The 72,089-nt window shown below is 39.3% G+C and overlaps 2 protein-coding genes across 2 annotated transcripts; both read right to left on the reverse strand.

Annotated features, from left to right (window-relative positions):
• Positions 1–504: 504 nt before the first annotated feature.
• LOC139716195 (TPR repeat-containing protein DDB_G0287407-like) lies at positions 505–21,611 on the reverse strand. Its single transcript, XM_071627760.1, has 23 exons — positions 21,598–21,611; positions 20,681–20,750; positions 20,062–20,144; positions 16,304–16,502; positions 15,483–15,695; positions 14,628–14,977; positions 13,710–13,880; positions 13,025–13,102; positions 11,029–11,175; positions 9,776–10,101; positions 9,033–9,205; positions 8,565–8,644; positions 8,051–8,242; positions 7,578–7,711; positions 6,869–6,953; positions 6,104–6,301; positions 5,453–5,590; positions 4,401–4,543; positions 3,585–3,708; positions 2,874–3,019; positions 1,980–2,100; positions 1,336–1,586; positions 505–887 (listed from the first exon to the last, which is right to left on the reverse strand). Exons 3-23 carry the CDS (start codon positions 20,083–20,085, stop codon positions 722–724), a joined length of 3,459 nt encoding a protein of 1,152 aa, XP_071483861.1. The 5' UTR covers positions 20,086–20,144; positions 20,681–20,750; positions 21,598–21,611; the 3' UTR covers positions 505–721.
• Positions 21,577–39,484, reverse strand: LOC139716236 (uncharacterized). Its single transcript, XM_071627800.1, has 8 exons — positions 39,361–39,484; positions 27,388–28,734; positions 25,713–25,880; positions 24,851–24,984; positions 23,855–23,956; positions 23,085–23,196; positions 22,370–22,479; positions 21,577–21,687 (listed from the first exon to the last, which is right to left on the reverse strand). The coding sequence occupies exons 1-8, from the start codon at positions 39,482–39,484 to the stop codon at positions 21,577–21,579; spliced, it is 2,208 nt and encodes a 735-aa protein (XP_071483901.1).
• Positions 39,485–72,089: the final 32,605 nt, after the last annotated feature.

Here is a 72,089-nt window from a genome sequence, read left to right on the forward strand (position 1 = left end):
TACATAAGAATAAACTACACTACATTACATGCATTTTTTATTTTTATTAAAACATCATGAGGTTATCTGCATTATATCATGTCGTTGAAAATAAGATTGTACTGACATATATTAAACAAGATGGGGTCGGTAATTGCACTTGACTCAATCTATACGGCAATGAATATGAACATACCATGTTGCATAAGAGGTAATTCTCGATCATTCAATAAGAAACCCCCCCCCCAAAAAAAAAAAAAAAAAAAAGCTTGAGATCTACACATTTTAGATACACATTAATGGCGATACAAGAAGTATTATGGCCCTTACGACAACTCTACCTCTAATGTTTCTCTTTGCAATACTTGCCGACTGGAATATATTCGGGAATCCCAAGAAAGGAGTGCATACAGCTTTATTACTGATCTTTATCTAAAGCGCACACACACACACACACACACACACACACACACACACACACACAAATCTTGACTGGAGGTATACTGCCGTTGAGCGTAGGTTTGACGCATAATTATATTATTATTTTGCTCTGATGGGAAATTCTATTCCAGTAATGCCTGCGCTAATCGTAGATTTCGAATGTGCCCTGGTGGGCGGCGAAAAACATCGATTCTACTGGCCAGGTCAACCTCTTCTCTATAAGCTACCGAGTCTATAACCCTTTCGCGCCCACCATATCATTACGTCACTGACAAACAAACTACCGATGGTAATCAAAGAGTTAACGGAGTGTGTAGGGTCGTAGCGCCCTCAACCCATCCTTGGCCTGCTGTGACTTGGGATGCAGTGTGCCGTAGTAGACGTTGAACACGCTCTGGGCTCGCTTGAACTGGAAGAGCGATTTCTTGTACAACTTTAGGTTGAAGAACAGCATCGCCAAGTTGAGTCTAAGTCAAGAAAGAGAAGAGTTATTATTAAAAGTATCAGTCCGGTACTGTATTAAGCTTTTTGTTTCATATCAAACTGCGCATGTTTTCTTATAACTCAGCTAGCTGCTATCTATAGGGCAAGAAGAACAAGACTTTCAATGATGGTCTGCCCTCTCTTCTTTTATGGATTTTGTTTAGGTCATTCTCCAAAGACAATATTTATTTCTCAGTTATAAAAATGGTGAACAAGAAAATAACAAATCATGTATTCTTCAAACTAAACTATCTTGACTAATAAAAGATTTATTCTAACCTAAGTGTATATTATGATAGATATATTACATTATTGGTTTCACATTGTGTATTTTACAGTTACCATGATTGATGCATCAACTTTCTGAAAAGATATTAGATAAAAACTGCCAAATAAAAGAAGACTGTAGCACACGATATCGACATCGTTTACCTGACGGAAGCAACGTCGACATGATCTAGACCGTACGCGTCCACGAGAATAGCCAACGCCTGCTCGAAGAAAACCAACGTGCTCTCGTGGGACGAATCCAAGTCGGTTAGCGCCAGAGCGATGTTGTTCAAAGTGACGGCTGCACGTGGTTTGGACAGGCCGCCACCGCTCCGCTGGGCCTCTTGTAGGTCCAAAGCATGGTGTTGTAGTGCCCTGAGCGGGTAGCCTTGCCTTTGGTAAACCTCCCCGATCTAAAAGGGGGCAACAAAGCTTCACATTTTCATAAATTGGAATAAAACAAGAAATCAATTCATTCCATCCAAAGATTCAGAGTTCATTCATATCTTTAATAACTGAATCGTAAACAAGGTTTAAAACGTCTAGTCAAATAAAAATAAAGCATACAATTAAACAAAACCTTTAATGTAATTCTCATTTTAAAAGCTAGCAATATAATGCTTCCAAAAAAATGCAAGCAACAATACTATTGTCTCAGAGCTAAATTAGCTTACAGTTTTGTTCTGTGTAAGTTAAAAAGGAAAAATGTATATCCTTTAACAGATAAAGGAAAAAAATCACGAAAATAATATAGCAATTTATGAATCCATTTCGAGTCCACGTATTTCTTTCGATCACATCCTCACCAAACCGTGAAGGGTAGCGTGCACATGATGTGATTCCGGCAAAATTTGCTTGGCAATCTCTAGCGCCCTCAAGAGGAAGCGATGGGCCTCAAGTCCTCGTGACGTCACGCCATACACCTGCCTGTCAGTGGACAATGAGTTTGAAATATCATTAAAGTTGGACAAAGGATGTTGCCAATTTGCGAACTCAATCTTCGTGGATAGACCAGTGGTTCACCTGAAGAATGAGAATTCTTTGGTACCATTTACGATTTATAAGAATAGCCTGCAAGGCTTATAATATAGATGTGCAGCAATTGGCCAAAAAAAAAAAAAAAAGTTTGATTTGCAAGAGCAGCTTTAAAAAGTCTGAAAACTGAGTGGTTACCGCTAGAATGTTATACACCCCGTCGCGACGGTATGATAGTTGCTATCATGATCTTTTACCCTCTCTTGACACATTCGTTACCTGCCCTAAACATGACTCAAACTCGTTCAAAATGCACCTTGAAATAATTTGTTTTCAAATGCAATTGGAGTTGTTACATCACTCACAGCATTAATCTACAAAGGCTGATAAAACATTGTCCTAAGTAAACTTGTTATCAAAATCAATGACCATTTGAGCGACAACTGGTAAGTCGTTGCTCGTGAGATGTTAATCGACATAATGTCCCGTAATGATGGCATGAAGTTATTATAAATGGCACAGTGTACTTCATCAAACGAACACTTATATAACGAAATTCCGTTTACAACGGACGGAATAAAATTCAGGCTCTAACAGTATCCGCTCTTTGTCTTTTACTGTTTATTCGTTCTGTTATAACGACAGTTCGATATAACGAACGGAAACTGCGGGTCCCGAGGACTTCGTTATAACCGGAGTCGACTGTAAAAATAGGCAGAAATTACCCCAGACCGGCCAGAGCTCGAATCATCTGCAGCCGCTGATCTGTTGAGGTTGGTTTTGACAGCCGGCAGAGGGCGTCCTCGAAGTAAGCAGCAGCCGCGCTGAAATCGTGGAGCTTCTGACATACCATGCCAAGATCTAGGATATTCTACAAGGGCGGGAAAACCAACGGTGACAGACGATACCACCTCATTATCGAACATTATAGAACAGGAGCTTGTATGAAGATAATGGCACCGTTGAGCGCCATTTTGTGCTAGTCTCTAGGGACAAATTGGATGTATCGCTCAATACAGTTTACAATTTGTATCTGCAGACCGATTAGTGTAGAGACGTTACTTCGGTGAGTTATGTAGAGAACTATTTTGTGCGTGAAGGGCAGATAGCTTCACGCCTTCTTTAAATGTGCTTTTCGACCTAAAGATTATGTTACATGAATAGCTTCAATAAATCGAGTGCACTCGACTAGCTACACCAAACTTTGCACACACACATACACACACAGTAAAGAAATCGAAATTATCATTTAATCCCTTTAGATATCGAACATGTACACACTTTATTGAAAGTATGTACGGGAATACATAAAAAGGATTTCTGATGAGCAGATAACCTTGGTCGTAAGGTCTGACGTGAAATCACCGTTGATACACGCCTTTTTCTTCATCCTTTATGAATTTTGTTAAAGAGGGTTTTGAGGATACCCAATCTACCTTTATGACGTCATGATGTCTGCTGCACATTTTTCTTTCGTACCGCACGTGATGGCACACGTGACAACTGTCGTCAGTCACGTGTTGTTCTTCCAGTATTTTGAGCCTTAGCTGATTCAACCGCCTGTGAAAGGATAGAGGACAACGCGTTCACTAGCAGGAATGGAAATTAAAGTTATTTCGGCATCAGCCGCAACCGTGGCTTCAAATTAGAGATGCCCAGTCTTTAGTGTATCGAGCTGGCTTTTGTATCAGAAAAAGTAGTGGCTTTGGTGATTTAAACGCAACATTTTTTTGACGACAAAATTGCATTAGTTTACGAAATCGTGGAAGAGGTATAATTGTCTTTTTTTTTCTTTTAAGTCAAGTAAGTCAAAAGGTTTCACACAGCAATAATGCAGATAGATTACATGGTTTATGACAATTTGGTTTCTACTTTCTGGCTTTTTACATTCTACTCAATAAAGTTTATGATGTGGGAATGCTGACCTTCCTTTACCATTGAGCATTATAATATTAGACGCTTCTCAAATTGAGAGATACAAATTCTTGGTTGAAATCAAACAAATCTCTTTGTCTCGTGTAATAGAACTGTAACGCTTCAAAAAGATCAACCATTCTTCTGGTAGAGATAATTAAGGCTTCATATGAAGAAAATAATTGCTTCAAAATGGAAAAAAGAAAAGAAATCCATGACAATTTAAATGCATGGTAATACTTCGGCATCTATGACGGAAAAATTGGACAGGAGACAACTACATGAGTCAAATATGGGAGAAGTTCCTGGAGATAAGACTAACCACTTTTATATCTCACCTGGATATCTTCAGCAGCCCGAGTTCCATGAAGAAGTCTGTGAGACAGTCGAGAAATTCTGCTTTGTCAGTAGTCTCTATAAAGTCGCTGCAATGGTTGACAAATTCCAAGTAAGCTTGACCTGCCTGCTCAAACCCTCCTAGCTGTCAATTTGAATAAAAAACAAAAGGAAACAATAAAAAAGATATGATTCTTTCTCTTACCAACCAAGTCCCCGAGTAATGAGCATATACCTTAATACCAAATCTGAAAAAAAAAAAACACAGATAAAAAAACACACACACACACACACCACACAGATAAGTGTTTAAATTGTTTGTACCAAGGAGGTACTATGCCTAGTACCTCCTTGTTTAATGTACCAAAGAAATGGCATAATATGATGTTGAAGTAATAATTATGTATTTCATCCATCCTCTGTGTAATTATGTTGCTTCGAGAAATCAATAAATTCGATCATTTGGAAAAAAAAAAACATCTGAGCCCTTGAAAACAAATAGTCGCAGTTTATTCACGTTGCAAGAGTTATTCACAAAGTTGTGATTTGAACAAGGTAGTCACTTGATCTGTTTACAACACGGTAGGCTTCCAATAATACTGATTACGTATATACCTGGTACCGTACTACGAGATACCCTATCAGAATGAGAAAATGATTATTGTGCAGTCATCTTTTGTTTATATTTTGACTAGAAAATAACACAACCTGATTCATTATTTCAAACAATTTCAGTTTCAGGAAAGGTAAGTAGATATTTCATGGTTTTGTTTCTGCTACCAAGAAAAACTGAATTGAATAATCTTGGGGTATATTGAGCAATTCTATTGTGTTTTGCACCAAGAAATCCTAAACAAACTGGCCAAAACTTGACGGAAATCATCCAGAGAGAGGATTACGCAAAGGATTGCATGTGTACGTGTATACTGAGTGAATGGTATTGTTACGATATCAATTCGTTTAAACCATTACGCATATCTTTTTTTGCTTACAATAATATATTTGTAATAACATTCACGTGGTTGTCATTTGTAAAAAGAGGCCACGCCCTTACCATTCTCCAGGCCTGCACGAGCCGCGCCTTGCCGTCCAGTGTCTTCATGAGCAGCTGGAACGCCGCGGGATTCATGGCCACGCTTTTGAGACGATCCATTTCATTGGCTGCCATCAACAGATGAGGAAGCTCTTCAACCTGATGTTAACAAGAAAGTTACCATAAATGATAATTACGTATGAATGTACTCAATGATTACCATTAAGTCTTTCTGTCCGTCTGTCACTTTCGTTCTATTCAAACATAAGCTGATGAAATACATTAAGAAATACAACCGTTGCAGTTATTAGTATAGTATGAAGATAAACACCATTTTCATATTCTTATAGTAAGGTCATCATCAAGTAGAAAAAAAAATGGCATTGCACTCATTACATTTTAAAGAATACTTCTAGATATGCTATAAAAGTTATCACATATATTTTAATTGTTTTCCTTGTGCAGCTGATGACATCTCATAATCTCATAGTGAATATAAAAAAACAAACTCCTCATTATGAAACTTGCGGAAAATCATGCATTATTGAATAGAATATTTGTAGGCCTACCACCAGGTCGCCATTTGGCCACAAACAATGAATATAAAACAGCAAATGTAAAGCGCCCGTGACCTGGATAAAATTCCCACATACAAAGATGTAAATCACTCACGTAACGGTAATTAATGTCTTGCGTCTGGAAAAAGTCGGCCAATTTCAAGTAGGCCCTCTTCTTTTCGGCCACGCTCGAAAGATACTTTCGCTCCACGGCCTGACGCAGGTGGTCGTGGAAGAAGTTAAGGATGCCGTTCCGATTGACCAGGTTCTCTTCCAGCGAGAGGTAGAAGGGGGACCACACTCTCGATGGCACCTGTCACATAGTGGAAGGACAAACAGAATAGAGCCACGCAATTCTGAACAACTCCACCGAGTTTGCTTCTTATCTTTCGCAAGAAATATACACATATCCGAAAATTGACTAAAGAAGTGATTATACAATAGTCACACTAAAATAAATAATCATTTATACTTATATGCATTACAGGAATAATTTCACTCGTGGGGAATGGAGATGAAGCTTGTTCATGGTGGACTGCGGGGTGAATTTATTCACTTAACGGCTGAAATGTACCTCACAGCGGCATCTCCTCTAGAAATTGATCAATGACAGAAGAGAAATGTATAAAAACATCAATAAAAGAAATAATTATATACGGCAAAGACAACCGCAAAAGATTTTCCCAACGTTTAGTGTCTGTTCTTTACCACTTTTTTCTCTACTTTTTTTCAAACGTTTCTATCACATGTGTTTGTTTTCCTCTCCTGAGTGTATTGTGTTAATGGAACGAAACAATAAAGTAGTATACCTTCTGTTTTATCGCTGCTAACGAGCTACCTTCAATCAGATGAATCGTTAGTATACAGGGCCCATACATACCTGTAGGAAAGTCAGAAGCTCCTGTTCGCTCATCCCCCGGCTGCAGCACCAAATAGCACACGTAGTGTCTCGCACGAGGTGGGGTCTGTGAAAAAAACAACAACAAACAAACAAACAAACAAACAAACGAACAAATCAAAACGGAGGGGCTTATCGCTTTGCACGTATCGTCGGTGAAGTAAAATGGCTTTAACTTTGACTTACGACTTGGGTTAATAGCGTGCCTAACACATAACATTGGATGGGATGATGCCCTAACATTAGCCTTTGAAAGAAACAATCAATTTGTCAATAAAAGTGAGAGAGTTCATCTGTAGATAATGAGGATAAATCCAATACTCACAACGGAATCAGGTTACGCTTTGTCACCATCTTTTGTCCCCTGATCGCAAGACAAGCAGACAGTAAGGAGAAAAGTGTACCTTGAGAGTGTGGCTTTAGAAAGTCCACGGGAGTTGATTAAAGTTGTCTAGGGCAATTACCCCCTGGACAATGTCCCCGGACTCTTCCCCTGACCCTAACCCTAATCCTGAACCTTGGTTGAAGGTTGGTATAAGAAGCTTCTCTTCAATCTGCTTAGTGATCACCCCAACCGTTATTTTCTGCATCATTACGATGATATACTTTGTCTTTCGAGAAAAGGTGAAATCATGAAGACTGACAAACAATGAGGGAGCTCAGGACAGCTGGGTGCAGTGGCTCAATTTACCTCCCATTTTCGCCAGTCTCGAAGTCAGCTTCCAGGCGCTCCAGTACTTTGACGAAAAGTTCTCCGGGGTCACTGGCTTCGAGATACCGCCTGATGGCGTCTGTCAACTTGAAGAAGTAGCCGTAGATGCGGACCTGAAAAAATTGGGAAAAACAAAATGCGTTCACATCGAAGACCAGGAATGTGGTTTAAATTGCCCAAAGTAATAGGGCATTCTGAACACTTATATAATATCTTAGTGTCTATTCATCTCCTTTACGAACTCCTGCTCAAATTTCGAATCAAGTTCAAATCAGACAAAAACAAGTGCCAGTCCTACTTTCAAAACTGCTCCACTTGACGGTTTTCTTTTCCTTCCATCTCTCCATCCCTTCCTCCCCGTCCTTTTCTTTCTGTATTCTTTGTGATCTGTCAAATTTAATCTAATTTCAGTCAAAACTTCAGCATGAGAGGGCGCCCTCTTTTGTTCTCACCTCATCCAAAAGCGCGCGGAGGTAGAGCGCGTTAGACGTCTGCTGGGCGTTGACGATCAGCGCTGTCTGCTCGGCGTTCAACGCTTTCGCGTAGAGCTGCAGGTAGCACGTGATGATTTCCCCCTTTTCGGAAGAGTTCAAAAGTTGCACCCGATAGACTGGCCAACCAGCCGCTTTGACCGCCTCAAGCGCCTTCACAGGAGGGAAAAAAAGAAACAAACATTGATTAACGTCACACCTCCACTGTCATAGCAAATACTGAAATTGATTATTTCTCCTTTTTTTGAAGGGGCACTAAAAACGTATATTATGACCATTAACTGAAAAACAATTGTATGAAAATGATAATATTATGGTAACTGCCTGTATTACAAACAGATTCTTTTAAATTGAGGTGCTGTTTAGCAGGTGTAATTGTGCGTCATTCTTTAGTTGAGTCATGTCAAGGACATACTTCATTCAATGGGAGCAACCAAGCTGATCCAAGAGTTTGATAATGATGTATTCAACTTACCTTTCCTGGAAGGGTTGAGAGAAGCATGAAGACATTTTCAGGCAGCTCTCTGGGTAACCAGGTTAGGTCCTGCTCATCACCTACATCACACAACCAAAAATAATGATAATCATAATGAAAATAGTAAAAAGACAAATTTTAAGAAGAAACGCAAAAATGAAACGGATAATAGAAATAGCAAACATTATAAAAACAATAGCAATGGTGACGACATTACTTGTATTAATGATTATGATAATGACAATGTTATTGTTGTAGGCCTATGTGATCAGTAAGAGTAAAGGCCACCGCACACTAATACGACTTTCGGGCGCACGACTGACTGACTTTGGATCCGAAATAAATCACAATAGCCTCAGAATAAACTCGCTTGCTTATTTCAGATCCAAAGTCGTTTAATGTGCGATCGATGGCCTTTAAGACGCACTTGAGAAATAAATGACGTCACAGCTAGATTCCTTTCCTCACCTGTGCCCCCAGCTCCTGAATCCAGCTGGTTGAGAGCATCCAGTACCAAGACCACCTTCCGCCCGAAGCTTCCCGCTACTGACAGCCACTTGGGGAGGTCCTGGATCAGCATCTTATCCACCGAGGGGATCGTCATATCAAGTCCGAAATGCTCCTTCAGTTCCTCGTACAATCTGAGGAAATAATTATCACAGAGTGAAATAGTTTCATCGTCATTAGAACCACATGTGTAGGCGGTCATGTGAGATAAACCGAGTTTAATTAAAACAATGTTGATACATAAATTGTTTTACATAAAATTATACCCTTTATGCTGAATCTAACAGCATTTTCATACACTTTATCTTATTGAATGAAAAACCTTTTTGTGCGTTTGATGGATTTCATGATTTCAACCATGCGAAATACCACCAGTATTATTATATGGATTGTATCCTAATCAAAAATTCAACAACAGCTGGAAACATCATCTACTTGTCTTGGAGTATCATTCTTTGTTCATGCCTCTATCACGTATCTTTCCAATCGTGATGATGGCAGATGTCATGACCTCAGAAAAAAAAATGCAATTCAAAAGTTATCATATCTTTGATTACGTGATTATATGATTATATGAGGGATACGCAACTGATGGGTTTGTTTTTGGTAAAAGAGTAATTTTCAGACTTCATCATTTTTCTTCTTATGCATAACTGTACTTGGGAAATATCATTTGCTTTAAAATACTGAGTAAATTCCGTTACCTCCTAAGAAGACGAAAGTGTGAGGCGCTGTCCGCCGAGCTCCCGATAAAATGCATGAAGATGAAATCATCGGGATGTCGCTCCTCAAATCTGCCACACCAGTTTGCGACCAGGGCTGACTTGCCCGAACCAGACTCGCCTAGAATTACGAATGGCATGCTTGGACTTCCGGCGAAATATTCATCAATTTTCTCGAAGTATTCCGAGCGACCGATGTACACTCTTCGGCGAACATCGGCGAAAGACTGGTGGGCCTCCCGTTCACGCTGAAGAGGCGTGAGCTTGGAGCCGAGTGGGAACTCAGTATCGATACAGCGTTCTAGATCCTGTGGATAGTGCAGTGAGGAGCTTCATTGAATACATCTTATTTGCTCAATTGACACGATATGAACTGACAAAATTCGAAAGTTTCTATGGAACATATGTAAGAATTATAACAGCAATACGACACAGTGTAACTGGTTTGGAAATCAAATAATATATCACCATCTTAATCCATAGTATTGATATGGCATAGATCAAGAGAAACGACAGATTTGAAGGACGTTTCGATTGGCTGTATGATCCACTGTCATCAGGGAGGTGAGAAGCGTCTCACCTCCCTGCTGTCACTGGTCAAACCCATGAAAGTGACCTTCTCTCGGAAATAACAAAAATTTGTTCTGCACGGGAAGAATTTCAGGACTCAAATTGATCTTTGATATTTCTAATTCAAAAGCCTAGGACGCTCACTTTTTAACGTAGTGCAAACTGCATCAAGGGTATGGTAACGTTTGATACGGTTTCATTTTGATAAACAGTATAGTTTATACTTGTCATTCTGTGTTCATGTTAGTTACTATAGTGAAGGATTCACAAACATTCACACATATTACATAAAGATCAGTGGCGGATCCAGGGGGGGGGGGGTGCATCGGGTGCGCGCCCCCTCTTTACTTGTTGTTAAAACAAAAGAAATAAAAAGAAAAAAAAGAGATAAAATCCGGAAGTAGCACCAGAAATATTGTTTGCGCCCCCCCCCCCCTTACGAAATTCCTAGATCCGCCCCTGAAGAGTGACACACACATACACACTACACACACATACAGAGGCCTATATACCACGCACGTATTATACGTACGCTCAGGCACGAGACATTAACTAAAACACCCACACACAAACAACACACAAGCAGGCACATACTGCAGTACTTAAAGACACAGCCATTACTACACTAAGATTATGTAATAAAGACAAAATAATGACAGATTAACCTGCTGAATGAGCGCGGACACTTCCTCCGGAGATACGTAATGCCGGACAGGCATCCCTGACTCGATGACGGTCTGTCGCAGGGCTCGCTGCTGATCGATTTTCCACTCGGGTTCATGTCCGTCTTCGGCCAGCAGTGTTTCCTTGGACTGTGAGAACCAGACCAGTGGACAGTGGTCAGTCTTTAGTGGTAGGCCTATTATGGGGAAGCTACTTTGGTTTGTCGAAATCTGTTTACCAAATGACTGTAAAAGCATAGACAGTGGCCATATATCAGAGACATGCATTATAACATTGGCCACATAAACACTTTCACCAAAGGGCATTCATTCATTCATTCATTCATTCATTCATTCATTCATTCATTCATTCATTCATTCACTCAGTCACTCAGTCATTCGTTCATTCATTCATTGATCTATTAATCTAATATGTCGCTCAATCTCTCAATTTTCTGTCAAAATATGAACACCTTAAAAATTGTAAATCAGATTTTTCAAACCTTTAGACTTAGTATCTTTGAGAGAAAATTCGGAGGGTTTTGCTCAGCGTAAATTGATAATATCCCCCAACACAAACACGACCACACACTACCTACGCGACTTTTCGTCGTTACCTTATGACAGTGATATAGACATGACTAAAAAGTCGTGAGATTATTCGTTATTAAAGGTGGACGAGCAGTTGGTGATTGTTGATTTATTTTTGCAGCATTGGCCCGACAACCTGCAATTACAAACAATTTCCCACCCTCATCTTAACGGATTCGAAGGAGCAAAATTGGGTTAAAACAAAAGCAAGATTATAATTATTGATTTGTAAGATTGTACTCGCATATCTATGTCACAGGCTCATGGTTATTTTAATATACTTGAATTACTTAGGCAGTTGATAGTTAATTTGTATAGAATATATCCAGATTCCAAAACAATTTCTAAGTGTTGAACAGTCTGTGAGGCAAATCAGACCTACAGTGGTATACCCGAATCGAAACGAACTTTTTTGTTGTTAGAATTTTGGAGTGAAGCGATTGCTCCTTCGAAACATGAATGTGACTGTTTTGCCGATAAGCAAGACGGAAATTGATCTTGCCCCGGAAGTGGTACTATCCCTGAGACCAGAATAGATGCGATAAAGGTGGCCGCTGGCGGCAGTCTTGTTATCTCTTGACACGTGCCTCCCATCCTCTTGACCTCATCCGCGCAATCAGCAAAGACAATATTGACAAAGCAAGGACGATATTCGGCCCTTCCGAATTCACTTGCTCGTGCACGTGCAGATGGCGCAGAAATCGTCCTAACCCAGAAATATTGTGACAATTAGTACATTGGAAGTCACACGTTTGGCTTGGGCCGCTTTTGTTTTTCTAATGGTGTGGGACTACATACATGTATCTGTCAAGAACTGCTTGGGGACTCACATCTCAGCAATATTGCATAGTTTCAAACTGTATGATTCAGAGTGCACATAGGACATATTTTAGTTTCATATGAAGAGTTTGTTCGCAAAAACCGATAAGTCCATTTTTGAAGATTTTAAAGTACGGTCTTTGTCATAACGTACAAAATGATACCTTTTGAATGATATATTGGTCATACCATATAAAGGTACATTTTTGAAGTTATGGTCAAAAGAAGCAAAAATTTTCTTATTATTTTCTTTATTTTTCTTGACCTTTAATCGCAAATATCTCTACTTGGCAAATATGGACTTATCGGTTTTTGCAAACAAACTCGTCATATGATATCATACTTTCAATGTTGCCACATTCTTTTTATTTTCCAACAAATTTGATATCTATAATAAAAGGTTAATGCACATAATATTTCTAACGTAAATATTGGGTAAATATCAGTGGACTTGTGAGGGTTTTGTTTGAAGATTGGTTTGACAATATTACTCACGCTGGTGTTAAATGCTATGTTCTCAAAACACTTAGCGATAATATGTAAATATTACTTGCTCAGTTAAAGAAGATTACCAGACAGATAAACTCACTTTACTTTGTCGAAGGTAGAAGAAAGTCTTGGTCATGTCTTCATCTTTATTTTGAAACACAGCGTGGCTGACTTCAAGCTAGATGATAAAAAAGTAAAACAGACATTATCTCCTTTTTACAGGAAAGTTATATGTAAAACAGAAGGATGAAAACCAAAAGTAAAGATTTCTATGAGAGACTCGATATTTTTTTTTTATGACTGAAGTTGAAATATCATCTTACTCTCTCTGTTGTTTCTACGCTCTTACAATGAACGGACAAAGTACAAAGAAGAAAAACGGAATAACCGAGAAAAAAGGCTAAGACTAATAAACAAATGACATCAAACAAGAAAAGAAGCTGACCAAACAAATCAAACCACAGCTGAATGAAAAACACAAGCTGATATTCAGGCATTATTATTTATCAGCTAATGTATTCATGCTTATTTACTTATTCATTTATCAGTTATCTATTTATTTGATTGTTTATTCATTCATTCTTTTATCTACTTCCTCACTTTCTCCTTCTTAATTCTATAAGGAAATTCCATTTAAACTTTTATTAATCCATCGTTTTTAACAAACGGAAGTGTCACGTATTCATCACTAAATTACATTTTATTCTGTGAAGCAAAAGGGCCTACTTTCCAGAATTTCTACATGGTAATATGGCAGATACCATGGCCAGATGCACTCAACCAACCTGAGTAACGCTGCACCGATATCGGTGCTCGTCGATCCACTTGAGATTGCCGAAATTCTCGACGGCGTAGTCGAATGATTTGCTCAGGAGCTCGTCGACCTCGTCCTCGGTCTGACTCCAGCCGAATCGGTCACCCATCAGGCAGATAAAGTACGGGCGACATCGATCGATCTGGGAAAGAATGACGAGTTCTGTCATATGGGTATTGTTTTCGTTCTCCGTATCTGTTTCTTGGAGAGGTACAAAAAAGTTGTACATCAAATTTTTATGTGAACTGCTGACTGTAAATTTGATGCAGTGAACTCCGGTTATAACGAGGTCCTCGGTACCGGCAGTTTTCTTTCGTTATATCTAAATCTCCTTATAACCGAAAAAATAAACAGTAAAACTACTTGGAGTGGAAAATGATGCGGCATGTAATTTTACTTCGTTGTAACCGGGACTTAGCTATAATCGTGTTCGTTATAACGGGAGTGCACGGTATTGTCTTAATCATAACTTTGTTAACATCACACAATCTAGCATTAACACTCTATCAAAAGACTAAGTTGTGGTCTTCTCCAAATCATATCTACCTTACGAGGATAACAGCAATATTAATAGGATACTATTTTTTCCCTCTTTTCCTTGAAATGTTTTCATCATTATTATCGTGATATCTTTCTTTTGTATTTCTCTCAAGCTACCTTTATTCTGCTTCTTGTTACCATTAGTAGGCCTACTGTTCTCCCTTTTACTGCCTTGCTCCCTTGCATAAAGTTTTTGATCCAATGTTCTTTGTTCATTGTCATTTACGTTTATTTACACTCTTTTTCTTTATACTTTAGCCATAATTCCCTTCTTGAAAACTGAAAGGACAAAAAAAAAATAGTGGAGATAGATTTTCGTTGTACATGAATGTAACAGTAGAGGGCGCACCTCTCTAAGGCAAATAGAGATAGTTTGCCCGTCGTTGCTCTGGTCGCTGGTGATGCCCCAGCGTAGGTCCACGTAGCTGAAGAACACGCCCCTGTCTAAACACATCCTCTTGAGCTCGCCGAATACTTTCTTAATCAGCAGCTCCCTCTCGGCGGCGAAGTCTGTGAAGGTGCTCGAGACGAAGACACGGATCTCTCGCTTCTTCCTGGCCGCGCCTCGCCCGCTGGACTTGGCGGATGTAGCTGGATCAGTAGCAGCAGCAGCATCAACTTGAGAACTCTCGGTCACGTGTGCTGATGATGTCATCACTTGTTCCTCCAGAGATGGAGGCTGGGCAGACGTCTCTAAAACTGAAAACAAAATACTCAAAAAATCAATGTCACTCGTCTACGCGCGCAGTACTCTCGTTTTTCTACAATCCAGTTTCATCTAAACCTATTCACCGTTGGTTATCAAAAATTATTGAGTACGTATACCATGAGAGATCAGAAGTCGCGCCTATCAAGACGTGGAAAACAAAACATATTCTTGGTTTCTGCCAATTCTCTACTTGAGATATAATTCAAACAAGATGTGAGGGACTACGAAAACATCGCATTGCACGCGGGAGTGAAATGTTTGACTTATATTGATCATTCGATTTCTTTGTAGAAAGACTCATTTGGCGAGAGAGTCAGGGCAGATGACACTTTACTGTTACACTTTAAAACGCAAAGACACCTATAATTATGTGCGATCTCTCGATTGCTTGTTCAAGCGAAATTATATGATACATAATTTTCGTGTTGGTGAATGATTGGGATTTAACAGTGATGTCTGTGGGTCCCATGACTATTTCTGTTGTCGCGGTCATACCTTGTGAATGACGTTGGCTCTTCTCCATCGTATCTGGTCCGGCCTCGTCACCACCACCATATCGCTGTATCACATCCCGAATCATTCCCGCCAGTTTCTTGACGTCTTTTGCCAGCTTCCCGTCAGTCATGTTGTCACCGCGTCCAGAGCTGTTGGCCCGGCGACACTTGATGCGTAGACTACGAGATGAATGTTCAACCGTCTTCCCAGACACTACAGTTAGTGAACAAGCGGAGGAAACGAATGATTTCATACTACAGTGTACTCCCGTTATAACGAAGTCCTCGGGACCGGCAGTTTTCTTTTGTAATATCGAAATTGTCGTTATAACCGAACAAATGAACATCAAAAAACATGAAACGGATAATCATGTTAAGGCCTAGATTTTTACTTCATTGTAACCGGAATTTCGTTCGTTCGTTATAACGGGAGTGCGTTGTATGAAGAGTTCCATCGCAAAATTGATTGTCAATTTAAGAATTTTGCGATCAAACCTGCTAGAGAAAATATAGGATATTTTTTCATAATCATAACTTCAAGCATATTTCTTGTTATGTCGCAAGTGAGATATTGTTGGAAAGGTTTTCTTTTGCTCTAGTCTGATGATGGATGTACTATGAAATATTTCAAAATGCTCCAATATCCAGTTTCGCGATCAAATTCTTCGTACATCATAACAAATTCGAACCCTGAGTGAGAGAGATGGATATCCGTCTAAGCAAAATCATGCACAGGAACACCCTTCCAGGGGGTCGCCGTGGTGCATGGGTCCGAGTGTTATACAAAATTAGAAATGTGTGATTGAGTTTGTGTGATATTACCTCGTGTCTCTACGACAAGTCTCCTCACGCCTTTTCCGTATCCATCTACGATTAGCTTAGCTTTGGTCCAGTTTGTGGAGCGTGAAAGCGTCCCCTTCGTCAATCGCTCGTCAACTCGAGTCCCATCACTCTTCTCCAATCGAACTGTGACGTCATAGGAGCCTTGCTTTCCAAGTGGCATACGGTAGGACTCGGAAAACTGGGAAAAATATGGGTTTGAGAATTACTAATAAACACTGATGACGTTTTTTTTTTCCTGAATATCTATCTTTTGAACTTAGTATGCTCTTCCCTTCTAGAAACCCAGTCTGCCTGTGACTGAAAATTTGAAATTGGGTTGTGTGTGATCTCGTCACCACTGACGATGGAAAAAAAAATGACAACAAATCACAAATGCCCCATATAGTCCATGGGCCAGGTCAGATATTGGTACCACCAAAAGGGACAAAACCTTTGTGGTGCCGTTTTGTTTGTAAGGGATATATAAGTGCATCAAACTATGATAGCAATTCCAAATGAGTAGCTTAGTCATGAAAAATGTAGTCTTTAATCAATGCATTCTGGGCTTTAATAATCAGCCCGCGCGTCTGAACCGAGACTATACACAGAACGATAAAGCACGGTCTCTACGGAGCGCGCTGTTTTGAACGCTTTGTATCTCTCTGTGGAGTGATAGTCTACGTTCAAGGCATCCGCGGCCATATCCAAATGCTGTTCTACATGGTACCTCTCTTTATGTAGGAAAAAATGTATGGAATGGGAGACGTTACCGCAGAACGGTATTTTCTTATCATTCATTTTCTCGCTAAAATACCCATGGAAATCTATTTCTACGATACATTGCTACATTCCACTGTGCATATTTTCATATCTTTTGCCGAGCAAGAACTAACAATATTTAAGGTTGTTTTCATAGTTTTATAGCCAATTCAAGGGCTACATCTGGATGAGTGACTATTGAATCAATGAATAATTTTAAGACATAGATTAATCAAGACTTACATATTATTATAATAAGATAAGTGATAATAAATTTCCTGTTTGGAAGAACAATGAAAATTGGAATTATGGAGTAATCACAATAAAGATGGCAGTTCAAAATGATGAGATTAGGCAGAGCGGAAGAGCGGAGTACTGATGTAAATTCCATTATATATAAAGTTAAATAACAGCCTCAAACAAGGTATTTGCAGATCTTGATACCAGCAAATGACCGCGGTCGTACCCCATATGGGTTGTATACAGCAAGGAAATTGGAGGGTTTTGTCCATTCCCATTCCTAGACTTTTACCCCCAAACCAGACTTTTTTTTTAACATGTACATCACATTTTCAAATGATTTATCAGATATTGAGTAAGTCATTCAACAATTGAAGAAATTATCCTTTTCTTTGGGGGGGGGGTGGGGAGGGGTTGTTAATTGTGCTTCTCGCAACTTGGTTATTCTAGCATGACGCATGGCAAGGAGCAAAGTAATTTCGATTTAGCAATTCTATTTGTTTCTCGGTATCTACTTGGAATTTTTTTATACCTTGTGTCAGAGGGGATCGTTATAATAATTCTTCCCTGTTCCAGACTTATGAAACTCTACCAAAATGCAACTGCTCTGAAAATTCTGACAATACTCTGCAACAAGCACTAACTTGGTCCGTCGACATAGCTCTATTTGCATTTGCGGAGATTTGCTACTCCCCAGTATATCGAAAATCGTATATAAAAACAAGACAGTAGAACAAAGCCGCCCCAAAAATCTGTCTTTTCGATTAACGTCCATAATATACATCTGCGTGCCTATTTTGTGTTTGCTCATTAGTTTGTTTGAATTGGAATTAATGTTCGTTTTTCGTATATCTTTTGGTATGATTATCATGGCACTATCTATCCTATTTCCTGTCACTTTATCCTTTCCATTAGGTGTCGAAGTAAATTTGCTCTGAAGAGTGTTTCGTATATTTAGTAACATTAACTCACCCGTTTTGCAGAATTATAAGTATTAAGAAGGATGTTTTGCTATCTCTCGTTGCGCTCGTAATTTTGCTGAATATGTAGATATCTCGCTATTGACGTTTTGGTACTTAGGAGTTGTTTGCTGAGGTGTCTATGTCAAAATGATATCGAAATGTTGGTTATTTGGAGTGGTACAGAATTATTTGATTCCGAATATAGTAATCATGATTTTGACAAAAGGTGATGACAGATACAATTTCGCCATTGATTGTGTCCTTTGAAATGCCGTGTTTTTTCACTCTTTTCCCCTAAATATTCTCCAAAGTGCTGATCGCATAGTTGAATAACAACTCTAAGAACACGAAGAATGCAACAGCTCGCGTGTGTGGAATGGGGATTCCCTCGCATTTGTTTATGTGACAGTGGATGAATTGTTATTATCTCCAAAATAGCAAAAATTTGGAGAGAGGTGCTCCGCTGATACTGACAATTTTAAATTTTGCTCACTATAAGTTTGATATATTGTCTGATCACCTCCAAATTTGATGTCGTTTCCCGAAACTTATTACGCATATACGTTGTATAAGATATGTTTAATTAGTGTTAACGTATTTTGGTTACCATGGCAACAAATAAACATAAGCAAGTTCCGTTTCAAATTTTGACCCTTTTTTAGCTTCTTGTTACTTATTATCTTATGTATTCACAGCATAAAATAATAAAATTTTATACTTTTAAAGGAAGTATTCAATTATGTTTGAAAAAAAACTACAGCGCCCTCTTGTGTTTTGTCTTGAGTTTTTTCTGTGGTAAACACCATTTTCTTAAGATTTGGACCTGTAAATGCTCCGAAAAGGTTAAAATGAAATTCAAATGTGTCTTTATATGTCTAGATAGAAATTAACAGCAAAAACTATTTGCAATTTCGCCTTGACTGCCCGACATATGTCTTAAAATTAGTTAATTTAATATTATTTAATGGAATTCTCTTTGTTTTCTTTGTATTTTGACAAATTGCTCCCTCTTTATGGTCTCCAAGAAAAGTTTTGATGGTGCCATTTTGTAGAGTATGTCTTGAGTTACATTTGTGCCACATTTCAGAGCAATTGATAGAAAAATATTGAAATGATAGAGGGAGCGGATTGTGCCCTCCATGGTTTAACCGAGCTTAAAAAAAAGGTATTTGGAGTTATGAGGGTTAACGGCTGATACTGAGACTAAGCTACTTCTCTGGAATTGCTATCATAGCAAAATATCATCTACAGATACATACCATTTCAAAATGCATAAGCAGAATTTGTCCCTTTAAGTGGTACCAATATCGTACAAATCTGGTCTTGGCCCATGGACTAATATGAACAAACTACGTACTTAGTATTCAGCAGTTGAAAGGTAATAAGCATTTAGCGCCTCAGTTTTTGTTTATATTTTTTTCTTCAAAAATTGGATTACAACATTATAACAATGTTATCTATCCACATTAAACGATTATATACATGGATTACAACGTTATTACAGTGTTATCTATTCACATTAAGCGATTATATACAAGGTTTACCAACTGAAAATAAGCACACATGTTGAGAAAACAATGATAACAGACTAATTATGCACAGTTATTGCATTACTAAATACATCTAGAGCGGGAAGAGGTAAAAAGATAGATACGATTCATTTTAATCTGGACCGAATCTTGAGGAAAACCGCAGAATTACTCATTATGAGTCACTTGACCACTGGATTCTATAAGTAAGTTAACTGAAATGATAACTGAAATGACTGATAATAGCACAATCAATACGTAAACTTACTTCAATGGTAGGAATAGTGTCCATCGATTCTGCTGATAAATAATCAGACAGGTTGAGGATTTGTGACGTCGTCACAGCGTCATCTGCTTAAAAAAAACATAAAAGAAAAATAGCTTAGTGAAATTCAGAGAGAGAGAGAGAGAGAGAGAGGAGAAGATTGAAAGAGAATGAAAGGTCTTTCGACGATGCGTGCATTAGCAGAAATTATCTTTTTGAAATCTATAATTGAAGAGTTTAATCGCATAACAGATTAAGTGTTCGCATTATGCATAAGCAAGTCCACCATCAGATCAGCATCATCATGCAATGAATGAGCTGTTGGGGCTTAGTAAAGCTAAGGTATCATGGTGTCTAAATCATAAGGTCAGTGGTTCGAATCCATCGGCAGGAGTGAAAATTAATTTTGGCATGACACTTCATGATCAACCCCTTTGCGTGTCACATCAATTTCTCATCCATAGGTTTGTTTGTGAAATCTGCTCACATTTGACTCTTTGGCACAGAAAGGGGGATTTGGGACGAAAACCCATTGGTCACTTGGTAGCTTACTCGGAAGCTTCCCTAGCAGTGACGTGGAATATTATTCAAACATAAAACAGGATGGCAACATCACACTTACGCGAACTTCCATCCTCTTCTTTTGGTTTAGTCTCGGATGCCTCCCGCGCAGGTGCAGTACTTCCATTGTCCTGTAAACAAGGGAAGATTTGGCTGTTGTAAGACTCAAAGGAATCCCATGGTGAGTGGTAATGCTCCCTTTTCTGTTTCGATTGCCCATCAGTTTTTACTAGCGAGCTTTAGACCTACGACGCGAAAACGAAGACGGAGCAGCCTCCCGGGTTGAACGACGGAAACAGCTGCATCGCGCACGTGCAGAAAACCATCTTTAGCCGATATAGCGTCGTCTCTAGCGTTCGCGTCGCGGATCTAAAGCTCGCTAATGTTTCTATGATAAGCTTTCTTTGAAGAAAGAGTAAAGAAAGATGGCGTGTTTTGTATGGGTTGTAGCGTTGACAAAGGCGACGAATAATCATCTCTTATGGTACATCTCTATGCAACGAGAAACAGGCAAATGACCTGAAAATAAAGGATCCCATGAAGTCAAGGAGAAACAGTCCAATATATCTTTCAGAGATGAAAAGAAGAGCATCACTTATGTTATAATTTCATTACGTGTTGGTGCAATTTGTCATTATAATATTATTATTAAGTCTGTGGTAACTAAACTAGTACTTTACAACCGTTGCTTGAAAGTGATTCCCTACCACTCCGAATTCGAAAATCAATGGACGTAGGCCTATAAGTAGAAGTCGGGTAGTTGAGATCGCAATGCAATCTTTTAAAGTTACTTGATCAACAGCCAGGGTATAGACTGTTGATCTATTATGCATGAATGTATGATGAGTACACCGTTGAGATATTAGTATCAAGAATTCATTTCTAGAATAGATGACATAGTTTTTCGTAGTCGATACCGAGACCCTGCCAATGTTCACCACTTTTGATAGAAACATGTCATTCAAAGCGACCACTGACCAGCAAAGTCAGGAGATTGGCTGACCATCCAAGGTACTTGACGTCACCGCCCATAATCTGACGGTCCAGTGGAGCGACCTCTTCGGCGAGCTATACAGGTGGAGATTTAAAGCATACTAGTAAATTACTACAACGACAATGACGGTGATAACTTTTGATAGTAACAACACTATTACACTAAGCATGGTTGAAAATATTGTTCTTCATAGGCCTACTTTAGATGACGTGATTTATCACGGGATTAATATTTATGAGTTATCTTATATGCCCGAAACGTATAAGCTCCTATCTCATTTAGATGATCATTGTAGTTTTTTAGCTTTACATCTCAATTTTGGGGTTGTTGAAAATAATTTATAAATAGTCAATTTTGTTATTCGGTCATTACTATTAAAAAACACTACATAACGTGTGTATATAACATACTTTATTTCCTTTGCAAATTAAAGCATGTGATAAATAATCCTAGGATACTACCTGCCCACAGGCAAGTACAAGGAAATAGAAACAAAATTTTGTCTATTATGTTCAAACCTTGCAAATCATGAGAGTATAAAAATGGGTACTGAGTTGACATATTTTGGATTTAATTTCCCAGTGACAAGAAAAACTGAAGAACATTGAGTTCATATCAACACTTTATCAAGAGTCACTAACGAATTTTATGTTGTATAAGTTCTAGAGACGATCGCATGCAAAGAGGAGCTCGAGCAGACACTGAAATCAGGTCCGCTGTATCCGGGTGGGCCTTCATTTAGGGCCATGCACCTACCTCTTGGCTCAGGCCTGGGGATGCTTCCGTGTCGCAAGGGTTACTCACACCAGGGAACCGCTCGTCGTGTATGAGAATTGCCGACAGCTTCACGGACTCATCTGGATCGCCTGCAGTTTGTGACGAGGGTAATGTACAGAAAGGTCAAAGGGTACGGAAAGAGAAATGTAGGATTGGAGGGTGGAGTTTTGGAGGAAAAAGTGATGTACAACATTTTCAAAACGCATCAAGACTTTAATTTATCAATAAATCTGAAACGCTTCTTCAAACTGTAATTTCATTTCCTTAAAGATAGGTCTATATCCAAAATTTTCACAGCCAGGGGTAACTTTTTTTTGTGATGTGCAATGACAAAAGTCAAAATAAGATGACAAAAGTCAAATTAAGATAAAGACGGTGTTGACGAGAGGCGTTCTCGATAAGTCGCGTTGTACAAACAACGCGCCAAAAGATGAAGTGTCAGCAACGCTAAATTTGATTCGTGGTTATTATTAAACTACTACATGTACTTAGTAGCAAAGCCAAAGACCGTAGGACCTACTCACAAGCGTGCTCCAAAAAGGCATGTTTGTAAACATTCTTTCCTGAATGCCCGTTAATTGGCTTGCACAGTGTGACAAGAGAATTTAAGCAATCACAATTGGAATAATACATGGTGGACTGGGATAGAGTACTTTGGTGAATTTCGACCAAAGTGATTAGCACTAGCACTCACCACTCTTGAATGTTATCTCCACAAATTCATCTGACGTCACAATGGGAATGGAGGCATTCTTCGCAGTACATGCTGGGCTGACGTCAGCAATGCATTCCAGTTGACTTTGAACCTGGAAGTAAACCAGGGGAAATCTAAAACTCCCAGTTATGCAGGTAGTCACTAAATCATCATGTTTGTATATTTTGATCAATATTGTTGAAAAACAATGGGACGTATTTTTAGAGTAAACAGCCTATGAAATAAACCATTCAACAGCCATATATTTACAAATGGACAGGTATATGTGTAAGGCCTGTGATTGTTATGAACATTATGCATTTCTTTGAACCAAATACAACAGACGGTAAAACAACTTAGTAATGGCTTTTAGATCTGTAACCAACATAACATCGTAAGAACAAATGTCTTGATTCTTTGATTTCGATTTTTCATTCAAGTTCCAAACAGTAACTGTTATCTAAAACACGTTTGGATAGAAAACATAGCTTAAAGTCTACATTACGCCCAAAATATAACTTTTTTTCTTTATATAGATACAAGTGATGTAACACAAGCCATTTGTAAATTATTAATTGTTGAATCACCAATTGATAGGCCCACTTGTAACCTCACTCTAATTGCGACTGGCTAGCGTCTACCGCAACCCTTGTTACCGAGTCGTTTATGCATATTGTATTACGCTATTCACGCATGATTGTATAATTATCTGCCTGCATCAATCGTCTCGGAAGTGACGAAGAATTATGAAAAAGACAGGGCTTACTCACGTGACCAGATACGTCCTTCCCATTTACGGAAATCACAGCTGAGGCCAGACCAGAGGAGAGTGTGAATAGAGTTAGGGTATATTGACCAGATGGAATCGCGATCTATGAAGCAATTGAGGAAGCGAGGAGAGTGTCAAGAGAGTTAGGGTATACCATGTCGAAGAGATAAGCAGGGAAATGGAATAAGCATAAATAGGACACAAAGCCATATCGAAACAAGCAATTTCTGGCATAACATGTGACATCCGATAAAGGGTAACAATAAAACACGTAATCATAAAATCATTAAAAGTTAAGCTCTTGATAAAAAAGTTCCAATTATTGTAGTTTTCAACATGTAGTAAACCTTAACTGAGCACTGAGCAATCTGCACAGCTTTATGTGAAAAAAAAACATAGAACATTCATGCTGTTCAGTCGAACGTAAAATCACTGTACTGCGTCCCTCTGCTGCTCCAACTTTCTATCAGCCTATGACCTATCTTTCTATCTTATCAAATATATGAAGTCGGTGATTTGGCTAAATCAGTAGCGCGTCTGCCTCCAGATCCAAGGAACCCGGGTTCGACTTCCGAGTCTGGAGTGAGCAATGTTGTAGGTAATCGCACCGTCCCTTCTAGTAAGAGGCAAAACACTGTGTCCCTTGGATAGGACATTAAATGGAGGTCCCGGGTGTGCGACAGTCACAAGATCGCTCTTCATTCATTCATTGCAAAGAGCAGGTAACCTGGTGAAGGGGTTTTGTCTCATATCCAGTTGTACCCCATGGAAGACCAGCTAGTGCCGCAGATGCAGGGGTCTTCTCAGATGGAAAAATGAAAAAAAAATGAAACAAACAAACAAACAAACAAACAAACAAACAAACAGGCATCCATCTACTCGTCCAGAGGCATAAATTTGTCAACTGCAGATACCAACAGACCACCAACATAGCCACATTGTCGCTCATTAACATAACACTTTTAGCCTCTTTTACATTCACTGCGGTCATTTGTACCTTGAGGTGTATGCCTTCTGGGCTAGTGAGTCTGTTTCCGATGTATGTCGTGTATAACGCCCCATCCTCCGTGCTAGACACAACGCCATGGCAGTTAGTTGATGGATCGATGTAGCATCCCGTGTAGATACTCTCTGAAACGTAAATGTGGTGTAATTCAACTTATTTTCATAATATCACGGTAACAAAGAAAGCATTTTGCGGTTCACTTGGAGTGTTTTCTGTTCTGAAATGACAAGGACACATTCATGGCACATGACAAAGCAGCGAGGATGAAAGATCTATCAATTATTGATTTGATTGCTTTGTCTTTGATATGCAATAATGAGGGAAAGAAGAATGATATTTTTCAAACATTTTCGTCGACCAGCATTAAATGTAAACATGGTAAAGGCCTACAAAAGTAGAATCAAACTGACAACACAACCACTCGAAAACTTTAAAACTTACAAACACAAAAAGAAGAAAATATGTTGAAATCTCTGAAGGCTTCCGTGGTGGTAGAACGTTGGGTGGTAGAAGGCTTCACGGTGCACCACGTATTCTTTCTTGAGTATGTGAGTGGCCTTGAAAAGTGCCTACCCAATCCCGACGTTTCGGCAAGCATGTTCTCATTAAGCCTTCTACCACCCAAGAAAATATGTTACTACGTCTCTTTGTGCCAATATCTGCACGTTACAATCAAGACATTTTCGTCAATATTAGGAAAATTCAAATCACATAGAAGAAGGAATCAAAGAGGAACAAATTCAAGTCCATCAAGAATGTTCAATTATTACTAACAAACGAACATATTTCAAAAGAATCCAGAGTTCAAGAAACTCTTATGTTTCCTCAAATTCGTTTGTGAACGGAGGCTCACCGATGGATGGACAGATAGACGGCAAGAGTATCCTGCCGTCGTCGAACACGACTCCATTCACGCTTTCGTAGGCAGGGCCGCCGAAGTTGACGGCGAGGTGAACTCCAATCTTCTGGCACACGACTTGCACAGGTGACCCAACCAACTCGACTTCCACGGTTCTGTTTTCTGATAGACGAATTGTGAAGCATAGTGGGTATGAGCATACACTATATAACACAAGAGACGATCCGAGCGGCTGCCGAGGTAGGTTCGAGATAGCTCGATACAAACCATCGGAAACGAGTCGGAAAACTTCGGCATGATTCGGGGTTAGTCGGTGTGTAACATTTCTAACATGATATAGCTTTGACAATTAATGTCCATGAGGATTCCGGCTTTTAAAAAGGAATCAACCCAAACACTTGAATTTAGTGACTGCGGAGATACCAGTAGAACACAACAGTGAATTCTAAAGAAAACCGGACTTTCCTTTCAAAAGTTATTATTTTCTGTTGGATAAAAAAAGATGCGACAGTTCGCAGTGTCACAGGAGACGAGCAATATATACAGAAAACACACAGAGAATCCCATGTACCGGTACTTTGATTTCTGTAGTATATAGACAGAACACTTGACTTGATATACCGCCTTCAGAAGGCAGATGATATAGCATTGCAAAAATGGCAGTAACAAGTCAAGGGAGTGTCAATTTTCAACGGAATTTAGCGGAATTTTCTACATATTCCAGACATCCTGTCATGCCAATTTAGTACTTAAGCATCACAACAGTTTCGAGAGAAAAAAAACGGGGCCCTATACAACATACTGTATAATTTGCCCCAGACAATACTAACATAAAACAAACATAATACATCTAAGAGATATTAAACAAAAATATTAAATATACCATGATGTATCCACAAGGGAGCTCATATATAGCGTCTCCACGAGGAAGCTTATAATGGACGTCTCATACACAGTTTATACACTCAAAGAAACAACCCTTCATCAGGTCCCAAGGCGTATAGGTCCTGGAAAGTTCCAAGATTTTCCAGATTTTTCCGGATAATCATACAAATCACATTTCTATGAGGAACTATTGGAAATATTGTTTTTGGTTTGTGTGTTTTGTTTTTATTTGTTTGTTTGTTTGTTTGTTTGTTTTTCCTCACTGTTAGTAAGCAAAGTTTAGACAGTCAGAAATTATTATAAAACTTGTAACACTCATTCCACAAGTCAAAGCCGCTAACGTTCATGTTCAATATCATTTGTTCGCATAAACCTACTTTTATGGCACGATGGAAAACTATAACATTCTGAAGCTATTTCCAAAGTACAATATATTTTGATAACATTCATATAGGGTTTAAATGTTAGTTGCGGGTCATGTTTCCGAAGGTTTGTTTGGTCAGAAAGTTTATAATGAAATGAGGTTCGTAAGACCAGAAAATAAATGACAGTTCGTTAATCCGGAAAAGAAATAGGGTTCGTAATTCCGAAGGTGCGTTAGTTTTATCTTTCTTTTTTTTATTCATTTGCGGATTAGACGTGTTAGAGCATCTATTTGCGATATACGGAATTTGCGTGTTTAATAGTGACGAACCTTCGGAATTACGACAATTACTTCATTTTCGGATTAATGAACCTTCGGAATAACGAACATTATTCGAAAAGCTAATGACAACAAGCTCACCTTTGTTCTTCAAGCAGACATATGGCCTGTAGAGTTTCAATCCACCAGAAGCGCAACTGTCCTGTGGATGACTGATCTGACAGACGAATTTTCCTGAATTTTCTTTGAACTGAGACTCTTTCACCGATTCCAGCGCCACACCATTCACTTCAATGAAGACTTCTTGTCGCGACTCTGTACTAATGCTGATCACACCATCCCTGACTGAGAGCTCGCCATCGACAGGTTTCACACTACCCGTTGCTAAGCAGCTTCCCTGCGTTGACCTCATCCCGACATCGGAAATATCTTCCGGAGCATTGGAGATGAAGGCATAGCGACATGGCCCCGTCACATCTTTCTGCAACCTGGCCGTCAACTTGCCGATTTTCTTCGATATCCTCCAGATATCCGATACGCCCTGGCGGGAGGTAACATCAGGATCTTCGGTCAACCATGCAAGGCAGAACACTCCGGTTTTCAGAGCCAGCGGAGCCACGAGGTAGAGTGCGGAGGTGGTGAGATGGGTGACAGGACAGCTTCTTGAGCAGAGCAAGAGCAGGGCTCTGCCGTAGTGTGTTCTGATCTTTGGAAGGAGTATCGTGTCGTGTTCGCCGTTGTACGCTTCGGAGAAATGTGTCTTTCCAGTTTGCACGTTCCCATCCGAACCTTGATTATCAGACGGCTTGGCATTGCAGACAAAGGCAAAATGACCGCCGGGTGGACCGGTTATCTGCAGAGAGTCTTTTCCATCGCTAGAAAACACCCACTTATCCTTCAGGCGATTTGGGCCGCAGTTCCCAACGGGAATAGAAGTGACGTCATTCTTCTCCTTCCCGGGACGAACTTCTACTAGGTAGCAGCAGGCTATGGGAGTCGACTCATCGGTCTTGGAGGAACTGCAGACAGCAAGAAAGGAGACAGCGCCCTCGTCCGTTGCCTCGTTTACAAAGCCGATCTCACGAAGCGTCACGTTCAGCGAGCCATCTGCTGCTGAATCGCGCCGAAGACAATGACCCCCGGAAGTATATCGCGACTGATTTGAGAACAAGGTCGCAGCTACAGGACCCCCGTACGCCTTGAGGATGAGGTTCCCATCTCTGTCGGTTTGCGAAAATTCTGATCCTGCAGATCCGTTGGTGTCCTTCGCATTCGAAGACGCAACCAACTTGCTTTCGAAATGATTACCATAGTAACCAGAGCGAATGAGAGAGAGAATGGTGTTGGAGTCCGATCCCTCTTGAGTTGTGCAGATACCAAGAGCTGTGCCGCCACCGTGGCATGCGTTGACGTTGTAAGCCAACGTCACTTCCGTCGGGTTTACGTCATCGTTTGTCTGCGACACGAAGACAGCGGGCGGACTTCCTGCTGTATGGTAAACCAACGTTACCCATATTAGTCTAAAGGGATTTTCGAAAAATGTGAATACTAGCGGCATTTTAGTGTTAAAGGGATGGTACAGGATTGGTGGAGGCGAGAATTGGGCTTTTAGATTTTTGCGAGATACCAAGACACCACTTATAAAATAGTACACAGCATGGGCGTCACCAGGGGGGGGGGGGGGGGGGTGCGTTGGGTGCGAACGCACCCCCCCCCCCCCCCTCAGATCCTTAAAAAAAAAAAAAAAATAAATAAATCAGTCTGCGAGCGACCTCAACGCCGGACGCTAAATAATTATTCTTTTCTATTTTTTTTCCTATTTTGCACCAGGGACCAAAAAAATGAATGAATTAAAAAACAAAAAAAAAACGCGGGCAAAAACAATTCGCACCCCTGGTTCTGGCAGCAATGATTTTATACATATCTACTAGTATTCTATACAGTGTTTACTATTTATCGACCGTACTGTACATCCGTACGATACGGAGCAGGGGATGCTCTAAAGTGCAGATTTTGGACATCCTTCCCCCGCTTGGTCACTTCGACGCCACCTCGCTGGTCATACCTCCCCCAGTCATGGACATAAACCGACACCCTTGACTACCAGTGGCGGATCCAGGGGGAGGGGCGCACCAGGCGTCCCCCCCCCCCCCTTCTTAATTTCCACAGCGAAAAAAATATAGCTTCAAACGGCAGTTTTTGGACTGTAAAATGTCAAAACTTTCAAGCTCGCTCGCTCCGCTCGCTCGCATTTAGTCGTGATGCCATTCTCCTGAAGTTGCTGCCAGTAATTACCGGCAGTTGCGCCCGGTGCGCCTCCCTTAATTTCCAAAGCGAAAACTATACATACAAACGGCAGTGTGGGGACTGTGAAATGTCACAATTTTCAAGCTGCTCGCTCCGCTCGCTCGCATTTAATCTTTATGCAATTCTTCTGATGTTACTGCCAGTAACTGTCAGCAGTTGAGCCCGATGCCCCCCCCCCCCTTAATTTCCAAAGCGAAAAAATATAGCTACAAACTGCAGTTTTTTACTGTAAAATGTCAAAATTTTCAAGCTCGCTCTCTTCGCTCGCTCGCATTGAATCGTTATGCAGTTCACCTGATGTTGCTGCCAGTAATTGCCAGCAGTTGCGCCCGGTGCGCCCCCCTTGATTTCCATGCGAAAAACTATGGCTAAGAACGGCAGTTTTTGGACTGTAAAATGTAAAATTTTCAAGCTCGCTCTCTTCGCTCGCTCGCATTTAATCGTTATGCAATTCACCTGATGTTGCTGCCAGTAATTGCCAGCAGTTCCGCCAGGTGCCCCCCCCCTTAATTTCCAAAGCGAAAAAATATGGCTAAGAACGGCAGTTTTTGGACTGTAAAATGTAAAATTTTCAAGCCCGCTCGTTCCGCTCGCTCGCATGTAATCGTTATGCTCTCCTGATAATAATTGCTGCCAGTAATTGCCAGCAGTTGCGCCCAATGTGCCCCCCTTAAATTCCAAAGCGAAAAAATATAGCTACAAACGGCAGGTTTTTTTACTTTAAAATGTTAAAATTTTCAAGCTCGCTCGCTCCGCTCGCTCGCATTTAATTGTTATGCAATTCTCCTGATGTTGCTGCCCGGAGTAATTGCCGGGAGTTGCGCAAAATATGGCTCAAAATGGCAGTTTTGGGACAGTAAAATGTCAAAATTTTCAAGCTTGCTCTCTTCGCTCGCTCGCATATAATTGTTATGCCATTCACCTGATGTTGCTGTCTGTAATTGCCAGCAGTTGCGCCCGGTGCGCCCCCCCCCCCCCCCCCCAATTTCCAAATCAAAAAAATATGGCTACAAACGGCAGTTTTTTTACTGTAAAATGTCAAAATTTTCAAGCTCGCTCGCTCCTCTCGCTCGCATATAGTCGTTATGCCATTCTCCTGATATTGAGGCCAGTAATTTGTCGTTTCACACCGTCATTCCATAATCCATTTATAGGGGGACAACTCCCTCCCACAACCTCCCCCCTTGCTCGTTCCGCTTGCCCGGGCTTGGTCGCGTTCATGACATCAGTGTAAGAATTATTACTAGAAGTTTATTTAGATTATATACCATTTATAGGCAAATTGTTCAATAACAATTTACTTCAAAATGTACTGATACCTTAAACAAGTGGGACTGATTCAAGTTGATAAAACACGCAAAAAAAAAAAAACTTGCATCAAATTGCACTATTTACAACATCAAAATGCAAAAAGTGCTCACCGTAAACGGAGGGGGACACTCCCTCCCACATCCTCCCCCTCGCTCACTCCTCTCGCTCTTGCTTGGCCGCGTTCATGATATTCAGTGCAAATATTAAAACAGGAAGTTTATTTGGATGATATTATTTTACCACACCCTCCCCCCTCGCTTGCTCGGGCTCGGTCGCGTTCATGACATCAGTGTAAGAATCAATGCAAGAAGTTTATTGAAATGATAGAGTTTATAGGCACATTGTTCAACGACAATTTCCATCAAAATGTACTGCCACTTCAAACAAGTGGGACTGTTTCAAGTCGATGAAAACACGCAAAAAGCCTGCATCAAATTGCACCATTTACAACATCAAAATGCAAAAAGTTCTCACCGTGGGAGGAGGGGGGGGGGGGGGGGGACAACAGGCACTTCCACATCCTCCCCCCTCCCCCCTTGCTCGCTCCCTCGCATACTAACACCCCCCCCCCCCCCCCCCACTCCCAATCCTAGATATGCCGGTGCCCTTTCCCCGCTTGGCTTCCCTAAAAAAAACCCGTAAAAGTCTAGGGATTGAGAGTTTCCTATATTCCAAATGTCTGTCAACAAAATCTCGTTACATTTAGTATCAAAACGCACCCCCCTTAAAAAAAAGCTAGTGACGCCCCTGCACAGCATAGCATTCTAGAGTAATTCCAAGTTTATTCGATGAAAATTGGTTTTGGAACGGCTGAGACATCAAAAAACAAAATAAACAAAATCCAAACGATGATAACAAAAGGTGGGTCCCACACCTTTTATCACTATCGCTCTGCTTTGGATACCTCGGCGATTTCAAAACCAATTTTCATCAAATAAAAGTTGAATTCGTCTTGGAATTACATGCTCTTTCATATTTCATAAGAACGTTTTCATTTTCTCACCAAAAAATGTTAGAAAAGAAAAGTTACGTCTCAACCAAAATTATGCGATTCTTTTAAAGTTGGGCACTGGACTGTTTGGCATAATTTTATCTAATGAGCCCGCTGTTTCTAAGTGAACTTCTTAATGCAATACCAAATAACTTGCATAAAAAATGCCTACCAAATTATTTAATTCTTTACTCTATAATAGGCTATATAATTAGGTCTACTTTTCACATATTTTCAGTAGACATGGCAAATGAACATTGATTTCATCCGATTATACAACGGAGAAGCTTAAAAGAGGTTAAAACACTGCCATTAAACATTATTCAATAATATACACATTACTAGCACATTTTGTAAAGGCGCCTCACCCCCCCCCCCCCTCCTCTTTACGGAATTCCTGGATCCGCCCCTAAAAGTGCCAGCGCGTTTGTGATTTCAAAACATTTCAAACCTTTATATGTCGAGGCCTTAAAAGGCTGTGCGTTGTGATAGCTTCAAGAGGGGACGTGGACAAACCTTTCAAAGAGCCGTTATTATGACGGAGACTGTATGGATACAGAGAGGTATACGTAAAATATGAAATTAATAACCATCCCGCGAGATTTACCGTTACATGGTAGGCTATTTTGTCTGCTATGCAGTTTTACGCAGTGGTGAAGTAAAAACCATGAAAGCAGTAGGCCTACTCCTATACTCACCTGTTGAAGTTGCCATCTAGCTGTCCTGTGTATGTGATTGTACAGGACACTCCCAAACTTCCGTCAGCACAATTTAGTCTGCGCTATAGAGACGATACGAAGGTCTAAAGTAAAAAAAAGAGATAATAATAAAAAATAAAAAAATAAAAAAAATAAAAAATGAAAATAAATAAATAAATAACAACACACTTCACACACACACATACACACACACACACACACACACACACACAGCTGACGTTGAAATGTTAATTCCCCCGATAAGTCAGTTCAAACAATGGAGATGTATACATCCTTCCATGTGTTTTATAATTATTATCCTTTTATTCAATATTACGTAATATGTTACTTTTCTGTTCATAAATTATGAAAATGTGTATGGTGATGTATCTGCATTGTCAAACCATGTGAAAACTGAATTTCCTTATTGGACAATAAGTCAAATCAAATCAAATCAATAAATCAATCAATAAATCAATCAATTAACGTGAAGTGGTGAGAGACTAACAGATTGCGGAAATATGTAATTAAAATGCAAGTCAACGCTGGCCACAAAATTATGTCAAACGGAAAAGATGGACGCTCAAACCAGGAAGGTGAGATGAAACCTTCCTGGCTGAAAATAGCCTATTTCAGTTTATACATGATAACTGTAAACGATAATGACCCGCATTTGTTTCATGCACGCTAATTACTATTGTTATAGCATATGGGAATTGCATTTCTTCCTAAACGTTGATTTGCGCTATACGGTTGACCGGGCATATTTCAAACTAATTGAGAGAACTACTCCGTATATCCCGTCATGTCGTATGATCATTACTTGCACATGTACTCGCACAGGGGTGAATTTGTGGGTAGCAAACCCCATACCGTTCGTATGCGTGTGTGCACATACAGTGCGTAGCCGTAGGTCCCTATAGGTTTATCACGTGTGTTTTTACCCGGAAGTCACCGGCGCAGCTGGCGCAGGGATCCAACTCGGATAGTGTGATATCGCACTGAACTGCCAAAGTTTGAGCGATCACAACACAGGATTTATACCCTGTCAATGGCAGGTGCCGTTGATCACTCTGCTAAAATTAAGTTTGGCGAAAGTTGAAAACGCTGCGGGATCGGTATAGATAGCTAACATGCCCTATGACACTTTACCATGTTCACTCACAGTTACACACCATTACCACTTGATCCTCAATGCTCAATGTGACGAAAGCCGCAGCCCTGTGTTTAAAACACTATCGCGATAAATATCGTTCTTTCGAATTGATGAATAGTATATCATTCTCTATGTAGGTACCTTTTGCATTGGTCTATCGTGCATACTTTGTGCTGTATTTTGTGAAAGTAACGAACTGTGACGCGATCGGGGAATTTGTATACTACACTGTACCCATGAGCTATATACTATGAGGTGTGTATAACCTCAGTGTATGCCCTCTAAGCTCGGGCTTGCCCACTCTTTATACTCAAAATTATATGTACCAAAGTTATGCTATACGTGTAAATGAGAGAGATAAAGAAAGAAAGATCATACATACTTTATGATTGAGCTGCACTGGTACGACGAGCTGGCGGGGAGAGTTTTGTCCCGGCGCAATTTCTTCAAGCTTTCCCGCGGAACAGTCGGCCGGTACAATGTTTGGAATGTTTGTACATATTAAAGTACACCACTATTGTTATTGACCCTTGTGTACACAGATTCATACACGTGGGCGGTCTTCCGCATGCCTAGTGTGCAATGCCTTTGTAGGACACACACAAACCGGAGTGCAACGTACACCGTCGGTATTCTGTATAGGCCCTATATACTTGCAATGTGTGCAAAAGGGGGAGCAAACGCCACTTACACAGGTTATTATGGTGGACGTGAACGAGGATGACGCATCACAAAGGCCCTTCAATTGTGACGTCATTCTACGACCCTCCTTCCATAAATCCAGTCTCTGCCTCCCTCTCTCTCTCTCTCTCTCTCTCTCCCGCCCTCTCTAACAAACACACACATAAATATATATATATATATTTATTTTATATATATATATGAAGGGTTTGTTTGCAAAAACCGATAAGTCCATTTTTGAAGATTTTGAAGTACGATCTCTGTCTTAAAGTAAAAAAAATAATACCTTTTAAATGATATATTGGTCATTACATATATAGGTATATTTTTGAATTGTGGTCAAAAGAAGCAAACATTTTCTTATTATTCTCTTTATTTTTCTTGACCTTTAATCGCAAATATCTCCATTTGGAAAATATGGACTTACCGCGGTTTTTGCAAACAAACTCTTCATATATACACACACACACACACTCTCTCTCTCTCTCTCTCTCTCTCTCTCAAGGACGTTATGAAAAATTGTATCCTTTTTTTCTTTTTCATTTCAAAAGAAATTAGATCATCATGCCGGATCATATTCGCTTCAACGCATCATTAATAACACTATACCACAGGAGATCACATGTTCGGTTTTTGCATTCATTTAGAACAGATCACGCCCAACTTGATCAAAAATAATAACCCTATAACAACGGTTCTTGGAATCATATATTGTTCACATTATTCTATGAATTTCACAGTGTGTGGCAGACTGAATGATAAAATAAATCGAAGAAAAAGGGATGGTATAATATCGGTTGAGATGGAGCTTCAGATTTCGAAAAGTTTTTGGATGAATATTTTTTAGATGAAATAAAACTTGTTAAGAAATATGAAAGAATATCTAAGACATATTCAAAGTAAATTGGATGAAAATTACATGGTTCTGAAATGGGTATGGTACATCTAAAACAAATAAAAGATGGGACCTACCTTTCACTATAGGATCCGCCTTGTTTTTGGATACCTCGGCCATTTTACAATCAATTTTCGCCTATCAAACTTTGAATTCCACTTAGAACTATTGTAGGCCCCTGTGCTCTTTAACATTAAATATCATAAAGTGTTTTTTTCAGTAACCAATACTATTATCATCCCTTTGAATGACTCCTTTGATTAGGTTCTATGTTAAGTTATATTAGCAATAGTCAGCTGCAAAACGACATGATATACCGTAATGTTTTTAGGAATATTCTTCAGAAACCCATTAGAAAAGTATGTGATTTCATGATACGGCATCGATTTCTTGGTATAAACTATGTATAATCATTTCTTCTTCTTCTTCTTCTTCTTCTTCTTCTTCTCCTCCTCCTCCTCCTCTTATTCTGCTAGTTCTTCTTCTTCTTCTTCTTTTATATTCGGGTTTTTTTGACGATAATACCCCTATTTTCAAGCTTGGTAGAGTTTTCTCATTCCACGTTCGTAAACTACTGACCTTTAGATCACGTGTGCCTTCTTGCGAAGAGAACAAATCGTGAGAGATGCGAAACGTAATGGAACAATAATGATGCTTATATATACTAGTAACCCTATATCAATGAGTATACAGGCTTGTCTGTCTGTCTGTCTATCTGTCTGTCTGTCTGTCTGTCTGTTTGGTTGTTCTTCGCCGAGGCCATCACCCATGGGCTGATAATACGCTATGGTATTCATCCATGCTCTCTGCAAATTTTAATGAATAGAATAAAATGAAGTGAATCAATGCATATATAGAATAAAAGGTAATAAAGAAAATACATCAATTAATAAAAATGATTGAAAAGCAAAACAAAAACCTCGGCTCTGACATGAGGTGAATAATCACAACACAATGACTTTTTTCTTGTTTTTCCTCCTACAAGTAGTCTTATTGCTGTCCCAGTCCTGTTGCATGTTCATTACTCTGTTTGTAGTTGTTCTATGTATAACTGTTTGTTCGTCTGTCTCTTAGTGGGCTGCCAAACTTTTTTTGTGACGAACTTTTTGTGCGGATTTTTTGCTGTTTTCAATTCAATTTTTACATCGGACTTCTAATAACGAGGGGCCGACACTCTACAAGCTCTGTCTTTTTAGTGGGTCCCTCCGTTTTTTTCACACAGCGCATAATTATATTGAAAACTATTTCACTTTCGTTGTCTTAGCAACTATTGCAATGTATCGATACTGTTAGTTTTTTTTTTGTGCTATTATTGTTGTTTTCTCTGTACAATTGTATGCATTGATTTTGTCACTTAAGAAAGTGAGATTTATGTTTGTGTTATGTATTGTGGAAAAAACGAATAAATATGAACTTGAACTTGAACTTGAACACAATGACTTATCAAGAAGATTTCATTCAATCTGTTCATCATTACTTTAAAAAAAAAAGACTCCTGCTAAAAACATCCTTGGTAAATACAAGGTAAATGAATAAATAATTGATAAACTCGTTTCATTTGCTAAGCAGAAAAGCAATGGCGGAGAGGGCAGATCTCGGTCAAGCGGCCCGTTTTCACTTCTTTTGGTAAAAAATGGCATTATTTCTGAAAGAATAAAAAGAATCATTCAAAATATCCCTTCATCAAATTGATGATCAGGATCACTGGCAAAATTTGATAATTTTTGTCCTGTATCTTTATCACTTTTCTCAACAACAAAAAAAAAGAATCTTTGAAATCCTTTGTACATTTTTTTGAATCATTTGGCAAACGAACCAACAACAAACAAACGCTGGCAAATCATAACTTCCCCTGGCGGAGGTACTGAAAAAAAAAATCCGCTCATGAAAGAAACAAATCTCTATCAGCGCAGTGGCAAGCCGACCATCGCGGTTCCTGTCCGTTTTGGTATGTACAGTTCTTCAATGCTCTCGTGGTAACTCTTAATTGCCATCTCACCACTCCACGAGCATACTGATTCGAGATCGGATGTTTGACGGAGAGCCTCGACGGTTGTTCTTGAAAGACAAAGACCAGAATTAGAAGAATTCCGGTCTGTTTTCATACACTTGCCCATATTTGCTTTGATTCCTATAAGCTAACCATACGTGTTTAGTATTTTTCTTTATGGAATTTATTTTTTTCAAAGATTAGTGTTGCCTTTTCTCGATCTTCAAAATGGAGAAAACCCGAATACCAGCTATCTCTCTGCCTACACTCGTTGCCATCGGTTTCGGTAAGTTGTCTCATTAATCGTCGACATTGATGTCTTGTATTCTATAAAGTATGTGTCTGTCAACTGTAATGTCAAGATTAAAAAAAAAGACAACAACGAATTTTGAGCATTATGATTCATGGGAGTATAAAAGAGTTAAAGAAAATGCACTTCTACTTACCCCTGGTTAGAAAAATAACATCAAACTAATAGGTAACAATTATACTATGCGTCCATGTTGTTTCTGTGTCCTAGTATTCCTAATAATATAAGTGAAAGAGTGTTAACCTTCCAAAGCCCGAGTTCAGTGAAATTACCAGCGTACATTTCAATACCAATTCTGTTGGCCAGGAGACAAACATGGTTGCCAATTTGTCCAATGAAATCCAGAGATCCTGATTTTCAACCCTTTTCATTTGGTAGATAGAGAAGACATACCCCCTAATCGAAAATATCCCTTTTGACACAAATGAGAAAATGAGTTTTTTTTTCCTATTACCACGATTACCCTGTCGAAGAATTTTCCTTAGCTACATCATTTTCGCCCCTAATGCATGGGCTTGAATATTGATTTGCCTTATCTCATGTCTTCAACGATTTTTCTATATTTCCTTGTTCTTTTCACGCGTCACATCCTTTCTTTGACATGCGTATGTCAAGGATCGGTGTCTGTGTTGTGAGTTTTTGTCTGTTGTGTTTCCTTTTAATACTGTAATGTTATTCATGCCTCATTGGCCCGAATTCACGAAGGTGGTACAAATGAAACCATGATTTAAACCATTGCCAATAACCATGGAGCGTCAAGTGTCCCATGGAATATTTCGTTACGAAATCAATCATTTCGTCCATGAAATGATTATTTTGTAACGAAATGAAAACATTTTGTAACTAAATAAAAATTTCGTAACGAAACGATAATTTTGTCTTGTCTCAGTCTTTCCTTTAGTACAAGTGTATGTGCTATTCCAGGCAAATGTTTTGATTTACTTTGATGAGAAGTCTGAATATCAAAAAACAATAATGGAATATAAATCATAATGCAAATAATTACGAGAAATAAGCTATTCATGAAAATGCTTTATGAATAGCTGAAATTGACCATGATTGAAACTTTTTTTTAGAAAAAAACAATTACATATAAATCATATCCAATAATCAGGATATTGTGCACGTATGTGTGTCTGCCTGTTTGTCTATCTTTTCAGTGAGCTTCGAGACCTTTTTTTTCTTTTATCTCATTGAGCTTCAGCTAATTTTTCTAGTGATGTTCTTTACCAGAGGGGCCCACATTCTACAATCTTTGTCTTTGTAGTGATATGTCCCTCCATTTTTCGCACTATGCATATTGCTTATTTCTATTTCATCAGTTTAGTTTTCTCGGCGTGCAATTTATTCCGCGATTATTGTATACTCTTTGATTAACAGTGGCGGATCCAGAGGGGGGCGCAACCGGCGCACGCCCCCCCCCCCCTATTTTTCGTTAAAAACAAAATAAATACAAATAAAAAATGAAATGAAACCCGGTAGTGGCACCAGAAATAATTAAACACGCCCCCCCCCCCCCCCTTTACAGAATTCCTGGATCCGCCCCTGTTGCTATGTTGCCTATGAAACCTTATTCTCTATTCCTAAAGAACGTGTGATGGATGTGCATGCATGTTTTTGTTGAAAATGAAATGTAACTTGAAATGAATTGAACTGAGCAACCATTTGGGAGTATTGCAGCTATTTGGCATTCTTTGCGTATTCCTGGTGCAAACCAGGAGGGCAAAATTGAAGGTTTCCATAAAGAGGAATACTTTTTTTTTTTTTTTTTTTACAAGTCTCCTTGGCCTGTGGGGAAACTTGCCCAGTTGCCAAATCCAGTTGTGGAACACTCACGCTGCCCAGCGGGGAGACGGTTGCCATGGTTTCCAAACTGATGCGGGATGAACAGATATCCATGGCGGTGAATCAGTCACTGTTAAAAGGGAAAGAACGTTACATCCGATTCTGTGTCGTTCCAGGTAAATACGGCGCTCCTCGTTCTCTCTCTCTTTTTATAATATGTATGATGTTGTTTCAAATATATTTTTGCTATGATAAATTTGGTACATGTGATTTTGTATTATTTTTAATAATGATTAGATATCGTGGGTTATGTGCAACATCACAAGCCTATTCTGGCTTTCTACGCACATACCATTTACTGATCAACTACACACACAATTATGACGAGCTTGCATTCTTTATGTTCCTATGCTTTCTGTTATCCCCATGTCGTTTCTTTTTTTTTCATGATCTTGCCTTGTTTTGTCAGAGTTTTTATTGTTTTATATCTACACTTTTGTACAATTTGCTCATATTCGCATGTATTTTATATCTATATTGAAACGGAAATAAGGATTGAATTAAATCTAAGAACAAAACAGAGTTATTTTGAAATAATCAGGTTTTCTATACACATCAAGATATGGGCTGCTTTGACAGAAGGCTTGCTAAATGTTTCTCATAGAGTTTTCACCTGACAAATCAATAAATAACGGTGCACACTGGATTCCCAGTTTGGCAACCATTTCCAGAAGAAGACAAAGGTAATTTCAATACTTTCAATTTCAATTTAAGTTTACTTTCATATTTCTCAATGAAGAAATACGTCAAATATAACTAAATGAAATAATGCATAATCTCGGAGCATTGCTGCATGCATGTTCGGCGTGCACAGGAGAAAGATCCATATTGATTTAACACTTTGGTATTAACTGGTCTATTGTTTCGAAGCTATTATGCTATGAAACATGTGACATTATATATTTCTTCAAGAATAATCATCTTCTAAACACGAAATTTGCCACTAAGTTTTATATCCTCCACTCAAGACCGAGCTGACTACATCCCATTACTCTTTACTTTAATCGGAATTGGAAACGCAAAAATATTGCCAATTTAAAAGGGAAAGTTTTTCTTCTTCGATGTGTTGCCATTTTTGTGATAATATATTTTTGCGATCATCACCTATGTTTATTATATGGGATTAACGATGATTTTTGTTTGTTTGGTTGGTTTTTTCCCCCTCATAATTCAGCTGGAAACAACAATGCCACTATCCCATTTTGATCCCAAACCGGGTAAACATAATGCCCTATAGTAACGATAAAAATTAATTGTGCAAGATAGAGCATTCACTTTTTTTTCTGCATGTTCCTTATTTGTTTTTGTTGTTTTTTCACGCAAAATTATGTCCGCCCGTCATATGTATTTGCTTTTTCCAAAGTCATTAGTTTTATCTTATAGATTGCATTTTTGCACAGTCACTTGCACGCGAAATGGTTATACGTTTCATAAGTAGGAACCATTCTAAAGCATGAAATATGTATTTTGATATATCAAATGAAATAGTGAATTAGTAAAAGAAAGGATAAATTTAAACGAATCTTTATTTTTCAAATCAACATCTTAACAATATCAGCAATATTCTTTAAATCTATGACAAAAGAGGTGTAAGTTTTAAATAATTATTTTTATGTTGCTGTCCTTATGATGAAAAGTTATAACTGTTGGCTATTTCATATCGTTTCATTGGTGTCTTGCATCCTTGGCACTGTGTTTTTTGTCGGTCAACGCAGCCTGTCTATCGACTCCATGTCATAACGGCGGATCATGTGAAGAGACTGAGACGGGCTATGAGTGTACGTGCACCGATGACTATTATGGTCCGCAGTGCGGTACGTTTCCCATTATCACTCTCAATTTTATTGACAGCTACTGAAACTCAAAGACTACCATCCCTGAATTAATATATTAACATACATTGATAAATAATATATAGATATAATCATGGTATTAACGTACGGCCTATAAGTGCTCAGGCAGGTATGGAGGGAGCATCCACGGCAGTGGAAAAAAAAACAAAACTAGAAATGTCGCTATGGCGACTGGTGTGCCTCCGCCATAATGCATGGTTTTCCTAATAGGTCTATAGTACATGTGGACAATGTGTGATTACATTTTCACAAAATTGGCATAATATTAAAATGACAAGTTTGTCACAAATGTGTTGAATGTTCACCTTTCTTGACCTAGGTTTAATTGGATGAATAGGAGAGCATGCACTTCGAGATTTAAGGACTTACCCATTCATAAGTTTATGCATTAAGTAATTTTGAAGGTATGGAGAAAAGTGCAATTTCTGTATTGAATAGTAAATTGTTGCCATTTTCATCTGGCCTTTGACCCTGAAATTCATATTAAGATAATCACTGTCAGGCAGAACATGCATGAATATGTAGTAAGTTTCAAGATAACTTGAGCCATTTCCTAGATATAGAGGAAAAAGTTAGTTCAGCACTTTCACTTGATCTTTGACCTTTTGACCTTTGAGGCAAAAAAAAAAGAACAAAGAAACTGCCCAGAGAATCTCTATTAGGTTATACATGCATACACCAAGTGTTAAAAAAAAAAATTCTGCTGGCATTGCATAAATATGAGGGAAATAGTAAAATTTTGAAGTGTTGCCCTTGACCTTTGACCCGACCTATGACCCCATGAACCCTAAATTCTCTCGATAATCACTGCCAGTCAGTACGTATGTTCCATGAAGATACCTTGAACAATTTCCAAGGTACAGAGAAAAAAGTGAAATTTTGATATCTTTACTTGACCTTTTGACCTTTGACCTTTGACCTCATTACCCCAAACTTTCACCAGAGAATCTTAATTGGGTAACACATGTATACACGAAGTTTCAAGAAAATATCTTCAGGCAATGCATAGATATGGAGGAAATAGCGAAATTTTACGCATTTGACCTTGACCTTTTGACCTTTGACCGTGAGCATGGGCAAAGTTAACAGGCATAACTTCATCCCCTAATACACATACATGCCAAGTTTCATTGGGATACCTCAAAAGGTTTTTTTTTTTTTTTTTTTTTTAGTTACGCTGTCCACAAAATTCATTACGGACGGACGGAAGGACGGACGGAGGGACAACCCGAAAACATAATGCGTCCGGCACCACTTCGTGGCGGAGGCATAAAAACAAAGAAGCAGACCAATTGCTGTATTTATATTAACTGCGTGATTGGCCTTCTCGAGATAGTCTGCAATCTGAAGACCTCAATCATTCCCGCAAATCCTTTAATAATCTAAAGACAGGGTCACATCTCATGCTTTATTGTATTTTTTTGTTATTCATCCAATAAATGAGTAAGAAGTCAAACTTTGAATTGGAGGTTACACCCTTTAGAGTACTTCTTTTATTATTACATAACACAAACACACACACACACACACACACACGCACAGACTCACACATACAACACATATACACCTACAAAAAACGAGAAAACAAACAAAACAAAAATAAGCTGGGTTCGATTGACACAATGAGCAGCTCCCGAGGGGACACCATACATACCTACTAACAACTGTTACATTGTTTATTACATGCATGACTTAGTTTGGCTCGGTGAGATATGAAAACATCGCGATATCAGAGATATGAATCCACAGATCTAACAAACGTAAACCCGTTCGGCACACTCTTAAAAAAAGCAAAACAAAAAGAAACATGGTATTTCAATAATAAAATTGTGTCACTCCTCAGAACTTTATGGTAATGCAAAATATACTAAGCAAAGTGTTAACTACCATTGAAGAAATGGTAAATCCAATATTTTTTTGTGTCGAATTTAACTATAACGAACAGGTTAGAGGAGAGGCATTTGAAATGTTCACTATTTCAGTTTTAGACAGTCTCAAAATGTCATACATTTCGTATTTCTAAATCAATAACGTGTACATTATTGTTGTTGTGCTTTCCCTCCCTCCCTCCCTTTCCTTTTCGCTATCTCTCTCTTTCCCCCCAATTTCCTGTCGATGTATCAATCTATCTGTATGATTATTTACATGTTTGAGTTGTTGAGGAGCCGCATGTGATCATGCGAATCTGAAAAATAATGTTATCAATTTTCATATCATGGTCACTAATAAGTTTAAAAATTACAATCTTTTTATTATACCTCAATATGATATACAGAATAAATATAGATATTACACTCTCAAGATCGTCGCAATCTACAATGATCAAGAAAGCGAAAGAGAAAGAGAAAGGGGAGGGGTAGAGAGAGGAGGGAGAGGGAGGGAGGACAAATAATTCAACAGACAATAAAACACCAGGGGCAGACAAGATGATAAAATGTTTGCTCAGCAAAGCTAGATAATGTAACAAGGTGGTATAATTGAACTTCCAAATTAGGCTATCATTCATTTTCCTTTGAAATCCATGGACTTTGGTACATTGGTCCGCGTACTCTGCCCGCCATTGACTCACACAACCAGCACACGTCTGCTCCGCACATTGCGAAAGGAAGGCGAGCTCCTCTCCCTTTTTTGCCGACTGTTGACGGCGGAAGAAAAAGGAGCAAGTGGCCCAACAATGGGGCGGATTATTGCAAAATGGACCTTAATTTCTCTCTTTTACCTCGTGATTTTAAGCAGTAAGTGAAACATTCCTTTACGTTATAGATGCGTAATGTTGCCAATCTTCATAACAATAGCTATTTTGCTGTTGAAAATGTCATATTGGATAGATGCACAGGTGATGTAAATGAGAAGTTCTTTCGATTTTACTCTGTTAGCATCCGTGTCTCCTTGCGTCGAATGTTTCCTGACGTGTTATTCCATAATCAGGCTGGCGTATGATCGCATAACTGTATCACGCCACTGGCATTAAACAGAGGTAGTAATGTTGTGTGTGACTCGTGAATACTAGCAGAGATAAAGCTTTTTTTTACTGCTTTTATGACCACTGCAACTAAATTTAATTATACTAAGGCTATAACCTCTTTAACTGCTACTAGAATGATATGAAATGTGCATTTGCTACTACCTCTCCAACAATACGATCTGCTACAACTCCGCGTTTGCTCTGAATCTTTTATCAACTACCACTACCACTACTACTACTACCACTGCTACTCTTCCTCCTCCTACTACTTCTGCTTGTAATGCCACTGCTGCTAATACTACTACACGCTATACCACTACTGCTACTACTAACGCTGCTTCCACTACTATTACTACTATTGGTTCCATGACATTTGCTCCTGCGACAATTTCTCCCATGAAATATCTGCACGCTAAACCAAACATAAATTCAACCCATTGACATAACCCTAACCCCAATCCTGATCTTCACATCGAAAAGCCCTTTTACAACACGTACCTAAACCTATAAGTCCTTCAAAAAATTAAGACCGGAGCAACTGATCCAGGAGCAAATATCGTGTCATGACTACGAGTACTATGCTAGTACACTCTTAAAAAATCATGAAATGAAGAGTTTGTATGCAAAAACCGATAAGTCCATTTTGGAAGATTTTGAAGTACGGTCTCTGTCATAAAGTACAAACCTTTTGAGTGATACATTGGTCACTACATATAAAGGTACATTTTTGAAGTTATGGTCAATAGAAGCAAAGAATTTCTTATTATTCTCTTTATTTTTCTTGACCTTTAATCACAAATTTCTCCATTTGGCAAATATGGACTTATCGGTTTTTGCGAACAAACTCTTCAAATGTTACATTTTCAGATTTTGGTGCACCTCAAACCTTTTATGAATGTTTAAATCAACACTGCAATGTGGTATTTACCATTTCATTTTCCTGATAAAAAAGGAAATTGTTAGTTTAATATCTTGAATTTATTTTGTCATATGTTGAGCCTCTTTAAATGTTAATTTTAACACTAATCATGTGGGATTTACCATTTCGTTTTTCTGATAATAATTTGTGTCGTACTTCAAGCATAGCGAGAGTAATGCGTGTATTTAACATTTGATTGCTTTACATTTGACTGAGGTATGCAACATTTAGAATGATAGATTTAACCATTCCTTTTTTAATCTGTACTACTACGTCTACAATACTACTTCTACTACTAATACTACCCCTACTGGTATTACTATTAATACTACTAGGCCATGGGCTAGTGGGGGTCAACATGCACCCCCTCTGCACTTAACATTTATTGTTGTTTCCATGTAGCCCTTGGTCTGGAGAGTCAGAAAAGTGATGTTAACAAAAAAAAAAAAGTTGGGCCCCAAGACCCGCCCCGTGACGTTTTGTGACGTCACTTCCGGAACGACCTTTTCGCGAATACGGGGGAATAGCATTTGGGTATTATCCTAATAAAGTGGTCCCCATGCCTTTATTTTTCATTGATAAATAAAGATTTTGGTATTTCTAGATTTCTTAGAAGATGGAAAATATGATGCAAAGCAAAGCTTGGCAATATAAGCCCTCAGTTTGTCGTCATCGACAACGAAATGGGCAACGATGTCGACAAAATTCAACAAAATTTTACAAAATTTGTGCAATTTTTAAAGGTTCACCCTTTAAATTTGTATATTTTTTTGAAAAATTTGTTAAATGACTTGAAATTTGGTCTGGTATTAAATGAATATCCCTTTTTACGAAAACAAAAGATTTTGGCCTAATTGTAATCCGATCTTCTTCTGTAGACATTCGAGTGCGCATGCGCGGTGTCTGGAAATTAGCCTCCGAAATTCCTTCTTTTTTTTTTTCTTTTTTTTTTTTTGATGTCCAGTATCAAAAATTAGTTACAACGAATCTTTTTATCATATAGATTCACAACTTTAATCAATTTTTGCAATCAGCAATCACCTGATTGAATAAAATTTGCCTTAAAATGAGAAATCAAAGGTGACCATGGTTCTTTTTGATGATGACGTTGGTCACGACATCGAAGATGAAGACGACGTCAAAGACTAGAATTACGACATAGCAGAGATTATTTTAAATATGTTTTAGTCTCTTTTAAAATTTTGTAAAATATTGTAAGTCATGTTTGTAATTGGGTCAGTCAAATATGTACATTTCCTCGTTGGTAATGATTTTATCAACGTCAATATCTGATTGTTTGTTTATTCCGCTGATTTCACTGAATCTATATTCATTTGATTAATACGCAGTATGACCCAAACTATTTTGATTTTTTCTACTCGAAAATTTGGCAATAGAGACTTGCAGGTCATCAACAACGAAATGGGCATTAGTGAGGTCGACAAACTACGGTCAGCACAAGCTCTTATGCTAATTTAGATATTCATTACTTTGTGGTTAATTCACTATATTAATTGAAATTTAGTCTGGATGTTAAAGGATAAGTGATAAGATTCACTGTGTCTTGTAGGGTAAGTATGGATATCACTGTTTTTAACAAACGTTGAGGAAAATATACTAGGAAGATCACCAGTATTCGACTTATACATAAAAACTCCAACATGATACAAATACAAATAAAAAAAATAACAATTTACTTGAAACAAACAATTCATCAGTGTGATCAAAAAATTGTGCACGATTTATAATCCGTAAGGCCTTTTTCTGAATAAAAAAAGAATCGATTTTAGTCTTTGAGCAATTCCCCAGGCTAATATTCCGTAATTCAAGTAAGGTAATAATAAAGTTGTATAAAGAGAATGCAAAATTGGCTTTGGGAAGAGATATTTCAGTTTGTGAATAACTCCAACATTCTTGCACAACAATTTGCATAAATAATCAACATGTACCTTCCATGAAAGGTTACTGTCAATATGAATACCTAAAAATTTTGTTGAATCTATTTGATTTAACTGTAAACTGTTCACTAAAACTAAACCTGGAAGAGATTTTATTGTATTACTGAAAACCATATAATTGGTCTTAATTATGTTAAGCGACAATTTATTTGCCTGAATCCACTCAAATACCATCTTCAGTTCATTATTCAAAGAATCGAGCAAAACATAAGAATCTGAGTGAAAATTAAAGAGACTTGTATCATCTGCGAACAGAAGAAAAGACAACAAAGAGGATGAGTGCCGGAAGTCACTGATATATAAAATGAATAAAAGAGGACCTAAGAAGGAGCCCTGTGGAACACCACAACAGATCGATTTTATTTCAAAGTCATGCTTATTTACGGAAACAAATTGAGTTCGACCGGTAAGGTAACTTCTGACCCACTCCAAGGCCTTTCCACGAATACCGTAATGATTTAGTTTCTACAAAAGAATTTCGTGATCCATTGTGTCAAAGGCCTTGGAGTAGTCAAGAAGCAGACCGACTGTATGCGACTTTGTGTCTGTTGTACCCCACTCACTTTCTTTCCTCGACATCAATTCGTAATCTTTGACAATGATACAGTGATTAACTTTTATAACGCTTTCATTATGTTATTAATTCAAGAAAAATTCGTACAATGATTTTTGTATTCATTAAAATATAATATTATTATATAATATACATAATGTAATCCTTGCAACAAAGATTGGCCTTGCAGCATAGCTACAGCTGATTTACAGTCAGTGGAGTTCTTGATGTACATTAATATTATAGAAAATAGTTCAACATTGTGTCAGTTCATAAAGCATATAATACTACAAAGATATATCATACTTTCATACTCTTCAACATTTGAATTAATCGGTAAATCTTCATTCAGTGATTTCAGTTATAGTATTTTTTTTTCGTCTCTAACCTAGCATAAACCATTCTTTCGTGGCATTGAGACATTTTAATTTCGTCTTTAAAAAACGATAATTTCTATTTCATTCTTTATTGCCCTTTTGGAAATGCTTGCATTTGCATCCGTTTCATGCTGAAGGTAGTAAGGCTCTCATTTTTTTTTCGGAATGCTTTCATAGGAATAACGGAAGGGAGAGTGTTATGTGTAGGCGAAACCGGAGAGGTCGGCTGCAGAGTAGACGGTACTCCCATTACCGTTGGATTCTCTCAAGGTACCAACCAGCTGGTACAATGGAGTCCCGAGCAGGGTGTTATGAGACCAGGCGGCGATCGGTACGACATGATGGTAGAGGGCACTCTTTACACCATGAAAATCGATGACGTGGTCCTCTCGGATGCCGATACCTACACCTGCTTCTGGTCCCTCACTTCCGGATCGTTTCAAGTCAACAACACCGACGTTAAAGTTTTCGGTAAACTTTGTGACCACGATCATCCTCATACATGTATGTTAAAAAACATCCTTTCTATCCGTCTGGTTCCTTGTAAAAACAAAAACAAAAACAAAGCAAAACGGTAGGTAGTGTTAAGTTGAAAAAAATAACAACAGCACTATCATTGGCATACCACCAAGCAGCAGATACAAACTAATGGAAAAAAACCCACACAATTTTGTGCCTGTAGGGACTAATGGCCACAATAGAAAAAAAAACCGTATACTTTGGTATACAAAAAGGTTCAATACCACCATTCTTGGCATCATTGTCCATACAGATCATTATTATGATAATATTTTTATGTTTGGAGTTGTTGTTAAAAGGTAATGCCGACTCACTTGAAATCTGAAGTCAGGTTATCAGGCTGAGCTTAAAGATTTAGTTCCAAATACTTAATAAAGGCCTAAAACATAATCATAGCGCAGAAGTCCTCAACAGCGTGAGATCTAGGGATCTTAAGATGTTAATTTGGGATTTATATCAGTAAAAACAAAGGTCATGTATAGCTCGTATAAAAAAAAAATAGAAAGAAAGGAGGAAACAAACTAACATACTGATGCTGCCGTTAAAAAAAAATAATTCAAAGCTTTATTAATTTGATTCTATATACTCCAAGCTTTTAAATATTACAGTGTTCTGCTGTTATTACGAAGTTCTCAGGACTTTCTTTAGTTATAGCGAAGGCTCCGTTATAACCGAACAGTAACGTGCATAAACATTATAGAAGATGATTTTGGGACTTGAATTTCGGTTTGGTTTGAACGAGAATTTCGTTATAACCTTTTTCTTTAAAACTTGAGTGCACTGTATCTAATTTGTCCAGCTTAATTTAATTCATTGGAAGAACACGAAAAAAAAAGTCTTTGGGAAACCTATTTTTGCAGTTTTGCAGACAACCAAAATTGCATGATCCGCTCGGAAATTCGAATCAGTGGTGTATAATAGGCCTTAATCACCGTTTGTGAAACTGAAGAATTACATTAAAAGATACATGTGCACTTTAAGGTGTTTAGTTAGAATGCAACCTTTGTAACGAAGCTGTGACATAAAGCAAACTAACACAGACTTCAATTGACAGAACAATAGTCCCAACATTAACGACTGTGAATTACATTCGCTACGAGTTGACTCAATTGCTTTTTATATGGTTAGTGATTAATTGTAGTCATTGTAACCCATCACAGACGCCCCCAACGAGCCATTTCCGACAGTTTCGCAGTGCCCCACTCAGCCACCTCCGAATCAGGGGTCGGGTGAAGAAGTCAATTACTGCATCATCGACCTCGCCGACAAAACCGACACGTTGAACCTCACGTGTAGCGCCAGTGGCTTCTATCCGAACGCCACCCTTGTCTGGATGGTCGCGGGAAGCGAGCGGGCCCCCGTTGCCGAGTCATGGACATTGAACAGCGACGGCACGGCTAACGTCGAAGTCACTATTGAGGCGGAAATGAGCAGCAACCCCTACATGTGCATCATCTCTGGTCTGCCTATCAAGGGAGAATCAAAGTCATTCAAGGTCATGGTTCGGGTGGCTGAGGTAAAACCGACGACGATTTCGCCCACGACCGCGGAAGGCGAAGACCCTGGAGGCGGAGGTATGTAGCAGCGTAGGTAGGTTCCTAAGGGTTAATTCGTAATCGTTGTGGAATGTAAGCCTAATAATGATGTGTGAAATGAAATTGCAACCATTATTTGTAGTGTTGGTAACAAATCTCTCAAGAGGTCAACATCCCTGTTGGAAAGAACAGGAAGTCGTGGATGATGAAACTTTTTGTCATCTCTTCACATCTCCCAATCAGCAATTCTAAAAAAAAAAAAAACACACACAAAACAAAGCAAAACAACAAACCAACCAAACAAACAAAGAAACAAAATCCCACAAAACACAAAAACATAAACATCATATTCCAAGAAGTTAGCAACCACAGCATTCCATAGTGTCTGTACCTCAAGCACCAGAAACACGTGTGTCGAAAGATTTTATTTGTTGAATCTTAATTTCCATTTTCTTAATGTAATATGCATGATTTTGTATGATTTGCTTTTGTCTGTTTTGTCTGTTTTTCACTTATTTTTTTTAACGTTTCCATTACTATATATAAAATGTTGTATTGTGTAATTGTATGATTTTTACTTCACGAACTTAGAGAAGAACAAACATTGGCTGAAGTGAGTGACCAGTGGTGAAATGAAATAAATTCAACTAAACTGAAACTCGAATAATGTAATAATTTGAATAGGTTACTTTCTAGCTACAGCTAGATTTCCGATGGAGTCCTTAACGTACATTGATTTATAATAAAAATAGTTCAACATTGTGTCAGTAGATATGACATACAAAATGTACTACAATGATACATCATACTTCCATTATCTTCAACATTTTAATTAATCAGTAAATCTTTATTCAATCTCTCAAGTTACAGTATTTTTTTTCGAGTCTAATCCAGCATAAATAATTCTTTCATAATATTGAGGCATTCTATCTTCGTCTTTAAACAGAGAATTTCTGTTTCATTCTTTCTTGCCCATTGATTTCTCTTTTTATTCTCATTCGTTTTATTGAGAACCTGGTGAGCTTTTTATTTTTCTGAATGATTTCTTACAAATAACTGAAGGGAGAGTTTTATGGGTCGGCGAAACCGGAGAAGTCGACTGTAGAGTGGACGGTACTCCCATTACCGTTGGATTCTCTCAAGGTACCAACCAGCTGGTACAATGGAGTCCCGAGCAGGGTGTTACGAGACCAGGCGGCGACGAGCGGTACGACATGATGGTAGAGGGCACTGTTTACACCATGATAATCGATGACGTGGTCCTCTCGGATACCGATACCTACACCTGCTTCTGGTCCCACACTTCCGGGTCGTTTAATGTCAACAGCAACGACGTGAAAGTTTTCGGTAAACTTCTTCCTTTAGCAGTTTGTGACCACGATCATCCTCATACTTGTATGCTAAACCATCCTTTCTATCCGTCTGGTTCCTTGTAAAAAAACAAAAACAAACTAGACTTGGAATTTGTCAAGACTGACAAATTAGGTGATCCGATTTTTTTTAAATCGATGATTCGAGTCCTGATCGCAATAGGCATGACCATACAGGTTTCATCTGTGTTTAGAGACATTGGCCGTGTGATATTTGGATTCTCATTTAGAAAAGAGAGTCAGGTCTGCCATCTTTTGTACCAAGTTCAATATACACTATAACGAAGATACAGAATGAAGTATATTTGACCATTGACCCCACTTTGCACAGCCAAGATGGCATCTCAGCAAAAAGTGAATATCTTATGAAATGATCCTTGTAACATGGTCTTTGCGTATGCAAAATATGGAAAATATTGGACATGTATTCACCAAGATACAGGATGAAACATTTCATATGACCTTTGACCCTAATTTACCTACCCAAGATGTTGTTCGATCAAGTAGTTGTTATCTTATAAAATAATGTACGTGACAAGAACTAAACATGTGCAAAATATTGGGGTAATAGGGAATGTCTTTCTTGAGTTATTGCAAAGAAAGTTGCAAAAAGAAAGAAATATGAAAATACATCGAAGCTAAGCTTTAATTGTAGCGAAGTTTTTCGACATGATTTCGACATCGTATGAAAAAATGAAGGGCACATAACAATAGCGCAAAGTCCCAGCTACAACATATTAAAATCTGGGAGAAATTCACCGAAGGGTAAGTGAGATAGTGCTCGATAAAGACAATCATGTCAATTTTCACATCTGGAAAAATTCTCTCCCATAGAGTTAACACGTCATAACGAAGATAGAGGAAAAAGTACATATGACCTTTGACCTCATTTTACACAGACAATATGGCATCTGAGCAAAAAGTGATTTTTTTGTGAAATGATTCTTGTAACATGGTCTTTGCGTGTGCAAAATATGGGAAAGATAGGACATGTATTCACCAAGATACAGAATAAAACATTTATGACCTTTGACCCTAATTTACAAATCCAAGATGGTGTCCGATCAAGTAGTTGTTATGTTATGAAATAATGTTCGTGACATGAACTAAACATGTGCAAAATATTGGGCTGATAGGGGTTGTTTTTCTTGAGTTATTGCAAAGAAATTTGCAAAAAGAAAGGAATATGAAAATACATCAAAGATAAGCTTTAATTTCAACCAAGTTTTTGGACGTGATTCCGACACCGTATGAAAAAATAAAGGGCACAATTTAGATAGCACAAAGTCTCAGCTACAACATATTAAAATCTGGGAGAATTTCACCAAAGCATAAGTGAGCCAGTGCTCGAAAAGGACAGTCATGTCAATTTTCATTTCCAGAAAAACTGCACTCCCATAGAGATAACACGTAAACTGGTCAAATTTGACAAGATTACATTCAATCAATTTTTACGAGGTGATGCCGTCATCCAATCAAAATGTTGTTATTGTATTAATGGAAGAGCATTTAATAAGCTACAACATACTGAATTCTGGGTGAAAATTTGCGAAGGATAAGTGAGATACGCTCGAGTGAACGTGAAATTTGATGACGTCATTTTGAAAATTTACTTTTTTAACTTTATTAAGAAATTTACTTTGATATCTTTTAATCATATTTCCAGCATCGCCTACCCATTAAATAACATGTACAACTCATCAGCTTTTAGAATATGTTAAGAAAATGGGGGGCTCACCGTCCATTCTGACGAGTAAAATCGGATTTAAAATTGGCGGTTTTTTGGCATTGTTGCACTGTACATCGCCATTGACGCGCGCGCGGAATTTCAACTTTGATGGGCCTGTATGACGTCATATTGAGTCGGATTGACTTGAAACTTGGTAGAAATATTCCTTGACGTTTTAGGCATCCGATAAGTGTGAAAAAACGGAAATTTTCCATTGCATTTGAGCTGTGCGTGCGTATATGTGCGCGCGCGTACGCGTCCGTCCAATTTTTTCAATTTTTCAATAAATACTCCAAATGGTTTGAAACGTGTGCAAAAAACAAATTGAGCTCGATTTGAGCATACAAATATTTCAACGCGCGCGTACGCGCATGTTTTAAGAAAAAATGTGGATTTTGAGAACATGAGTAGAATGCGCATAACTTGAAATATATGTGACGTAAATTTCATTAAAAAATTCCATTCCATTAATGAGATATGATTGAGAATGTGTTTTCATATAATGACGTCATTGTGACGTCACGGTCGACTGATCACTATGATTTTATAAGATCTGTCGTCTTTGGGACATGATACATATATGATATGAGTTTGAAATTGATAGGCACAGGACTTTCTGAGCTAACCTCTGCACAACTTTTGTCCAGAAATAAATAAATAAAGAAAGAAAGAAAGAATCCGTACAGATACAATAGGTGATCCGAGAGGATACTCGGATCACCTAAAAAAAAAAACAAAGCAAAACGGTATGTAGTGTTAAAGGGATTGTACAGTTATGGTTGAGACCTAATTTCAGGTTTCTAACATTTTTTGGTGAGATAATGAGAAACCTCTTATAAAATGTGAAAGAGCATGTAATTCTATGAGGAATTCAACGTTTATTTGATGAAAATTGGTTTTGAAATGGCTGAGATATAAAAAAAGAGCGATTCTAATAAATAAATTAGTCAACCTAATGTCGACCCTCGAGACCCGAATCACGCAGCTATCTGAGGAAATACGAACCCAATTTCGACAAGGAAATAACGACTCCCGCCAATATCAGGGACAGCCCCGTGATCGACCTCGGCCTCGATCGACTCCTTTCCGCTGCCATGAATGTCAAGAGCTAGGGCATTTCGCTAGAAATTGCCCCCATCGACGGTACTTTCCACGAGACAACATGCCCCAACAATTCAACCCCGTTCCATCCTCGTCGAATATCACCACTCAGGGGCAAGGACTGCCGCAGTAGATGTCGCAGCCGCTACCGTCATCGTCAATACCTCCGCATCACCAACAGTTCCTGCATCCGCAGTCGCATGGCCCACCCCAAGTTCCCCAGCAGGCGCGCCAGCAAGTGGCCAACCAGCCAGCATGGATCGCTCATCGGGAAACTGATGTCGGGCGGCTTCGTCGACCAGGGCCCCGCCCGAACTAGTGAAAACGCACCTAAGATTATACGTGTTAATGAAAGTACAGGAATAACTGCCTACATTAATGCAGATGTTAATGGTGTTGTGTGTAAATTATTGGTCGATTCCAGAGCGGCAGTAACGATTATTTCAAGGAAAATTTATGAACAAATGCCTGAAGATCCCGCCCAGATATGCATCCCCCATCCGAACATATCCAGCTGCAGGCCGCGGATGAAGGGCTGCTGACTGTACACGGTATAATAGTAAGTGTAAATATCAAAAAGGACCAGGTTACCTGGGATGCATATGTAGTTGATGTGTATGATGATGGCCTGTTGGGCTTCGACTTTTTGCATCATTTTGACTGTGTGTTGGAAGCTCGTCATGGACTTCGAATTAATGACCGTTTGTACCCAATAGAACTCACAAATGACTGTGGTAATCATGCTGTTTATGTTAAACATGACGTAACAATTCCCCCCAAATCAGAGTTCATTGTCCCGGGGGTTATCGATGAATTACATAGTTTTCAAATGTCGCTCGCGATAATTGAGCCCATTCCGAAGGCAAGCGATAGACACAACCTCAATGTCGCGACATGCCTAGTGGATGTTACCCGGGATGACATCGATATTCCCATACGTGTCGTATGGGACAACGAAATTAATTTGCACGAGGGCACGCGGATAGCCACCGCGGATAGTATTGATGATTTTCATGAATTTTATGATCGTGAGGACAATACCCAGGGACGCGTTAATGTTGGTATTAGTAATGTTTATACGACCCTTCGTGTGAACATGTTGATTTGCATGACAAAGACAAACTTTTCATATTGTTTGAGAAGCACAAAGCAATATTTGCAAATTCACCTACGGATCTCGGACGTACTTCTATCGTTCAACATTCCATTGACACAGGGGACGCCATGCCCATAAAGCAGCGTCCCCGACGTCCACCTCGTGCCTTCGTGGAAGAAGAAGACAAAATAATTGAAACTCAACTAAAGGCTGGCATCATTAGGGAGTCAACCAGTGCCTGGTCGAGCCCTTTGGTATACGTCAAAAAGCGCGATGGAACAACACGGCCTTGTGTTGACTACCGAAAGCTAAATGAGGTTACCCGGAAGGATGCCTACCCCTCCCCCGGATTGAGGATTGTCTCGATTGCTTGGGAGGCGCCAAAATATTTTCAACCCTCGATCTTCAATCCGGGTACTGGCAGGTCGAGATAAAGGAGGAAGACAGGCCGAAAACTGCATTCAGTACCCGGAGTGGCCATTATGAATATGTAACTATGCCTTTTGGGCTATGTAATGCCCCCAGCACCTTTGAACGGGCCGTGGAGCTCGTTATGAAGGGACTCCAGTGGCGAAACCTTGATTCTCTATTTGGACGACATAATTGTGATGAACTCAACATTTGCGGAAGACATTCAGCGTTTGGATGAAGTACTTTGTCGTCTTGGAAATGCCGCCCTTAAATTAAAACCAAGCAAGTGTCACATGTTTCGATCCGAAGTCGCGTACCTGGGCCACATCGTGAGCGAGGTCGGCATCAAGCCTGACCCCGAAAAGGTTGTTCGGCTACAGATCTGGCCTACACCAGCATCAGTGAGTGGAGTAAGATCTTTCCTAGGACTGTGTTCTTATTACCACCGATTCATTCGTGGATTCGCGACGATCGCCGCTCCCCTGAACAAGCTGTTGGAAAAATCAAGCGAATTTGAATGGGATGATAGATGCGACGATGCATTTAATCAATTGAAAATTGCGCTCACGAGTGACAGCGTCATGGCTTATCCGAATGATCACGGGACGTACATTCTTGATACGGACGCCTCAGCATCAGGAATTGGCGCCGTGTTATCGCAAATACAATGGGACGACATCGCCCAGTGTGAGGTAGAACGCCCAATCGCGTTCGCTAGCCGGTCGTTAACGAGGACGCAACGGAGATACTGCACAACGCGTCGCGAACTTCTAGCAGTCGTTTCATTTGTGCGCCATTTCCGCCATTATCTTTTAGGGAGGAAATTTCTCATTCGCACGGACCATTCATCCCTTCGATGGATAATGTCTTTTCGTGAACCTACCGACCAGATGGCCCGCTGGCTAGAGATTTTATCGCAGTTCAATTTCCAAAAGGCGTAATAACGCGGACGCAATGTCACGACTACCATGTGTCCCGGATAGCTGCGACTGTTACGACAGGGACATCATATTGGAGGAGTTCCCTTGCGGTGGATGTTCCGTGTGTCGAAAACGGCATATCGCGTGGTCGGATTTTTTCGAAGAAGACGACGTCGTCCCTCTTTCTGTGAATAATGTTCGATCGTCGTCTAAAATTTCTCATGGTCTTAATGCTGTGGAGCCGCCTTCTACTATTATTGACCTATCGTGTTTGGATAATGTAAATGCCGATTACTGTGATAACCACCAAACGGGGTTGCTGTTTGATGTCGGGACATTTATGTGGATTATATCGTGTCTCGTTGTCGTGATCGGATCTTGTATTCTGCATTGTGATTTGTTTACTATAATGTGCTATCTTTTTGGATTACTTGTAGTTAGCGCTATGGGATCATGTTTTGTGTATTCAATCTGTGATGTGAGAGAGTTTGTGAAAAAGATCCGATGGCCCCCACCCATAAGGTTTTCGGAGTTCGTATCTCGAGTCGGAAGAATTCGTCGTCACCACGCAGCCGACGTTGCTGAAGCTGATAACCTGCCCTGCACCTTTGACACAGGTGCCCTAGCCGGTACTGTTTCCGGGCAGCAAGGAGTCGTATTCAACAATGTAAGCCGCGAGGAGTTGATCGGTATGCAACGGGACGACCCCGACATTGGGGTCGTCGTCGACTGGATTTTGAAATCACAGGAAAGACCCGACCGTGGACTTGTACATAATAAGAGTCCAGCAGTTCGGAATTTGTGGCTATCATGGACGCAGCTGACCATCATTGATGGATTACTATATAAGCGTCATGATACGAATAGCAAATTGACGTCGACATTACAGCTTGTGGTTCCCGCCGAACTTCGAGACGACGTTGTTAGGTCTAATCATGCCGGGGTGATGTCAGGTCATCTCGGGGTCAAGAAAACCTATAGCCGCATCCAAAGAAGTTTTTATTGGTATAATATGAAACAACATGTGCGTTTGTTTATTGCTAACTGTGCTAAATGTGGGGCGCGAAAGCGTCCAACAACGAAACCGAAGGCGCCTCTCACTGAGTACATTTCGGGAGCGCCAATGGACCGAGTGGCGATTGACATTATGGGGCCGTTCCCGACTAGCATTAAAGGAAATAGGTATGTCCTTGTCATCGGAGATGCATTCACAAAGTGGATCGAGGCATATGGCATTCCAGACCAATCAGCCCGAACTGTAGCCGACGTGGTCGTACGCGAGTTCGTCTCACGGTTTGGAACGCCTTTCGAAATCCACTCCGACCAGGGCAAGACATTTGAGTCACATTTATTTCAGGACGTATGCAAATTGCTTGAAATAAATAAAACAAGAACCACCCCTTATCACCCGTCTGCCAACGGAATGATAGAGCGTTTCAATCAAACTCTCGCGAATATGATTGCATCATTTGTGGATAAACGACAGTTAAATTGGGACGAAAACTTAACACTTCTTACTGCGGCTTATCGTAGCAACATCCATGAAAGTACGGGGTTTTCCCCCAATTTTCTCATGTTGGGACGTGAGGTGCGAACGCCAATTGAGACTGCACTAGGCATTGATCCGCCGGATGCCGAACACGGCAACTATGACGACTTCGCGGTCGACCTCGTAACGACCATGGGGGAGGCAAGCCGCCTGGCCCGAACACCTATCGGCGACTTCGGCCAGGCAGAAGCGAGATTACGATGCCAGGCTTTCAGTTAATACATACAGTGTTGGAGATTTTGTCTACTATCTAGACACTACGAGACAAAAAGGGTTTTCCCCGAAGTTAAAAGCCGCGAACTGGATTGGGCCTTGTGTGGTAACGCGGAAATTCAGCGATATCATCTTCGAAATTCAGTCCCAACCAAAAGGAAAGCGAAAAGTGTTACACCATGACCGGTTAAAGCCATTCGTAAGCACAACCATTCCCTCTTGGGCGCGGGAACTGTCCCGAAAAGTTGTTGTCGGCCTTTCCCTAAACAATAAACGACAGGCTGGGACACAAACTAGCATCAAGGACCCTCTTCCCCCTCGCCGATCAGCTCGCGCCTCAAGGATGCCAAATCGTCTCAAATTGTAACCCCCCCCCCAAAAAAAAAAAAAAACAAAACAAAACAAAACAAACAAAAAAAAAAAAAAAAAAACGACGTGGGGTAAGTGCTGACGCTAAGATTTGCTGAAGACTGCGTTTTCTCGGCTGGATGGGGGCAATAAAATTCCTTCACTGAATTCATGCTGCCTCCTTGATGTTTCATCATTTGAAACGAAACCCTGGTATCGCGAACATTGTCTACAACCGTCTGATTTTTCTTCTCCCTCTCTGTTTATTCGAAATTACCAAATTGTCATGGCGTTTAACTACTTTCTCCCTTCCACCTCTGGTGCTGGACAAGGGTATATTCCGCTAAATACCCCCACCACGCCCTTGCTAGACGAGGAAAACCCGGGCTACTCCCCAGCAATCGCCGTGGGTGATGTTGAGAGAGGCGACGTCGGAACCGAATTTACATCCGCTCGACCTGGTCCTTCCCTACCCAAAAGCCGACCCCTCTGCCGCAAAGGAAGACCCAGCCCCCACGAAAACGAAAATACAGCACTCGTGGTGAAGACGGCGAGACCCGACCTGGAACTCCCCTTTCTGACACGGACCGCATCATCCGGGTCATATCCGCGGTGGAGCAGTCATTTAAAGCGGATATCGCATCGCTTCGGTGCGATATTGCCAGCCTATCGCACGCGGTCGCCAGGCTTGAGGAGAAGGTAGACGCCGAAGGAGACGATGCCCGCGAATACACCCAGCATATCCAAAATGACCTCAAAAAGGGGATAAATCATCTGTCTGGGGTTCTCGGCGGACAACGGGACAAAGTCTGCCGGGCTTCGTCCATTCTTAAAGACCTACTCACGACAACCTCAACGTCTAGCTTATCCTCGTTGTCAGATTAGCAGTTCCCTGTAAATCGAACGACCCTATCGGAATATAGTCATAATTATTGTCTTTATTAGTCCGGCCAAGTTCCTGCCTCTAAACTTTGTAGAGAGAAAAGAAAAATTGCCGTACGCATTCTGTATCACTGTTATCGTGGACTGTTCGACTTTTGCCACGGGATGATATAGAAAGGAGATCTGATGTATAATACATGACACAATTATTGCCCCCTTTTGGACAATGAACTGAGTGTGACCAAAAGGGACAATGAAAAGAAAATGTACGTATATGGTGTTCAATTCATTTATTTGGAATCATGCTTTGATGAAGTATATACTTTTCTGTCGCTTGTAAGTCGATAGGCACTACTTTCCTTGGAGTTTTAATTTACCTTCGAGTCCAATATGGCACACTCTCGTGTCTCTCTTATGACATGTATGATGCGTTCGGAAACTAACGATGTATGGATTTATATTCAATTGTGACATACTAGAACTTTCTACTTTATTTTTCTCTTGTCTTCTTCCTCTTCTCTCTGTTTTTCCTTCTTCCTCTCTTCTTACTTCCTTTATTTCGTTGCATAATTTGTTTGAATAATACGCATTATACTTTTTTTTTCTCAGTCATGAAGTTACAATTTATCATGCAGTTATTTTTGTGTTTTAGACAAAATATGCCCTTAAGTATTTGCTGTGAAGTTTTATTGTTTACACATTTTCATGATGTATCATTACTTGTACATAGATTTTTTTCTCCTTTCATGCATTCTTTCCTTTAATTATGGTAGCGCCATTACTCGCTCTTGAATTTCTTATATCCATCTACTTCCTTCTTTTGTTTTCTTTCTCTCTGGCCTGTCACACCCCTGGTCCTTTACTCACTGATTCCTTCGTCTGGCTTTTCTCTTGTTTACACTCTCCCTCGTTTCACTTTTTCACTTCTCCGTCTTTTTCTTGTAATTCATCGTCGATCTTTTCTGAGGAGTACCTCGGGCTTCTCGATTTCTTTCATTTCTTTGTTTTATTGTTGTCTTTTCCACTGGTGCTTTCTATACGTACATTTTGATTTAATTTGTTTTGATTTGATTTAATTTCATTCGCGCATTTCGAACCACGAACAAGGTAATGATATTGTTTGTGTATAATATGTTTCTGCATTTGGGAAACACTCATTTTTTGCGTCATTCTTTTGAAAGTGTTAATTTTCGTTATTTGGGATACGTTTTTTTGAACCTAAAAAAATAGAAAAAGAGAAAAAAATCTTCTTCCTACAAAAAAAAAAGAGAGAATGTTACGAACAACTCGGCCATGGGACTCATTTTGGATACTAATCATCTCCTGGCCGGGGGTCTATCAACCAACTTGACCGCCTAGCATTTATCTCGTTATTTTAGTGCGTGTTACGTAAGGAAGGATGTATCCTTGAGTGTAGTATTTCTCAAATCTTGTCGGTGAGCACCTGTAGTAATTCATTCCTTCGCCTTCGTAACTCTTCCGATGTAAATACCACTTTGTAAATAGCTTGATTTGTTTTGTAGGTTCGTGTTTTTTTTTCTCGAGCTTTGTGCGCAATGATGGACTTGTTCATACAGTTACGTGATCTTGTCATGACGACTGTTTGATTTGCCGCAACGATGATCATACCCTTCCAAAGTCGTGGTGATTTTCATGCTATTTTTTTTTTATGCGTTGTTAGTACATGCAGTAAGCCTGTTATCGAAGTTGCTCTAAGTTATCAATTAGAATCGATTTTCCCATATTACTTTTGTGCCCATCTGGTTCTCCTACTTTGTTTCCCTTGCCTTCCCTTATCTACTCGTCTTAACATCCTCACTGTCGGCACCTATCTTGGTTCGCTCTCGAGATTTCATTTTGACTGTTCGGGCTTTATTTAGCTCCCCGTTTCCTCATTATTTTCTCCTCTTTCGACTTCTCCAAGTTCTCTCTCATCCTGCTAAATGTATTTACTCCATTTCTATCACTGCGATGTATATAGTGTACATTATAGCAGTTCCTTTCGTTTGAATTTTCTTACAACGTCATTGCTGAGTACAGACATATTTTCGAAGGAGGGGGATGGTGTTACGAATCCTGTTGAGACATAATTCACGATATAGCATTTACATCATATGTTCTGTATATTCCATTTTTATTCATTCATCTGTATGTATTGTTGTATCGATTTACATTTAAATTAATGTTGAAAGTAAACGGAGGTTCTATATCATGTCTGCTTCTCGTCCTCGCTCTATCCTTGTTCTTTTCGTCCTTGCTCGACGATCGGCCTCTGTCATCGTGCGATCCTTGCTACTTTACTTTCTCCTCGAAATGTCCTCTCTTAAATTTTAATTGTCTCAACTGCCTGTAGCCCGGCTTCTCGTTTTCTGCTGACTATTATTTCTCCCCCACGCTATCTTTTCATTTCTGCTCGCTTGCACTTTCGTCTCACCTTCCCTCGAGATTTCTCTGACCCTGCAGCTTCCGCGTCCGCGAGCAGTGGCCTCGTGTCGTAAAAAGCAAGGACGCCGCATGCGACCTCGCTCTTACGTAACGAAAGGACGCGTCCGCATGCGACTTCGCTCTTACGTAACGAAAGGACGCGTCCGCATGCGACCCCAACTAAGGACAGGGTCGCGTGAGGACAGGGACACGTAAGGCCACGCCCTCGTCCTCACAATGATGGACGGCGACAGCTGGCCGTAAGGTCAGATTGCTTTCTCCCAGCAAGGCCACTCTCGCGGCCGCTAACAGGTGACCTCAGTATAAATAGACTTGTTTATGCCAAGTTGAGGAGCTTTTCGTTTAGGATTTTCAGCATGTAGATCAATAAGTTTGGCTCGTTGTAATAATCGTGGTGGAAATAACTTTCTTCACAAATGAATTGGACAAACTCCATATGATGCCTCCTGTGGTCTTTGTGACTTGTGACTCTAATATTTCTTGTTCCGCAATACCTTACAATTAATTACATAATTTCCAGTACACTGGCTACCCGTAGGCACGCTTACTAACCACATAACGGATTTTGAGGAGAGTAAGCGAGGAACGGAAGCTAAGTACCCTCAGCATACCACTCGCCCTCTCCATACCAAAATTTCGTTACATTATTTTGGGATTTATATCAGTAAAAACAAAGGTCATGTATAGATCGTATAAAGAAATAGAAAGAAAGGAGGAAACAAACTAACATACTGATGCCGCCGTCAAAAAAAAATCTAATTCAAAGCTTTACTAATTTGATTCTGTATACTCCAAGCTTTTAGATATTACAGTGTTCTGCCGTTATTACGAAGTTCTCGGGACTTTCTTTAGTTATAGCGGAGATTCCGTTATAACCGAACAGTATCGTGAATAAACATTATAGAAGATGATTTTGGGACTTGAACTTCGATTTGGTTGGAACGAGAATTTCGTTATAACCTTTTTCGTTACAACTTGAGTGCACTGAATCTAATTTGTCCAGCTTAATTTAGTTCATTGGAAGAACACCAAACAAAAAATACTCTTTGGGAAACTTAGCTTTGAGGTTTTTGCCGACAACCAAAATTGCATGATCCGCTCGGAAATTCAAATCATTGCTGTATAATAGGCCTTAATCACCGTTAGTGAAACTGAAGAATTACATTAAGAGATACGTGTGCACTTTAAGGTGTTAAGTTAGAATGCAACCTTTGTAACGAAGCTGTGACATAAAGCAAACTAACACAGACTTCATTTGACAGAACAATAGTCCCAACACTAACGACTGTGAATAACATTCGTTACGAGGTGACTCAATTGCTTTCTGTATGGTTAGTGATTAATTCTGGTCATTGTAACACATCACAGACGCCCCCAACGAGCCATTTCCGACAGTTTCGCAGTGCCCCACTCAGCCACCTCCGAATCAGGGGTCGGGTGAAGAAGTCAATTACTGCATCATCGACCTCGCCGACAAAACCGACACGTTGAACCTCACGTGTAGCGCCAGTGGCTTCTATCCGAACGCCACCCTTGTCTGGATGGTCGCGGGAAGCGAGCGGGCCCCCGTTGCCGAGTCATGGACATTGAACAGCGACGGAACGGCTAACGTCGAAGTCACTATTGAGGCGGAAGTGAGCACCAATCCTTACATGTGCATCATCTCTGGTCTGCCTATCAAGGGAGAATCAAAGTCATTCAAGGTCATGGTTCGGGTGGCTGAGGTAAAACCGACGACGATTTCGCCAACGACCGCGGAAGGCGAAGACCCTGGAGGCGGAGGTATGTAGCAGCGTAGGTAGGTTCCTAAGGGTTAATTCGTAATGGTTGTGGAATGTTAGCCTAATAATGATGTGTGAAATGAAGTTGCAACCATTATTTGTAGTGTTGGTAACAAATCTCTCAAGAGGTCAACATCCCTGTTGGAAAGAACAGGAAGTCATGGATGATGAAACTTTTTGTCATCTCTTCACATATCCCAATCAGTAATTCTAAAAAAAACAAAAAAAAACAAAAAAATCCAAACAAACCAAACAAACCAACCAAACAAACAAACAAACAAAATCCCACAAAACACAAAAACATAAACATCGTATTCCAAGAAGTTAGCAACCACAGCATTCCATAGTGTCTGTACCTCAAGCACCAGAAACACGTGTGTCGAAATGTTTTTTTCACAATTTTAATTTCCATTTTCTTAATGTAATATGCATGATTTTGTATGATTTGTTTTTGTCTGTTTTTTACTTATTGTTTTTTTTTAACGTTTCCATTACTATATATAAAATGTTGTATTGTGTAATTGTGTGATTTTTACTTCACGGACTTACAGAAGAACAAACATATTGGCTGAAGTGAGTGACCAGTGGTGAAATTAAATAAATTCAACTGAACTGAAACTCGAATAATGTAATAATTTGAATAGGTTACTTTCTAGCTACAGCTGAATTTCCGATGGAGTCCTTAACGTACATTAATTTATAATAAAAACAGTTCAACATTGTGTCAGTAGATATGACATACTACAATGATACATCATACTTCCATTATCTTCAACATTTTAATTAATAAGTAAATCTTTATTCAATCTCTGAAGTTACAGTATTTTTTTTTCGAGTCTAATCCAGCATAAATAATTCTTTCATGATATTGAGGCATTCTATCTTCGTCTTTAAACAGAGAATTTCTGTTTCATTCTTTCTTGCCCATTGATTTCTCTTTTTATTTTTATTCGTTTTATTGAGAACCTAGTGAGCTTTTTATTTTTCTGAATGCTTTCTTACAAATAACTGAAGGGAGAGATTTATGGGTCGGCGAAACCGGAGAAGTCGACTGTAGAGTGGACGGTACTCCCATTACCGTTGGATTCTCTCAGGGTACCAACCAGCTGGTACAATGGAGTCCCGAGCAGGGCGTTACGAGACCAGGCGGCGAGCGGTACGACATGATGGTAGAGGGCACTCTTTACACCATGATAATCGATGACGTGGTCCTCTCGGATACCGATACCTACACCTGCTTCTGGTCCCACACTTCCGGGTCGTTTAATGTCAACAGCAACGACGTGAAAGTTTTCGGTAAACCTTTTGCTTAGTTTGTGACCACGATTATCCTCTTACATTTATGTTAAAGACATCCTTTCTATCAGTCTGGTTACTTGTAAAAAAATATAATAACCAAAGCAAAACGGTAGATAGTGTTCAGTTGAAAAAAGAAAATAACAACAGCAGTATCATTGACATGCCTCCAAGCTGCAGTTACTCACCTGTTGGAAGGTAGGCCTCAGAACGTGTTAAACGTGGCAAGATAATTATCATTATCGTTATGTAACAAACTACACACCAAACACACTCTCATCATACAGCCATATTCCAACGTCTTGAGTTGTGATTCCACTCGATTTACTAATTGTAATAACGGGCGTTGACAACAGAATATTTAAGTTTCAATACTATACACGCTTTATTGTCGTGTACATCATTATATCACACGCAGGTGATAATTATAGGGTATTTCCCCCAGAATATGAATTAATCAGTGTATTGGTTATATACGACTCTCCATGAGCAATTACACCAAATTATATTTGGTCAAAACGTTTAAAAGGAGGTCTTAAAATTGAGGGGACATACATGTGGTTATAATTATTAGGAGCGGTAATACAAATAAAAGGGTGCATAAGTTACGAACCACCGCGACAGTCCGAACAGAGTCCCTAGTCAGCTAGTCGCTTCCAGGGTGAAATAGCGGCCACGTCACTCTCCAAGGGGACCTCAATCGCGATCGCGAACTGCATGCAGTGCGCACTGCCACGATGAGCTCCGGGTCGAGATGCTGACGTGTACATGCACTGTCTGGAACGGGACCGGTGTTCGCCGCCTCGTCGTCGCCCGGCACTCACATCAATAGCGTTGACATCGATTGTTAAGGATGCGATCCCAACTTGGAGATTCACAATAAATTTACGCTAATTCGTCGTGAGCTGGAAATTGATGAAGTTCATCCTCAGTCATTGACGACGGGGTTGACGATGAGAGGAGATGCGAGATGATGAGCTCTGATGCAAGCCTCATGCAGCGTCCGCATATATGACAGGAAGGCAACTCCTCTTCTGTAATAATTGTTCCACAACCTATTTAGCATTAATGTTGCTGGAAACATGCACCTCACCGATGTGGTGTATTGTATGAACTCCAAGAATTATAGTACAAAGTAAAACTGACTCAATAAGGGATGGACTTGACTCTGGAAAGTATAATATTATATCTCCCTTTTGTATCGGACGCAGGAGAGCGATGGTCTATGTCCATCTCCTTTGGAGGTTGAGGAGCCAGAGTGAGAGAAAAAGCTATGTCCACGGTTAATGTTAGGGGAAAGGGGGCTATGTGGCAAGTATTATGGGATAAGCCTACGTGTACCTTTTTACATAACCGTGGTCAAAGGACTGGTCAGCAAAAATTAGCTCTTTTGTTTCTTTTTGCCATCGGGGAGCGTCCGGAGAGAGTGACATGATTATACCGATAAAAATAGCTTCCTCTCTCGGCCGGTGACTTATTGTCAATCTAACGGGGTACGTGCTGCTACACACCAATGGGAAGAAAAAAAAAAAACACACAATCTTATGCCTGTAGGGACTAATGGCCACAATAGAAAAAGACCGTATACTTTGGTATACAAAAAAGTTCAATACCACCATTCTTGGGATCATTGTCCGTACGGATCATCATTATGATCATATTTTTTAATATTTGGAGTTGTTGTTACAAGGCAATGCCGACTCACTTAAAATCAGCAGTCAGATTATCAGGCTGAGCTTTAAGATTTAGTTCCAAATACTTAATAAAGGCTTAAAACATAATCATAGGGTAGAAGTCCTCAGTAGCGTGAAATCTAGGGATCATAAGATGTTAATTTGGGAATAATATCAGTAAATAAAACAAAAGTCATGTACACCAAGTATCAAAAAAAATAGAAAGAAAGAAGGAAACAAACAAACATGCTAATACTGCCGTCCAAAAAAAAACCACCTCTAATTCAAAGCTTTATTAATTTGATTCTATATCCTCCAAGCTTTTGAATATTACAGTGTCCTACCGTTACTACGAAGTTCTCGGGTCTTTTTTTAGTTATAGCGAAGTTTCCGTTATAACTGAACAGTATCGTGCATATACATTATAGACGATGATTTTGGGACTTGGATTTCGATTTGGTTGGAACAAGAATTTCGTTATAACCTTTTACTTTAAAACGTGAGTGCACTGTATCTAATTTGTCCAGCTTAATTTAATTCATTGGAAGAACACGAAAAAAAAAATAGTCGTTAGGAAACCTAGCTTTGCAGTTTTGCAGACAACCAAAATTGCATGATCCGTTCGGAAATTCAAATCAGTGGTGTACAATAGGCCTTAATCACCGTTTGTGAAACTAAAGAATTACATTAAGAGATACGTGTGCACTTTAAGGTGTTTAGTTAGAATGCAACCTTTGTAACGAAGCTGTTACATAAAGCAAACTAACACAGACTTCATTTGACAGAACAATACTCCCAACACTAACGACTGTGAATTACATTCGTTACGAGATGACTCATTTGCTTTCTAAATGGTTAGTGATTAATTCTAGTCATTGTAACCCATCACAGACGCCCCCAACGAGCCATTTCCGACAGTGTCGCAGTGCCCCCCTCAGCCACCTCCGAATCAGGGGTCGGGTGAAGAAGTCAATTACTGCATCATCGACCTCGCCGACAAAACCGCCACGTTAAACCTCACGTGTAGCGCCAGTGGCTTCTACCCGAACGCCACCCTTGTCTGGATGGTCGCGGGAAGCGAGCGGGCCCCCGTTTCCGAGTCATGGACATTGAACAGCGACGGAACGGCTAACGGCGAAGTCACTATTGAGGCGGAAGTGAGCACCAATCCCTACATGTGCATCATCTCTGGTCTGCCTATCAAGGGAGAATCAAAGTCATTCAAGGTCATAGTTCGGGTGGCTGAGATGAAATCGACGACGATTTCGCCAACGACCGCGGAAGGCGAAGACCCTGGAGGCGGAGGTATGTAGCAGGGTAGGTAGATTCCTAGGGGTTAATTCGTAATAGTTGTGGAATGTAACCCTAATAATGATGTGTGAAATGAAATTGCAACCATTATTTGTAGTGTTGGTAACAAATCTCTCAAGAGGTCAACATCCCTGTTGGAAAGAACAGGAAGTTATGGATGATGAAACTTTTTGTTATCTCTTCACATCTCCCAATCAGCAATACTAAAAAAAAATCAAAAAACAAAAAAAATCCAAACAAAGCAAACAAACCAGCCAAACAAACAAAGAAACAAAATCCCACAAAACACAAAAACATAAACATCATATTCCAGGAAGTTAGCAACCACAGCATTCCATAGTGTCTGTACCTCAAGCACCAGAAACACGTGTGTCGAAAGTTTTTTTTTTTTCACAATCTTAATTTCCATTTTCTTAATGTAATATGCATGATTTTGTATGATTTGTTTTTGTCTGTTTTGTCTGTTTTTTACTTATTTTTTTGTTGTTTTTTTAACTTTTCCTATACTATATATAAAATGTTGTATTGTGTAATTGTATGATTTTTACTTCACGGACTTACAGAAGAACAAACATTGGCTGAAGTGAGTGACCAGTGGTGAAATGAAATAAATTCAACTGAACTGAAACTCGAATAATGTAATAATTTGAATAGGTTACTTTCTAGCTACAGCTGCATTTCCGATGGAGTCCTTAACGTACATTAATTTATATTAAAAATAGTTCAACATTGTGTCAGTAGATATGACATACTACAATGATACATCATACTTCCATTATCTTCAACATTTTAATTAATAAGTAAATCTTTATTCGATCTCTCAAGTTACAGTATTTTTTTCAAGTCTAATCCAGCATAGATAATTCTTTCATGACATTGAGGCATTCTATCTTCGTCTTTAAACAGAGAATTTCTGTTTCATTCTTTCTTGCCCATTGATTTCTCTTTTTATTCTTATTCGTTTTATTGAGAACCTAGTGAGCTTTTTATTTTTCTGAATGCTTTCTTACAAATAACTGAAGGGAGAGTTTTATGGGTCGGCGAAACCGGAGAAGTCGACTGTAGAGTGGACGGTACTCCCATTACCGTTGGATTCTCTCAGGGTACCAACCAGCTGGTACAATGGAATCCCGAGCAGGGTGTTACGAGACCAGGCGGCGAGCGGTACGACATGATGGTAGAGGACACTCTTTACACCATGATAATCGATGACGTGGTCCTCTCGGATACCGATACCTACACCTGCTTCTGGTCCCACACTTCCGGGTCGTTTAATGTCAACAGCAACGACGTGAAAGTTTTCGGTAAACCTTTTGCTTAGTTTGTGACCACGATTATCCTCTTACATTTATGTTAAAGACATCCTTTCTTTCAGTCTGGTTACTTGTAAAAAATTATAATAACCAAAGCAAAACGGTAGATAGTGTTCAGTTGAAAAAAGAAAATAACAACAGCAGTATCATTGACATGCCTCCAAGCTGCAGTTACTCACCAATGGAAAGAAAAAAAAACCCACACAATCTTATGCCTGTAGGGACTAATGGCCACAATAGAAAAAGACCGTATACTTTGGTATACAAAAAATTTCAATACCACCATTCTTGGGATCATTGTCCACATGGATCATCATTATGATCATATTTTTTTTAATATTTGGAGTTGTTGTTACAAGGCAATGTCGACTCACTTAAAATCAGAAGTCAGATTATCAGGCTGAGCTTTAAGATTTAGTTCCAAATACTTAATAAAGGCTTAAAACATAATCATAGGGCAGAAGTCCTCAGTAGCGTGAAAACTAGGGATCATAAGATGTTAATTTGGGATTAATATCAGTAAATAAAACAAAAGTCATGTACACCCAGTATCAAAAAAAAAAGAAAGAAACAAGGAAACAAACAAACATGCTAATACTGCCGTCCAAAAAAAAAAAAAACACCTCTAATTCAAAGCTTTATTAATTTGATTCTATATCCTCCAAGCTTTTGAATATTACAGTGTCCTACCGTTTCTACGAAGTTCTCGGGTCTTTTTTTTAGTTATAGCGAAGTTTCCGTTATAACCGAACAGTATCGTGCATTATACATTATAGACGATGATTTTGGGACTTGGATTTCGATTTGGTTGGAACAAGAATTTCGTTATAACCTTTTTCTTTAAAACTTGAGTGCACTGTATCTAATTCGTCCAGCTTAATTTAATTCATTGGAAGAACACGAAAAAAAAGTCTTTGGGAAACCTAGCTTTGCAGTTTTGCAGACAACCAAAATTGCATGATCCGTTCGGAAATTCAAATCAGTGGTGTATAATAGGCCTTAATCACCGTTTGTGAAACTAAAGAATTACATTAAGAGATACGTGTGCACTTTAAGGTGTTTAGTTAGAATGCAACCTTTGTAACGAAGCTGTGACATAAAGCAAATTAACACAGACTTCATTTGACAGAACAATAGTCCCAACACTCACGACTGTGAATTACATTCGTTACGAGATGACTCATTTGCTTTCTAAATGGTTAGTGATTAATTCTAGTCATTGTAACCCATCACAGACGCCCCCAACGAGCCATTTCCGACAGTGTCGCAGTGCCCCCCTCAGCCACCTCCGAATCAGGGGTCGGGTGAAGAAGTCAATTACTGCATCATCGACCTCGCCGACAAAACCGCCACGTTAAACCTCACGTGTAGCGCCAGTGGCTTCTACCCGAACGCCACCCTTGTCTGGATGGTCGCGGGAAGCGAGCGGGCTCCCGTTTCCGAGTCATGGACATTGAACAGCGACGGAACGGCTAACGTCGAAGTCACTATTGAGGCGGAAGTGAGCACCAATCCCTACATGTGCATCATCTCTGGTCTGCCTATCAAGGGAGAATCAAAGTCATTCAAGGTCGTAGTTCGGGTGGCTGAGATGAAATCGACGACGATTTCGCCAACGACCGCGGAAGGCGAAGACCCTGGAGGCGGAGGTATGTAGCAGCGTAGGTAGGTTCCTAAGGGTTAATTCGTAATCGTTGTGGAATGTAAGCCTAATAATGATGTGTGAAATGAAGTTGCAACCATTATTTGTAGTGTTGGTAACAAATCTCTCAAGAGGTCAACATCCCTGTTGGAAAGAACAGGAAGTCATGGATGATGAAACCTTTTGTCATCTCTTCACATCTACCAATCAGCAATACTAAAAAAGACAAAAAAAACAAAAAAAAATCCAAACAAACCAAACAAACCAGCCAAACAAACAAACAAACAAAATCCCACAAAACACAAAAACATAAACATCATATTCCAAGAAGTTAGCAACCACAGCATTCCATAGTGTCTGTACCTCAAGCACCAGAAACACGTGTGTCGAAAGTTTTTTTTTTTTTTTTTCACAATCTTAATTTCCATTTTCTTAATGTAATATGCATGATTTTGTATGATTTGTTTTTGTCTGTTTTGTCTGTTTTTTACTTATTTTTTTGTTGTTTTTTTAACTTTTCCTATACTATATATAAAATGTTGTATTGTGTAATTGTATGATTTTTACTTCACGGACTTACAGAAGAACAAACATTGGCTGAAGTGAGTGACCAGTGGTGAAATGAAATAAATTCAACTGAACTGAAACTCGAATAATGTAATAATTTGAATAGGTTACTTTCTAGCTACAGCTGCATTTCCGATGGAGTCCTTAACGTACATTAATTTATATTAAAAATAGTTCAACATTGTGTCAGTAGATATGACATACTACAATGATACATCATACTTCCATTATCTTCAACATTTTAATTAATAAGTAAATCTTTATTCGATCTCTCAAGTTACAGTATTTTTTTCAAGTCTAATCCAGCATAGATAATTCTTTCATGACATTGAG

This window comes from Diadema antillarum, unplaced genomic scaffold (genome assembly GCF_040938485.1).
Source record: "Diadema antillarum isolate AM-2024a unplaced genomic scaffold, OU_Dant_1.0 scf00000063, whole genome shotgun sequence".
NCBI lineage: Eukaryota > Metazoa > Echinodermata > Echinoidea > Diadematoida > Diadematidae > Diadema > Diadema antillarum.

Bases quoted from the DNA above. Each gene is read 5' to 3' on its own strand.
- LOC139716195 (XM_071627760.1), bottom strand. From the start codon at position 20,085: ATGGACACTATTCCTACCATTGAA. The intron at 4,544-5,452 runs GTAAGGGCGTGG...TCAAATTGACAG, and splicing joins TCGTGCAGGCCTGGAGAATG to CTAGGAGGGTTTGAGCAGGC. The intron at 888-1,335 runs GTAAACGATGTC...TTCTTGACTTAG, and splicing joins GTCGACGTTGCTTCCGTCAG to ACTCAACTTGGCGATGCTGT.
- LOC139716236 (XM_071627800.1), bottom strand. From the start codon at position 39,484: ATGGATATCTGTTCATCCCGCATCAGTTTGGAAACCATGGCAACCGTC. The intron at 23,197-23,854 runs GTGAGTAAGCCC...GTTTACTTCCAG, and splicing joins GGAAGGACGTATCTGGTCAC to GTTCAAAGTCAACTGGAATG. The intron at 21,688-22,369 runs GTAGGTGCATGG...CCACCTGTATAG, and splicing joins CCCCAGGCCTGAGCCAAGAG to CTCGCCGAAGAGGTCGCTCC.